Source organism: Hemicordylus capensis, chromosome 5, assembly GCF_027244095.1.
Source record: "Hemicordylus capensis ecotype Gifberg chromosome 5, rHemCap1.1.pri, whole genome shotgun sequence".
NCBI lineage: Eukaryota > Metazoa > Chordata > Lepidosauria > Squamata > Cordylidae > Hemicordylus > Hemicordylus capensis.
The window spans coordinates 203767652-203839740 of NC_069661.1; the positions used below are offsets into that span (position 1 = coordinate 203767652).

The window sequence follows — 72089 nt, forward strand, 5'->3', positions numbered from 1 at the left end:
CGGGAGGCTTACCAAAAGGCACTGCACACCTGCACAGTCTGCACACTAGCCAGGAGGCCCCCGAACCCTGCCAACCCAACCGGCTCCATGACAGAGCTATTAATTGTTTGGGTGGCTGATCTGGCTGCCCAGGGATGGCTCCTTGATCATCTGCAGGGAGGTAAGCACATTCAGGCTTCCTCCCCGCAAAAGAGGGTAGCTGCCTTATGCAATTGTGAGGATCGCTTCAAGGTCTTTCTGAAGCAGAAAATTTTCATTTTGTACAGAGTCTCATGCAAGATCCAGGTAATTGAGATTGGTTGCTGCACAACGACTGAAGGCACAGTGATTGAAGAGAGAGAGAAAGAATTCAGGGGAAAGAGCTGAAGGCTTGTGGAACTGTAGTCTGGCTTAAATGCAAAAATAGAAATGTTAGAAGTAAGAGGGAAGAAGGGAGAGAAAAGAAGAGGGCAGTGTTATATCGTTCCTAGGTCCTGCTCATTTGACAGTGTTGCAAAGCGAATGGATCTCACCAAAGAAATCCAGGGGCACACACTACAAGAGTGATTATCCCCACTGCAGGGCCAAGAAGGATGGGGCACCTCAGTCTGTGACTCCAGAACCACCAGTTGCCAGACAGGCATCGGATTGATGCACCCTGCAATAATGCAGTACGTTTCCGAGTGGGGAGGAAGTGTAACCTCATTGTTTCTACAGGGGCTCCAAGGCTGCCATAAGTGGCGCAGCGGTGAAACTAACAAGTAGAAGGTTGCCGGTTCAGATCCCCTCTGGCACTATATCAGGCAGCGGCAATATAGGAAGATGCTGAAAGGCATAATCTCATTCTGCATGGGAGGAGGCAATGGTAAACCCCTCCTGTATTCTACCAAAAGGAAACCACGGCTCTGTGGGCTCCAGGAGTTGAAATCAACTTGATGGCACACTTTACTTTTATTTAGAGACACCTGGTCCAATAATCACAGTATAAGGGTGAGGGTACAGCTTCTGATCTCACATGAGGTTCTGAGAACAATTAGGAGTGGACATCTCAGGGTGAGGATGCAGCTCTGGCCTCACATGGGGGCTGAAATGGGAAGCAGTTGAGTGCAGTAACAGGGCAGTCGGCTGGCTGGAAACACAGATACCAGGAAAGGGACAGAATGTTCACCATAATCTCATGTCTGACATTACACCTGCATTCCTAAAACTGTAGTTAATTATAATTAATTAATTAACTAACTAATTAATTAAAACTAATTACAGTTAATTAAAACTGTAGTTAATTATCAAATAAATAAATCAAATAAATAAATTATAAGGGTTTTGGCCCTGGGGTTCTTGTTCAAGCTGGAAAGGTGGGCAAAATTTGTATTTGGAGTTTCCTGGAATTCAGGAGTTTCTACAGATGAAAGGCTAAGGGGGAAATGATGTTTCCTGGACTGAAAAGATTCAGGGTAGCTGAGGTGGGGAAATCTTGTATTTAGATGTTTTACTGAGAGGTCAAGTCACATGAGCAGAGGACTGCTATTGAGATGGTGGTGGCAGAACAAAAGGGCTCTAGTTTGCCAAATCTAATTAAGTTGCTGAGAGTTGCTTTGATTGCATTTAGGGTGCAGCTGGCTAGTCTGTTGATGTGGCTATTGTCCCATGACCCCAGTATAGACCAAATGGAGATTTAGACTCATTTAGAATGCAGGGCCATTGGGAGGGGTCCCTGGCTTCCTAGGCTCTCTGCATCAGTCTCAGTTTGCATGACTTTTCTTCCCCAAAATGGGGGCTCTCCTTTTCTGGCATCAGGCTTTTGTCTTTGCAATGGTCTCACTGGATGGAGGCAAATCCCAGAATGGCCACAGGGCTAATCCAGGCTGCTGTAGCAAAAGCATGCTGTAGCCCGGCACTCCAACCATATCGGAGTTCCTATTATAAGAAAATGTTCACAGCTTCCTTTTGCATAGTACTCCTCTTGCTCCACTTGAAATTCTCACCATGGGAATTTTGAGTGGTTTTGAACTGTGTGGAGTGTTTCATTATTAAATGCTCAAGCGCTCCGGTGTCAAAAGATATTTTAAAAACACGATCTTCCCTAGCATTTATGCTGTGTGACAGATTTCTGGGAATGTTTGGCCCAAGTAGTCCTATAATTGCACAACATTGGTATTTGTCTTTTACATAGGTACCTGCCTTATACTGCCCAAGACTTACAAAGCATGAATGCTACATGAGAAGCACTCATGCTGCGGATGGGTTTAACCAACACAGCACCAGTGCTTATGCAGTGTGGCAAATTTCAATGTTCTCTCTCTTCCCAGAAAAAGACTCTGTATGATGCAAAAATATATTGCATAGCCCTCAGGGATATATTTTCAGGTGGCACAGAGGGCTTCCAGGGGAAGGGGAGGTTGTTGCTCTCCCCCTCCTCATGTGAGTGCTGGTGCTGCATTATCCTGTAGCTCAGCAATGACTGTGGCTCTTCGCACACAACACTCTCATTTTGTTAGTCAGGATGTCGGCCCCTGAGTCAGACCAATGGCAGAGGTTGGTGCCACTGGGGCTTGGACAAGGATCAGTTTCATGAGAAGGCCAGTTTTGTTTCATACCTGGCTAAGAATAAATTGAGTTATTTTGCACTAGGGAGAGAAGAACAGCACAGTTTGCAGAATCTAATTACTAATCACTCCATCCCATGTCACCAGTGTAGCTTATGAAGGGGCTCAATGCCCGATAGCTATTGAAGCACAAATATGTTTACCATTGTAAAGGCAGTCTGTTTTTGTTTTGTTTTTTAATTGCTTTCTGGATGAAAGATGAATCATCAGTGGCTCCAGAAAATATTACTCAGGGTTTTTTTTTAATCAATAATAAAATAGCAATAGCAATAATAATAATAAAAGTTAGCAATAAGCAAGCCAAAGGCTGAAGTCTAAGCACAGAGAGGCATACAGAGCATCTGTTGTGTTCACTTACTAAGGTGTCCGTAAATTATTAATCCACTTGTATGCAATTTGATGTTGTCTAGAGTCATATGCTCTTGGTTCACAGAAAATACTCTGTGAAATTTAAAACAGCTAGGGAAAGTGTTTCCATAGTGCCCTCCCATTGTTAGAATGATATAACAAGATATTCAGTTTACCATATCTAGGGCAGAGGCACAACAGTAGAAATGGGTGGTTTTTGTTGCTGACAAAAACACTGGTAGCAGCTGAGGGGCTTTGTGCCAGAGAGGCACTGTTTGAAACAGGGAGGATATCTCCCCAGAGAACGTTCTTCTGAGAGGGAATATGTTTCTGCCTGAAAAAGCAACTCACAGAGGAAACTCAAGACTGCATATGGACAATGCTATTACTTTGATGAACAAACATATGCAATTTACTTCAGCTTCAGGAAGGGGAGGGGAGAATTTGTTCCCACAAGCAGGCATTGTAGAACTGCCTTTCTACTCCTTGGCAAAGAAAGGAGATATTGCTGGCCTGCTAGTCAGGTTTGTGGAAAAACCTCATTCCAGAGACTGGTTGTGCCATGGTTAACTAAATATAAGAAGTGCTAATTCTAAAACCTCCCTGAAAACCATAATTTTTGATCTAGTCACTTGGCCTGCTAATCTAAGATGCAGGGTTAGGGTTTGTTATGAGAAAGATGTATTCTCAGAAATATGTTGCGTGTCTCCATAGTGAGAGCAGCAGCCAAAAGGGGTCAGAAATGTTGAGGGAGGGGTTAAAGAGAAAATGTGTCCTGTATACATTTTCAGAGATCAGGATTTCTTTTGATTAAGCATTAAAGGATACTGTATACATTGCACCCCAACAACGAAGTTACAAGACACATATTTGGAAGGAAAGGGCTACAACACTTCATTATCCAGTCAAATTTAATGGGAACATTGGGCTCTTTAACTCTTCACAATGCAGGAAATTCACCCCATTAGACTTATAAAATTAGTGGATGATTACATCCCTGCTGGCCACAGTCCTAAGGCTGATTCCCATTCCATGGGCTAGCCCAACCAAGCTTATAAGTCTCTGAGATGCATCTTCCCCCCAAAAGCTATTCAGCCTATAAGGTTTATGATGCCCCCATGTTAGAGAAGTTTGAGTAAGGAGTCCTCAAGCTGCCAACCAAGCCCCTAGAAAATTACTACAGCTTCTCTGCATGCCAAATATGTGCCCTGGACTGCTTACCATAAAGCATCCAATGCTTCCTGATTTCCAGTTCATGGTGCCTGACAGTTGGAACCAGGATGAATGCAACAAACTAAGGAGAGAAGTGTGAGGTAGGCATAAAGCCTCTCATATCACAGGCCAGTCAGATGGAGTCAAAACATTCTATGTGTCCCCCAAAAGGCCAACCAATTAAAGTCTGTACTGCATCTCTGGGAAAATCCCTGCCAAATGCCAAGTGACTGGCCAGAGGGGCACACACATCCAAAAACTGTAAGGCCACACCCACCTGGCCCTCCCAACCAGTCACGTAGCTCCCTTTGCCTCATGCTTCTCAAAGGGGGCTGGAGCAAAGGTGCCACACCCAAGACATGCTTGGGTAAGCAAGGCATTTATGCAGAGCCCCAATGTATACTGTGGCTGACATCCTGACTAAATTACTCAATAGAAGTCCTGCTGAAATCAATAGGACAAGTTAATTTCAACAGCACTTCCATTGAGTTATTTAGTCAGGATGTCAGCACATATCCTTTAATGCTTAGATTTGGCACAAGCATCCTAGTAATTTATGTGGGATATCTCACTACCTCCCTGGCCAAGTGCTGACAATTCTCGATATACTCACTTCTAGTATTTTGCTGGAACACTCTGTGGAATGATGCATCATAAACTAGAAGATGACACTCGCTATATTGTACAGAAATGTGGTGGTCACATATTCTAACTTAAACTAAGAAGCAGGGACAATCCATTAGATGCATGCAGTTTTTTCAGCATCATGTAGAACCCTTTAATTTGTAAGGACTTTTAACCTTGATCTCTTGGCTTGTGTACAGCTTTGGCAATTATGTTCCACCTACCTGTGAATGGGGTGTAGCATTCTTAATTTTCCTTCAGCTCCAGTCCATTCTCTCTCTCCCAGTCTGCTTTTCCTTCCCTCCCCACCCGCTGGCCTGGCCGGCACCCGGTGCTTTTCTTCCCCGCCTGCAGGCCTGGCTAGTGCTTTCCTTCCCCGGCCAGCCCAGTGGGTGTTCTCCCTTGCCACCCACCAGCGGCTCTTTCCCTCGCTGCCCATGGTGGTGCTTTCCCTTGCCGCCTGCCAGCTGGGGGGTAAAGCTTTCCCTCACCATCCGCGTCTGGAGGTGGTGTATCCGTGGCTCTCTGGCAGCTGCTCGTGAACTCTCGCGAGAGCTGCCATGCATGGGATTAGCCACGGGTATGCCTTAGAGAATTAAATATATAGATTCTCCTCAAAATGATTTTTAAACTCCTCTCTTGTTTTTTGACCTAGATTTCACATTGCTTCCTAACAGTAGCAACCCCTCCTCAGTAAGCTTCCACAGATTAACTGTTTCCCCCCCAGCAGAGTCTCCCTCCCTCTCCTCTTTGTCACAGTCAAGAGCTGTTTGATGATCACACTGTGCATGCAGAGGATACGAGAACTTCCTGCAGTCTTCAGAACATGATTGGCACCCTTTTTTGCTGCTTCCAAAAAGTAATGCAAAATGGGGACAGCAGGGAGATCCCCATTTGCAGGCTGAACACCATGGTACATTCTCTGTCTCCAAGATCTGGCACTTGATTTCATTAGCGTGACAGAGCCTAGAGGCCAAGCTCAGGCCCAGCTTGACTCTTGATTAGCCCCATTGCTGGCAGGGCAGGCAGGGACATCCTGATGAGTTTTGTGCTTTTCAGGCCTTTGTTTGTTTGTGTTTGTCGCTATACCGCCTTCCATTAAAATAACCCCAGTGTACAAAACATTTACAAACCATAAAAACAACATAATGTGAATTAAAATGGAATATAAAAATACAAATCTAATTAAAAGTTTTTTTTAAAAAAACCATGTACAATATAACCATACGATACAAAGCAGCAGTGAACATAACATTCATTTAAAAGCCTGGGCAAAAAGCCAAGATTTTACTTGCTTTCTAAAAACTGTGATGGAGACTGGAGAGCAGAGGCTCACCGGGAGAGCATTCCAAAGTCTGGGGCAATGGCTGAGAAGGCCCTGTCCCACCTCAATGACAGGTGAGCCTCCCTCATTGTCAGGACATGGAGGAGGGCCCCATCTGATGACCTTCAGGAAAGATATAGCCATCCTTGCTAAATGCCAACACCTCTCCAATTATTAACATATTTCCATATTTTTTAAATTGCTAGAACTAATATCAGAATTGTATGACAAATCTATGAAATTATGGTGCATTAATACAATGTTTTTACCTTATTCCTGAAGTTACTGGCAAATTAAACCAGTTCAGAAGTTGCATTAAGGACTTCAACAATTTTTCTTTCAAATACAGAAAACGCCGTACAGTACTGTCAACAGACACATATGAACTTCATTGTTCTCCCTTCTACTCAAGATACAGTGTCCAAAAAGAAATAAAGTGGTTATTTGATCTTTGGGCTGCGATTGTATTTATTTATTTATTTAACATATTTGTATACCGCCCAAAATGCAAGTCTCTGGGAAGTTTACAACAAAACAACAAAAACAAGTAAAATTTTAAGTCAATTGATATCTATTTTGACCTTTAAAAAGAGCACCTGATTAATCAGTTAGCAGATGTTTTAGAATATTTAGTTCATCATTCTATTTGCACATACTTGAGAGTAAGTTCCATTGAACTCATTGGCGTTTCTGTCTAAGTGTTAATTAGGTGTTAATTAGCTTTAATATGTATAATTATAGAAACTGGACATGACATTTTCCCTCTCCCAGGAGGGAAAACAGTATTTGCTCCTGGGTGAGAAGAAATACAGAACATCTTTTCTAAGAGGATGTCTGCATTTAAAAACAAAGTATGCATCTAAAACAAAGGCTGACATCCAGACTAAATTACTCATGAGTGGGACAAGTTAGTTGTGATTTCAGTGGGACTACTCAGGAGTAATTTACTCTGGGTGTCAACCAGAATCTTTATTTGCTTCAAGTTTTTTTTTAAATAATATACAAATTTATTCAATTAATTACTTTCAAAACTCATGATTGACTAAGCTTTTTTAAATCTAGTGACAGCCCTTTCTACCTTTGTCCTGAAGATGTCTGGCTTCTGCAGTTTTCCTTGCATGAATTTCATTCTCTTTGATTATTGAAAGCAAATCATTCATAAGAGGAGGGGCTAAGAAAGAGCCTTGCAGCTTGGCCACTGACATAATGAAATTCAGTCTGACATTGCCAAGTGCTTGGGAGAAACTAATCAGTTCCACAGCTGTCTCATGAGTGCAGACTTGAGCTAGTCAGCAATTTTCCATCATGTGTATACACATGATTACTTAAACTTCCCTGAGCTTCAAAAGATAATCCAGCAAGCAAGATTTGGGTTAACTCCTCTATACCACACTGCAAAAATGTTGCTCTGAAAATAATTTACACAATTATTTGGCCTGTAAATATCTTTTTAAATTTCCTGCCTGGGGGGGAAATTGTCAACTCAAAAGTGCTAAATAAAGAACATAATAAGAAAGTAAAAAACTTCTTTTCCAGAGACATAACAATCACCACAACCAAAGACAGATTATTGGAGGGAGTGAGATTTTACTAACACACTAAATTAATGTAAAACATCTCTTCTTAGAATGTTTGAGCAACCAGGATTTACATTTACATACCTGATCTTATTGGTAAGCATATGCAAGAAAAAATACTGGCAGACATCCGAACAAAATTTCTCCTGAAATTTTCATAATCCTATGAAAATTAAGCAACCCCCTGAATAGTAATACTGAGTGACTTGGTTTGCATAGCAGCTATTGTTTTAATTTTACTTCAATTTTTTTTTCATATTTATTTTGTTTTCCATCCTTTACTCTTTTTTGCTGCATTGTTATTTTGATTCATCTTTAGTTTAAAAGAATCACCATCTACATTTCTTTTTCCTTTTAGCTCCCAGCAGCAGTTACAATCTGCATCTGCCTATTTCCAGGATCTATTGTAACTGTTCACATGCATTGTGATGTGCTGTGGGTAAAAAATGGCCACTGCCATGAAAAAATTGCTGTGACCAATGTTAGTAGCCTTTTTTTAACCACACTGGCCTGCTACGCAGCTATGTCTCAAGGGATATGGGTTATTAAAATGGCTACCATAAAGAGGAAGCTACATGACCAAGCTGCTACAAGTGAAATAAAAAATATACACTTAATTTTTAAAAAAAACCAAAGGAATGCCGCTCCCATCACCATTTGTTCCAAGGCACATTCATTCAAAAAATAAATGCATATATTTATGTGTGATGCTTGTTATTCTATTACAAACGTTTGCTTGTTATGTGCTATGTTTATTCAATATTTTTAAAAGATTCCAATAATTAATGCACGTGCCTACTAATCGGTTGATTTTACATAATTGAGACCCAAATGGAAAAATGTCTTCCAGCTTCCTTGCAGATATTCAGGACCATTGCCTGAAACATTATTTATTCTCCAGTCAAAGGGACAATTCTCATGATTGCTGAGAACAGATAGGTGGGAGGTGGGGCAGGGAAGGCTCCAAAAAGTGTACCTTCCCTAGAGACGAGTGAGGGATGGTTGAGAGCTCCACGCTCCCACAGGAGCAGCCCTACTCCATGAAGAATAGATCAGGGCAGAGAGATCTGAATTCCACAATGCAATGCGTGACACACATTGTATTGGGGGATTCCCTCAAGAGATAGGCACTCTAGGCATCCATCTCTGTTGGCAGCCAGGCTAACAGCCAAGTAAATAGAGAGGCTAGGCAGCACTGCTCCATTGGGATTGGGCCCAGTACTAGCGGTTCTCACACACAGCCTAACCCAGGCTGGGTGTCCCTAGCCCAGGTTAGGTTGCACGTGAGAACAGCCTCATAGTCACGTTAAATGCAGTACTATGGATTGTGTTGCATCACAGCTTCTCATACCAGGGCTGGGCCTGTGTCAAGAGCAGTGTTCTCTGTAACAAGGATTCCCACCCACCACTGACTACAACTTCCAGCATCCCCAGTTGCAATGGCCTTTGGCTGGGGATTATGGGAGTTGCAGTCAACAACATCTGGGAATCCCTGTTACATGGAACACTCATCAAGAGCTCTGTTGGCATGGATCACACTAGAAGAGAAAGAAGCTAAAGAGAGATGATCCAGAGAAGTCACAGAAGCAACAGCCCACGGTGGCCAATTCATTCATTCATTCATTCATTCAATTTCATTTATTCATTCATTCATTCAATTTCATTTATTTATTCATTCAATCAATTTTATTAATTTAATTCATTTATTCAATTTGGCCAATATTGAATATGCCAAAATTGTATATGTGCCAAAACCACAATACTGCAGCAGAATGAACACTGAGGGCAACTCTTTGCTGTCTCTAAAATATAGGGATTATGGATGTGCAAATGGATTTGGGTACAAATCGATTTGTACCTGAATCTAGGTGATTCAGGTGGCTTGGAGACAAAACAAATCACCCCGTGGTCCATTGTCTAGATTTGGGTACAAATCAAATTGTGCCTGGTTAGATTCGAATTAATTCGAGAATCGGATCACTCCTATTAATTCCCCAGATTCCCAGCATTCATTTAAAAAGAAAAGCTAAGCTCTAGCCCTTGTAGAAATGGAGTTATGGAGCAAAGTGTGTTCACTATTTTTCAAGTGTTTCAATTCCTTGGTGTATAATAACTTTCCCTCAATGAATCCCTATCAGGATTCATTACACACCTTCATTTCTTCTATTCATTTTGACTGTCTTTTTGACAGTGCCAACTGTCAACTGTCATGTGCCAATTACACCCCACTCCCACCCACAAGGCAGTGGGGTACTACTCAGTTTATGTTCGAGGATTTTTTTTTCATGTGTTTAGGCTCTTTGGTGTCTAATAACATTTCCTCATAATGAATCCCTATAAGGATTTATTACACACCAAAGAGTCTAAACACTTCAAAATTCCTAAAATATAAACTGAGTACCCAGTGGCTTGTAGGTTGGGGGGTAATTGGCGCATGGGATGCCACTAATTCCCCATCCCCACCTGCAAAGCAATGGGGTAAAAATGAACAGAAGAAATGAAGGTGTGTAATGTAGACACCAAAGAATCTAAACACTTCAAAAATACCTGAAAAATAAATTGAGTACCCCAGTGTGTGGGGTGGGGGGGTGTATAGTTGACACATGGCAGTTGACAGTTGGCACTGTCCAATGATAGTCAAAATGAACAGAAGAAATGAAGGCGTATAATGAATCCTTATAGGGATTCATTATGAGGAAAAGTTATTAGACACCAAAGAATCTAAACCTTTCAATATTCCTAAAAATTAAAATGAGTATCCCACTGCTTTGCAGGTGTGTGGGGGTGGGTGGGGGGGTTGGCACATTGCAGTTGACAGTTGGCACTGTCCAGTGACAGTCAAAATGAACAGAAGAAATAAAGGTGTACAATGAATCCTCATAGGGATTCATTATGATGAAAAGTTATTATACACCAAAGAATTCAAACACTTGAAAAATAATGACTGCACATTTTGCTCCATAACTCCACTTCTACAAGGGCTAGAGCTTAGCTTTTTAAAAAGAGAGAGAGAGAGAGAGAGAGAGCTGGGGATCTGTTTTAGGGTTAGGATATGGCAACTTTGAATCCCCATTGTTTCCTATGGTGGAAATGTTCAAAATCAGTAAAAACTAAAAAAAAAAAACCATTAAAAAAATCAACCAAGTGTCCCACTGCCTTGAAATTTGGGAGAAAGGTGGCACCAATGGGGACCTACCCATCACCCAAATTTGGTGCCCCCAGGACCTTGTTAAATGGTCCAAATCTGTCTCAATCCAAAGCAAAGCAAATACAAATCTAATCTGGGGTGATTTGGAGGGGGTAGATTTGGATACAAAACAAATCAGGGGTGACTTGTTTTGGGCACAAATTGAATAAAAAAAATCAATTTGTGCACATCCCTAATAGGGATATGAGGAGGCAAAAACCTGCATTTTGCTGAAAGTGGACTGGGGATAAAACCGTGTATGTGGGAGTTCAGTTGATGATAGGCTGTACCACTGCTGCTGTTGTTCAGCAGCAGCTAAGGGAAGGAGGCTCATGTAACCATATGCACACATCACCCCACATGCACATTAGCTTGATAATCAAGATCATCATTGGCCCACCCACACTTCATTTATATGCAGAAGGTGCAAGGCTCAATATGGGCATCTCCAGGTAGGACTGGAAAAGCTGATGTGTTTAGAGTGTTGGAATAAAACTGGAGAGACCCATGTTCAAATCCCCAGTCAGCCATGAAATGTGCAGGGTGATCCTGAGCCAGTCATGCGTCTCTCAGCATAACCTACCTCACAAGGTTGTTTGTTGTGTGAGGATAAACATAACCATGTACATGTTGGAGCTAGGACACCCTGGCAGCATCAGCTCTCAGTGGCAATGTCTCATAGTGATCATGGGGGGTGGAAGTGTTAGGGTCATGGATAAAAGTGCTGGACTCTTCCTCTCTTTGTTCTTCCAGTGCCAGTGTTCTTCCAATCCAATATGTTTCTCCAGAGATGGCTGTTTGTTTTGCTCTCTCTCTTCAGCCATGAGCTACAGCTGAAATTAAGCTGCAGGCCTTTTCACATTTGTTTGTAACCTTTTCTTTAAATACATTCTTATAGTTCTTCAGTACTAAAGAACTGTTTCAAGACCTCTTGCTTTGCTGCTTTCTCACCAAACTGGTTTTGCTTTGCTATTTGAGGACTGAACTGCCTCTCTTCCCCTAAAGTACACTACTCTGGGCTCCTTGGAGAAAGAGTGAGATATAAATTATTATTATTAATATTAATATTATTATTAATTTACATAGTCAGACAGGTGTTATTGACTGGTTTGTTTTATCCAGACATCGAGTCCTTCCCAAGGACCTGGGATGGCTGAATTTTATTGTCAGTGTTGTTGCTGTTGTTATAGATATCGTCACAGAATATAGGCTGTTCCCAGTAAAGCTGCTTTTTGTAATTGGCTGATGGTGATTTCTGTGGCCCCTATGGTGTTGAGGTGCTCTTCAAGGTCTTTTGGAACTGCACCCAGGGCGTCAATTACCACTGGGATTATCTTGGTCTTTTTCTGCCACAGCCTTTCCATTTCAATTTGTAGATCTTTGTATTTGGTGGTTTTTCTATTTCTTTTTCTTCTATTCTGCTATCCCCTGGTATTGCTATGTTGGTTATTTTAACTTGTTTTTCTTTCTTCTCGACTACAGTTATATCTGGTGTATTGTGTGGCAGATGTTTGTCTGTTTGTAGTCGGAAGTCCCATAATATTTTTACATCTTCATTTTCTACCACTTTTTCAATTTTATGGTCCCACCAATGTTTGGCTACAGGTAGCTTGTATTTTTTGCAGATGTTCCAGTGTATCATCCCTGCTACCTTGTCATGCCTTTGTTTGTAGTCAGTCTGTGCAATCTTTTTACAACAACTGATTAGGTGGTCCACTGTTTCATCTGCTTCTTTACAAAGGCGGCACTTGCTGTTTGTTGTTGACTTTTCTACTTTTGCTCTTATTGCATTTGTTCTTAGCGCCTGTTCTTGTGCAGCCAGTATTCAACCCTCAGTTTCTTTCTTCAAGTTGCCATTCTTAAGCCATTGCCAGGTCTTGGTGACGTCTGATTTTCCAGTGATACTGTGCAAATATTGACCATGCAGTGGCTTCTTTTTCCATTTTTCTGCTCGCTTCCTGACTTGTTCTTTCTTGTAGGCCTGCTTTGTTTCATTGGTGTTGAAAAGTTTTGCGTTATTGACCATTTTACGTGCATCTTCTTCACTGTCCTTTATATATTATTCAAGGCCTCTTTTCTCCTCTTCTACTGTTTGATGGACTTGCAGCATTCCTCTTCCACCTGAGCTGCGAGGGAGGTAGGAGGCTCCTTGGAGGAACAGTGAGATATAAATTAATTATTATTATTAATTCAATTTCTATACCGCCCTTCCAAAAATGGTTCAGGGCAGTTTACATAGAGAAATAATAAATAAATAAATGAGATGGTTCCCTGTCCCTGAAGGGCTCACAATCTAAAAAGAAACATAAGTCACCCGCAACAGTCACTGGAGGTACTGTGCTGGGGGTGGTTAGGGCCAGTTACTCTCCCCCTGCTAAATAAAGAGAATCACCACGTTAAAAGGTGCCTCTTTGCCCAGTTAGCAGGGGTAAATGTAAAAATTAAACTAACAAATAAACCAACAAACCCTGGAGCTTCACTGAGTTAGATGGATAAATTTCTGGACTCAGTAAAAGTTAGCTCCACATGTTCATATATAAACATCTCATCACACCACTTCAGATGAAAAGGTTTTCAATGGATCTAGTTCATGCATTCAGCAGTCATTAGTCAAGTATGCAGTAATCAAGTGCCAACAATTAAGTGATATACATGTATGTGTAAACCAGTCCAATGAACTTCAGAGAATGCAATGTAAAGCATTTCTGAGGACACCATAACCACTCTAACATATGTGATTTCACAGGCCACTTGATAATCATAGCTTTGCTACCTTGTAAGGTTCATTTCTCACATTAAAAAAAATCCACCATGATATATGTATGAAGAATAAATAGGTCATAAAAATGCCTGGAGACCCACTCTGGCAGCTTTGCAACCTTGAGATATACAAGTATAGCACTATATCTTCCATAATCAGAAGCTTATGTCTCAGCTGACCCACCTCAGGGGAGCACTTGTCATGAGATTTCTTCATTTGGAAATTTGGTAAAGTCGTCAGAATGGAATTGCAGAGATAGCTGGTATCATAAATTGCTTCAAGGAGAAAAGTTTGCATGTTAACGCATTCATTCACTAGTTGGTGTGTTGAATGTTTAAGTTTGATCTTACTGCCCCCCACAAACCATCCTTCAGAACAGGCGAGTATCTTTAATTCCTATTGACTCATATCCATGGTGGATTTAATGAGCTGCATCAATTGTAAGAAATCAAGAGGACCAGCAGTTTCAGGGCTATCTATTGATGAACAAACCTAAATATTCTTCCAATTTTAAAGGATGCCATAGAATTTTCTAGGAAGAATGTCATGCCTCCCCCAACCCCAAAATAGGACAGGTGTGCTTGACTTGAATTTGACATAATTAGGTTTGACGTACATTTAATAGAGATAAGTGTTCTGCAATTTATTTAATTTATTTATTTATTTATTTATTTATTGCTGAATTTATATACTGCCTTTCATTAAAAACAATCTCAAGGCGGTTTACAAAAGTTAAAAAACATACAATAAAATGGCAATAAGAATATTAAGCTAAAAATTTAAAAACAAACCAAATTTAAAATCTATAAAATACAAGCATAAAAATTATAAATGGGTAAAAACACATAGAAGCAGCAATAAAAACAATCATATAAAAGCCTGGATAAAAAGCCAAGATTTAACAAGCTTTCTAAAAACTGTGATGGGGTCTGAGGAGCGAATAGCATTCACTAATAGCGAATAGCATTCGAGAGCATTCCAGAGTCTGGGGGCAACAACAGAGAAGGCCCTGTAGCGAGTGCACGACAGCCGAGCCTCCCTCATTGTCGGCACCTGGAGCAGAGCCCCCTCAGATGATCTCCTCAAGTGGGCAGCAACCCTTGGGAGCAGGTGGTCTCTGCTTAAATCCCGGGCCCAAACCATTAAGGGCTTTAAAGGTCAAAACCAGCACCTTGAATTGGACCCAGAAACGAACTGACAGTCAGTGCAACTCTTTCAGAATGGGTGTGATGTGCTCCCATCGGGCAGCTCCAGATAAAACCCTAGCTGCTGTGTTTTGCACTAGCTTGTAATACTTCCTGATACATTCCTCTCAGTAGCCACGTGGCAAAGTTTGTTGCAGTAGAAAGCAGCAATTAACTGTTGCATTCCAAATTTAACGTCTGAATAGGGATACAGGGTCTTGCAGTTTGCAGCAAATGTGGATGGTGCTGAAGTCTTCAGTCACTTTATTTGGGTACTTTACAGATCTCATTTTCAAAGGTGACATGGCCACATAATCTAATCTGGGAGAGGTTGTGGGAGAAAAATATTTTATTTTTATTTTTTATTATATTCATTTATTGTTAAATGTATACCCCACCTTTCATTAAGAAAATCCCAAGGCAGCTCACAATAAAATTTAAAAACAAGGTTATTAAAAAGACACATTAAAACATTGAGCTAAAAAATATAAAAACAAAGTACAAAATACAAGCAGCAGCAGAGACAACCATATAAAAGCCTGGGTAAAAAGCCACGATTTGACATGCTTTCTAAAAACTGTGACGGAGACCGAGGAGCGGATACCCACCGGGAGAGGATTCTAGAGTCTGGGGGCAGCAACAGAGAAGGCCCTGTCCCGAGTGCACAACAACCTAGCCTCCCTCATTGTCGGCACCCAGAGCAGAGCCCCCTCAGATGAGCTCGTCAAGTGGGCAGCAACCCTTGGGAGCAGGTGGTCCCTGCTTAAATCCCGGGCCCAAACCATTAAGGGCTTTAAAGGTCAAAACCAGCACCTTGAATTGGACCCGGAAACGAACTGACAGTCAGTGCAACTCTTTCAGAATGGGTGTGATGTGCTCCCATCGGGCAGCTCCAGATAAAACCCTAGCTGCTGTGTTTTGCACTAGCTGCAGTTTCTGGATATTCTTCGAGGGCAGCCCCACATAGAGCGCGTTACAGTAATCCAGCTGTGACATGACTAAGGCATGGGTAACCATGGCCAGGTCTGCCTTCTCAAGAAAGGGATGCAGCTGGTGCACTAGCCGAAGCTGTGCAAAGGCACCCCTGTCCACCGCCTCCAACTGAGATTTCAAAAGCAGAGCCGGGTCCATTAGTACCCCCAAGCTGGGTATTTGCTCCTTCAAGGGGAGTGCAACCCCATCCAGAACCGGTAAAATCTCCTCATCTCGATTGGCTCTCCTACTGACCAGCATTACCTCCGTCTTGTATATTTCAGTTTATGAGCTCACATCCAACCCATCATGGCCTCCAGCCCCCGATTCAGGACATCCACTGCCTCCCTAGGATCAAATGACAAGAAGAGGTAGAGCTAAGTGTCATCCGCATATGGCTGACAACTCAGTCCAAGTCCCCGGATGACATCTCCCAGCGGTTTCATGTAGATGTTAAACAGCATGGGGGACAAGACCGAACCCTGCGGGACCCCACAGGCCAACGGCCATGGAGCCGAGTAGTAGTCCCCCAGCACCACCTTCTGGACCCTCCCTTCAAGAAAGGACCAGAACCACTGCAACGCAGTACCTCTGACTCCCATACTCAAGAGGCGGCCCAGAAGGATACCATGGTCAATGGTATAGAACGCCGCCAAGAGGTCCAGCAGAACCAACAGGGACACACTCCCCCTGTCTAGTTCCCGGCATAGGTCATCCACTAGAGCAACCAAGGCAGTCTCAGTCCCATACCTGGGGCAGAAGCCAGATTGAAAAGGGTCCAGATAATCCATATCATCCAAGACCGTCTGCAGCTGAGACGCCACCACACGTTCTATCACCTTGCCCCAAAAGGGCAGGTTAGAGACCGGTCTATAGTTGTCCAGGTTGGAGGGATCAAGGGAGGGCTTTTTTTAATAATGGTCTTACCACCGCATCCTTAAGGCATGGTGGCATCCTGCATCCCTTAATAAAGCATTAATAGTCACCTCCAACCATCTACCTGTACCCTCCCTGGCAGCTTTTTATTAGCCATGAAGGGCAAGGGTCAAGAGCACATGATGTCGCCCTCACACTGCCCAGGATCTTGTCCACATCTTCAGGCTGCTCCAACTGAAAAGAATCCAACACAACGGGACCAGATGGTACCAGAGGCATGTCTGCCGGAACTGCCAAAACTCTGGAGTCCAGGTCAGCATGGATGCGAGCGACTTTATCTGCAAAGTGACAAGCAAACTGAACAGCTCTGTTTGTCTGCATTGAGCAGATGCAATGGAGGCGGAGAAAAAACATTTCTTCGCCACCCCCACCACCACGGAGTAGTCCTTAAAATGGGCTCTAGCCCGTGTTCAGTCGGATTTGTCATGACTCTTCCTCCAGCGTCATTCCGGCCATCGTCCAAGTTGTTTCATCGCCCTAAGCTCTGAGGAAAACCAAGGAGCAGATTGGGCTCCACCAAGCCGGAGAGGGTGTTTAGGAGCAACCGTGTCTCTCCATTCCAGAGGAGCGTTTAGGAGCCTGGGCCATTCCAGAGATTGACCAGGGCCTCAACAGGGTCACCAGCTCTGGACACTGGAAACTTCCCGAGGGCTATCTGGAATCCAAGAGGATCCATAAGTCTCCAGGGGCGGACCATCCTAATCAGCCCACCACCCCTGCAGAGGGTAGACGGAGCAGTCAAACCCCACCAGATGATGATCTGTCCATGACAAGGGAGTTATTTCATATCCCCCCACCTCCAGATCATTTATTTTCCAGTCTGCAGAAACCAGATCCAGAGTATGTCCTGCCATGTGGGTAGGGCCCGATACCAACTGAGACAGGCCCATGGTTGCCATGGAGGCCATGAAATCCTGAGCCGCACCCACTAGGGGGGCCTCAGCGTGGACATTGAAATCCCCCAAAACAATAAGCCTGGGGATATTAGTATTTTCCTAATGGCCATCCTTTACAGGGAGGCAGAAAGCAGGCCAAGCTTTATAGCAATTATACAACTATATCATAATCAGGATTTGAGCTACACGCTGCACAAACTCAAGTTAAACACCTACCCCCAAGAACAAAATAAACATAAATTTAAGGGCAGCGTTTTTAGAAGCAGAAGGGGTTGGGGGTTGACTCTTACACTGAAAGAATGACCATGTCCACAATCCTTTGCATCAGATTTCATATACATTCTGACCCAGGAGATTTGCTATTTCAACCTCATTACCTGATAGGACCCAAGATCACATGGGTTATATTTCCCATCAGCATCTGCAGGCGCAGCTCTGTGCCATTGGTCTATAGGAGGACTATACATTCAGTAAAAGAGATGCCAGATTAGCACTGTGCTGCTTATTCACATTTAAGGAAAATCACTCTTCCTGGGTTTTATTGGCGGAATGTGCATAAAAGGCAACCATTCAGATTGGTAAGATGTCACAAATGTGGCATCTGTTTGGATGATGTGGGTTTAGTTGTGTCCCATTACTTCTGGTGCAAGGCCAGTCCTAGATTTCAGCACCAACAACAGATAGTGGTGACACTTGCAGTGGATCATTGGCAGAGTATCAGCTCTGACTACTGGGCATCATTGCATGGAGGAGAGGGACCTGACTTTGCATCTCCATCCACCTGCACAGGCATGCAGCTGCCGAGTGAGTAGCAATGCTAGGTGTATGTCACTGACATCAGTACACAATAGTCTTTCCCCCTTGAAAGAAAAGAAGCATTCCCCTCCTCTAGGCAGAGATCTCTAATGTATCAGCTGTGCATGAATGATAACCTCATTTGCAGCGAGCTGTTAATAAATGTAGTATTTTTCTCTAGCTCCCAGGCCTGTGATGATCAAACATGAGTGCTGCACCAGATTGTCACCCAGGAACAATTTCAAGATGAAACATGCAAAAATAAGAAAACCGTAACAAGTAATGTTGGTCCATTAGGGGGAAAAACTCCAAAACCACCACCAGGGCATACCTTTATTAGAACCAACACAAATAACATAAAGTACCTAATAAAGGTATTACCCGACTGTGGCTTTAGGATGCAAAATGTAATTTTGAGAAGGCCGACATATTCCAGGTTTTTCCTATTTCAGAAGCTGTGTTGCTGGGATCCAAGTCTCTCACAAATCAGCTGTAGACAGAGTTATCTGTCTACCCAGGCTTAAAAGATTGGGATTGTGCACTGGCCCTCTTTTACATTTTAACATATTTCATATATTTAAAAATACACACCTCCTGACTGAAACATTAATTTTGTTACTAAGGTTTTCAAAAGAAAATAGAAAGGATTGCATGAACCAGAAACACAACTCAGCCAAATGCAGACAAAGCTTACACACAGCTGTAAAAAAAATGATGTATATCTATATATATATAATTCTCCTAAACATACCCGTCACTAATCCCATACATAGCAGCTCTCGCAAGAGTTTGTGAGCAGCTGCCTGGGGGACAATGATGGGGATGGGGAGAAAATGGCAGCAGCGGCTGGCTGGGGAAAGTGCTGCCGGCCGGCAGGGAGGGAAAACTCCCGCAGCCCAGCCCGGCCGGCAGGGAAGGAAAGCACTGGCCAGAGAGGGAAACCACTGCTGGTGGGGAGGGAAAGGAAAGGCAAGCGCAGAATGGACTGGGGCTGAAGTCGGGGGGGAAGGATGGAGAACAGACTAGGGCCGAAGTGGGGGGAGGATGGAGAACAGACTGGGGCTGAAGGGGGGGCATGACAGGGAGAACTAGGGGTGCAGATGGTCTGCGCTGGATCAGCTAGTATCTATGTAATAGCATTAGAAGCAATGAAGGTGGTGAATAATGTTAAAACTAAGGCGCTTGGGACTTGCCACTTCAGAATTGTTAAGCCCATTGCAATCCAAGTCCAAATCCCTTTCAAAGACTAGGCCCGGCTCATAACATGCTCAGACTAGCCCAGATCCCAGGCTTACTTCTGCCAAGCCACAGGTGCCCTTCTCTTTCACCCTCAAACTTACTGAGCAGCCGAGTCAGGAGCCCTGGGAAACAACATTTCCCAGAATTCCCAGCACTTGGTCACTGTTGTGGCAGCATCCTCAGTTAAAATGGATTCCCCATCACCAGGCCTCCTCACTGTTAGCCTCACATGTTGTCATTGGCACTAGGCCCATTCACATGTTATGTTCAACACTTGCACAACAAGTGTACAGTTGAATGCAGGTACAAAAGCGCACTTCCTATCTATATCATGCATTTGAAGAACCTGTATCCAGGTTCACTTTTAAAATGTGCACAGGTATAGTCATTAACACAAACACATGTATGAGTGTACAGGCATTTGCACACTTGTACAGCATACTGTCTGAATCAGGCTACTGTCAGTTAAGATTTGGGGGGTTAGGGCAGGTTAAGGGTTAAGACAGGACTCAAACTGTGGAATGAATTTGGAAATATTATGATTTATTTTCAGAGAGTTGGGGGGAATAATTTGTTTAAGCCCAGTCCATTCTGAAGATGCAGGTTCACAGCCCACCAACTAGAAGCACCCCCCACTTAATCAGAAAAGTACAAATTTATGCATTTGAACCTCTATAAACATGCACACCTTTGCTGAAATAAAGGAGGGCCACTGAAAGGAAGACAAACAAGGTGGTAAGCCAAAGGCAATGAGTCATGATTGTGAGTCAGACAGCTCTATGCTTGCCACCTAACACCAATGCAAAAGCAGAGCTAGATGTGGGAGAGCAGCAGAACAGCTGGCTAAATTAATTTAGAAGTGGACAGGTTGCAATTTAACAAGTCTCTCCAGTTGTCCCAGTCTAGCTTTCCCAAAAATTATGTGTGAGATAGACTTGTTGCCTTTTCCCACAGGAGTAGAAATATTTGGATGTACAATATTTCTATATCCTAATGCAGGTTTTTATTCAAACCAGGGTCCCCTAAGAGACACCAAACAGTGCAGAGGAGGAGGAGTGTCAATCAATTAGTAAGCATTACTAGTCATAGGCCTATAAATTATGCTAAGGTTTTTTTCAAAGTGTGTGTCACAATACCATTGGGATATACAGCATGAAAAAGAAAGACAACCGCCCAGCTACTGAAGGTGGAGGCAGTGGAGTGAGTAGAGGGGTAAATAAGAGCTAGTGGAGAGCAGTCTCATGCAGTGGGGTGTTTCGTAAGAGTTTGATGGAAGGAGCAAAGCAGTACAGTGTGTGTAAGAGCCTGCTGAGTACCCTCAATAAGATGTTTAAGTTGCAGACAATACGGAAGATCAAACATGATTAGAAGCCTGTGTGTTCATGAAGTTGGAATGTCCCGCAATACATTTTGGAGTTTAGTTTTGGTTTTTAATCTGCTTCACAGTACAGGTCTTAATCTCTTCTTAATCAGGTCTTAATAATGACGATGGCCCCTGCAAAAATATTGGAGGGGGCACAAAAATGGCAAAGTGCATTTCGTAGGTGGGGGAGAAGATTTCTCCCACATGGCAGACCGATACCAGAGTAATAAACAAGACTGTTCATATGATCATTATTGGGGTAGGACAAGCATCCTACCCAGCTTTGGGAGCTCTGCAATGGCATGCTCCTGAATTTCAGTTGTGTGTTAGTGAAAACCTAGGTAAGAAGAACAGGAGTGATCCATCTGTGAGGCAGAAGCTGGGTAAGATGGCTTTTTCTCCTGCCTCATTAAAGTGCTGGGTACAAGAGCTAGATAAGACAGTGCCATCCTACCCATCTCCCATCTCACAGCTTGGAGCACTCCCCTCTCCTCCTGTCTAGGTTTCCCCTAGCACATGACTAAAAATTGGGAGTGCACACAGCTCCCAAAGCTGGGTAGGATGTTTGTCCTACCCCATTAATGATCATGTGGACAGTCTTAATATATTTCACATTGATGCTCCCATCTGAAACAGACTGTCCCTGAAGTAAGTTCTGTTGATTTCAATGGTGTTAATTTCAGCCTTATTTTAATTTCCAGTTTATGATTCAGCTATGGGAGGAAGTGAGGGGTGAACTACTTTTTGGGGATTGCTTGTACCCCTCAACCCCATGCTGGTACCACCTATGCTAAATAGTGACTACGGATGGTGAAAATTGCCAAGAAGAGGAGAGAAGCCAAAGTCAAGAAAGTTAAAGACCCCAGGAAGGAACTTAATAGGGAATTTCAGAAAGCTGTTAGAAGAGACAAGGGGTATCTTCACAAAATCATCTTTTTTAAAAAAAATTGTAATGACTGTCACCTAGCATCAATTCCAAAATGTCCAACAGGAAGCAGAATCTGCATTCTGCACACACACACGCACACACACACACAGAATTACCAGCAGGGGGGGAAAACTACAATGGCATCTGTAAAGACTTTGAGGATGGAAATAGACACGGAAAAACAAGGAAATTTTTTCCAAAAGATCTCTGAACTCAGAAGGAGGTTCCAACCTCAAACTGGTATGTTAAGGGATGCCAACTGACAGATAGTAACTGATTCCGAGAAGATCAAACAGAGATGGAAGGAGTACACTGAAAATCTGTACATCAGAGATGTCAACATCCAAGATACTCTAGAAGATATTCCCTACTTGCAAGAACCTCTAGCATGGGAAGATGAAGTTAGATAAGCACTCCGGTCATTACCAAGTCAGAAGGCTACAGGAATTGATGGAATAGCTACAGAAATATGTCAGGCAACAGAAGAAGAGTCAGTCAAGGCTCTAACCAAACTATGCTAGCAAATTTGGAGAACAACACAATGGCCAACAGATTGGAAAAAGTCAGTCTACATACCCATACAAGAGAAAGGAGACTTAACAGATTGTGCAAACAATCACACAATATCCTTAATTTCATATGTTAGCAAAATAATGCTCAGGATCATCCAACACAGATTAGAGCCCTATGTGGAAAGGGAAGTGCCAGATGTTCAAGTGGTTTCAGAAAAGGCTGAGGAACAAGAGACATCATTGCTGATGCAAACTGGATAACTGAGAAAGCCAAATAAATACTAGGGATGTGCGTTTTGTTTCGGATTCAAAATGCTTTGTGCACAAAACAGGCCATTTTGGCTGTTTTGTAACAGAAACAAAACACCCAATGCTCAAAACAGAATATTTTGTAGCCAAAACAAAACATCTCTGTTTCAGATACAAAATGTTTTGTTGTTTCGGCTGTTTTGGAACTTCATTTTGAATTCGCGAAAAGTCTTTTTCCTTCAGTCTCCATTTTGAGTTTTGACATCTGTTTGAATTTCTGGTCCTTCCAGCCTACAGATTGGCCAGTGAAAGCATGGACTGATCTGCTGGCAATTGCCTCCTTATTCCTTTAAAGGAAATTTAAGGGTAAAATCTACCCTCATTGGCCAGTGGGGCAGTGTGCATTTACCCTCATTGGCCAGTGAGGGCAGTGTGCACACTGCATGGGGCAATGTGCATTTGATTGTTGTTGTTTCACTGTTGTGTGTAAATCAATTGCATTTCGGTGGGGGGGACGTGGATGTGCATGACCTTTGGAAATCTGCCTGGTTCTTTGCAAAGCTCTGCTGTTGTTGATGTGTGATGATGATGTTATTTGGGGTGGATTTGGGGCAGAAAGGGGGCTTTGGGAGAAGAAGAGTGGGTCAGGTGGTAGCACCCCAAAGGGTGCCTGCTGCCACCCAGATTCCAAAGGAATTGGGGAAAGGGCTGATTTTTAAAGAATTAGTGAAGTTTACATGTCTTTGGGGCAGATTTGGGGCAGAAAGGGGGCCTGAGGGGCAAGACAGTGGGTTGGGTGGCAGTGCCCCAAGGGGTGCCTGCCACAACCCATATTCCAAAGGAATAGGGCAAAGGGCTGATTTCTTAGGAATTGTTGGGGTTTACGCATCTTTAAGATTTTTCCCCATAGGGAATACTTGAGGTTTCAGCAGACCCATAACTCCACCTGGGCGGGCACTGAGGTGGCCGGGAGCAAGTGGTGTTGTACTGCACATAGGGTGCCAACCACCCCCATGGGTTGCTAACCCATGGGGTGCTGGGTTCTGTTGTTTCTGAGGTGTTATGAGTGTATATTCTCTGGTAGCATATGAGATTTTCAATGACAAACCATGAATCCACTCTCATATGCTACAAGAGAATCTGCACTCAAAACATCTAAGAAACAACAGAACCCAGTACCCCTGGGTTAGCCACCCATGGGTGTGGTTGGCACCCTCTACACTACCACTCGCTCTGGACCACCCCTGTGCCCCCCAAGTGCAATTATGGGGCTGCTGAAACCTCCATCATTCCCTATGGGGAAGAACTTTAAAGATGCATAAACTCCATTAAATCTTTACAAATCAGCCCTCTACCCAATTCCTTTGAAATAATTCTGGCAGCTTCCTTACCCCCACTGGGCACTACCACCCACGCAACTCTGCTCTGGGCCACCCCTTTCCCCCCAATGTGAAGCTATACTTTTGCTGAAACCTCCATTATTCCCTATGGGAAAAATCTTAAACTTCAAAAATTTACCAAAAATCATCCCTTTGCCCAATTCCTCTGAAATTTGGGTGGTAGTTTCCACCCATTGGGCACTACCACCCCACCCACTAGTTTTGCCCTGGGGCCATTTTTTAAAATCCAAAACGTTTCGGATTCGGATTTTGCAATTTCGATCAAAGAACAAAATTGGGGTGTTTTGGATTGGCTGATTTTGAATGAAGAACAAAACGGGGGTGTTTCAGATTCGGGCCAAAAACAAAACAGAAAACAAAACAAAAAACACAACCCTAAACAATACCAAAAAGAAGTCAATGTGTGCTTTATTGACTACAGAAAAGCTTTCAGTTGCATCAACAATGTCAAGCTTTAGAATATCCTTAAGAAAATGGGTGTCCCAGAACATCTCATTGTTCTCATGAGAAACCTATACACAGGACAGGAAGCCACAGTCCAGATGGAACATGGTGAAACAGACAAGTTCCAGATTGGCAAAGGAGTACAACAAGGCGCTATACTTTGTCCTTATTTGTTCAACTTATATACCAAACGTATACTGAGAGAAGCTGGATTGGAAGAAGATGAGTGTGGTTTTAAAGCTGGAGGAAGAAACATCACTAACCTGCACTACGCTGATGACACTGCTTTGATAACTGAGAATGCAGATGATCTGCAAGCTCCAGTAATGCAAGTCAAGGAGCACAGTGAAAAAAATGGGACTATGACTAAATGTCAAGAAGACTAAACTAATGACAACAGGAACAGCAACCAGCCTCAGAAATGACAATGAAGACATTGAAGAGTATAGTTTCTGTCTTTTAGGATCGACCATCAACAGTAGTAAAAGATCCAGCTGTCAAGAAATACGCTGCAGACTAGCACTTGGAAGGGTTGCAATCAGGCGGAGCTCGTGAACGCACCTCCGGGGGGCGGCGGGCGGCTTCTTTAAGGTAAATGGAGCCGGTGCTCTGTGCTGCCCGGCAGCCCCCGCGGTGGGGAATCGTCTCCGCCACTCACCTGATTCCCGCGGAGGCGAGCCCCTGCCAGCGGCCAGGTGAGTGGCGGAGGCGATTCCCCACTGCGGGGGCTGCTGGGCGGCATGGAGCACCGGCTCCGTTTACCTTAAAGAAGCCACCCGCCGCTGCCCCGGAGGAAAGTTCACGAGCCGCGCCTGGTTGCAGTGAAAGCCTTGGAATGGATATTTAGATGCCGTGGTGTGTCTATACCTACAAAGATTAGAATCGTTCAGACAGTGGTATTTCCCATTACACTCTGTGGATGCAAAAGCTGGACTTTGCAGAAGCAAGATAGAACTTTTGAACTTTGGTGATGGAGAAGACTTTTGAGTATACCATGGACAGACTGCACTGTCCTCTCTGTAAATAATATCTGTCTCATTAAACCGTTGATATTCCTGATTCAGCTCCACCGTCTTGTCCTTGCATACCACAACTCTTTCCTCTGGACTCTACACCTGTCTGCTCCCACATCCAGCAAAAGCTCCTTGTCTTTACCTTCAAAGTCCATGGCTTTAACTCTTAGCTTTCATATCCCATTACACTCCTGCTCATAACCGTTGCTCCCCCAGCTCCAACACCCTCAGCTGTCCAAAGGTCTCCTGCTCCCTTGCAGGGTGAAATGACTTCACCCTTGCTCCCTTGCTACCCCTCATCCCTCCCAGATTGCCTGCATGGAACCTCCTCTCTCACTACTTTCAAATTCCTCCTCAAAACCCACTTTTTGTGTGCATTCTTTGGCACAACCTCCTAGTCCTCATACTATGCTGGGAACGAACTTAAGTACATGTACATGAAATGACTGCATATTCTTCCCCTTCTTAAACTGCTTCCGCTGATACTCCCCATTCCTTTCTCTAACAGCTCTCCTGTGTCTGTTTCTAGATTATGAGCCTCTGGTGGGCAGGACTTGTCCTGCTGTGAAGTGCCATGTTAATGTAAACCACCTGGAGGCTAGTGGTGTGCACGGAACCACACCTCCACAGTCCAGAACTGGTGAGGGGGGCTCTTTAAGGGCGGGGGAGTGTGTACTTTCCCCTTCCACCACTTTTCCCCCTCCAGAGCTCCTATTTTTTTAAACACATTTGGGGTGACAAGCCGCCCCTTTCCCTGTTCCTCAGCAAAAGGCTTTAAAAGCCTGACTGTGTGTGTGCATGTCACGCGTGTGCATCACGTCCATGTGTTGCGTGTGTATATCAGACGTGTGTGTGTGTGATGTACACACGGATGTGACAAATGGATGTGACACGCACACGTGACATGCGCACATGCAGTCAGACTTTTGAAGCCTTTTTCTGAGAAATGGGGGAAGGGGCAGCAGGGAAGTACTCTGCTGCCCCAAATGCATTAAAAAACAGGAGTGCTGGAGGGGAAAAAGCAGTGGGAGGGGTAAGTACACCCTACCCTGCCCTTAAAGGTCCAGCCCCCCCCCCCCCGGGCGTCGAACCACTGAACCAACCCCAGGTCCAGACTGGTCCAGCGGCCTTTAGAATGGGCTCTGGACCAGTACGTGCACATCCCTACTGGAGGCACAAGTTGGGGCAGTATAAACATGCACTAAAGAAATAAATGGTGCTAGAGAAATAATAAATAAATAAATTGTGTTGAGCAGAAGTGATATCCTGAAGAGACCTTCCCCCCATGCAGAGCATATGTCAGGGCTCTGACTAAATAAGCCTTAACATGGAAAAGGATAAATTCATGAATTATTTTTTATTAAGAAGGAGGAGGAGGAGGAGGAGGAGGAGGAGAAGGAAGAGGAGGAGGAAGAAAAATTTTAAAGTCCAAACTCAATGCTGGGAACACCATAAAAGCCATAAACACCTGGGCTATACCCATCATTAGATACACTGCAGGAATAATAGACTGGACCCAGGCAGAGCTAGAGACGCTGGATCATAAGACCAGGAAAATCATGACCATCAATCATGCTCTGCACCCCCACAATGATGTAGATAGGCTATACCTCCCTTGCGGGAATGCTGCAAGTCCATCAAACAGTAAAGGAGGAGAAAAGAGGCCTTGAATAATATATAAAGGACAGTGAAGAAGATACACTTAAAATGGTCAACGATGAGAAATTACTAAACACCAATTAAACAAAGCAGGCCTACAAGAAAGAACAAGTCAAGAACCAAGCAGAAAAATGGAAAACAAGCCACGGCATGGTCAATATTTGCTAGGGATGTGCATGGTCCGGAGCGGTCCGGACCGGCACCGAAGGGGGGGTCTCCCTTTAAGGGTGGGGAGGGTTTACTTACCCCTCCCGCCGCTTTTCCCCCTCCAGCTGCCACTCTGTATGTGTGTGTGGGGGGGGGGAGTCGCATGGAAGCCAGAAGTGAGGGTTGCCTGGGCGCCGCAGCACGTCGGCGACAGCGCGTCCTCCCTGGCGAAGTGGTTCTCAGTAGCTGCGCCGGAGCGGAGGCCGGCTCGGTGCTGTGCCGGCTTCTGTTTGGATTTTTTTAATACCATTGGCAGCAGTAATTACTAAACCGTGAGTCCCTCAGCACCAGCAACAGGATCTTTGCAAGGCAAAGCCGCGCACGCGCACACCCCATCCTAGAGGCGGCATTGGAGGCAGAAGGGGCGGCGGGGAGGTATCCTGCCGCCCCAATTTCTACACAGAATACGGGCACTGGAGGGGACAAAGCGGCAGGAGGGGTAAGTAAACCCTCCCCGCCCTTAAAGGGAGACCCCCCACCCGAACCAAACTGGCCAGGTCTGGACCGGTCCGGACAGTTCGGAGGCCTTTGCAATGGCCTCCGAACCGGTTCGGACTCATGTCTAATATTTGCATGATATGACCAGAAAATCAAACATCACCAAGACCTGGCAGTGGCTCAAGACAGGCAACTTGAAGAAAGAAACAGAGGGTTTAATATTAGCTGCACAAGAACAGGCACTAAGAACAAATGAAATAAGAGCAAAAGTAGAAAAGTAAACAATAAACAGCAAGTGCCGCCTTTGTAAAGAAGCAGATGAAACACGTTACCCCTGCTAACTGGGCAAAAAGGCACCTTTTAAAGTGGTGATTCTCTTTATTTAGCAGGAGGAGAGTAACTGGCCCTATCCAGCCCCAGCACAGTACCTCCAGTGACTGTTGCTGGTGTCTATCTTATGTTTCTTTTACATTGTGAGCCCTTTGGGGACAGAGAGCCATCTTATTTATTTGTCATTTCTCTGTGTAAACCGCCCTGAGCCATTTTTGGAAGGGCGGTATAGAAATTGAATTAATAATAATAATAAGAATAAGAAGAAGAAGAAGAAGAAGACTTCTGACTACAAACAGACAAACATCTGCCACACAATACAGCAGATACAACTGTAGTTGAGAAGAAAGAAAAAGAAGTTAAAATAATCGACATAGCAATACCAGGGGATAACAGAATAGAAGAAAAAGAAATAGAAAAAAATCACAAAATACAAAGATCTACAAATTGAAATTGAAAGGCTGTGGCAGAAAAAGACCAAAATAATCCCAATGGTAATTGGCACCCTGGGTGCAGTTCCAAAAGACCTTGAAGAGCACCTCAACACCATAGGGGCCACAGAAATCACCATCAGCCAATTACAAAAAGCAGCTTTACTGGGAACAGCCTATATTTTGCGATGATATCTATGATAACCAACGGTATTGATGATAAAATTCAGCCATCCCAGGTCCTTGGGAAGGACTCGATGTCTGGATAAAACAAACCAGTCAATAACACCTGTCTGACTGTGTAAACAAGAAATGAAGAAGAAGAAGAAGAAGAAGAAGAAGAAGAAGAAGAAGAAGAAGAAGAAGAAGACTGGACCCAGGCAGAGCTAGAGACGCTGGATCATAAGACCAGGAAAATCATGACCATCAATCATGCTCTGCACCCCCACAGTGATGTAGATAGGTATACCTCCCTCGCAGCTCAGGTGGAAGAGGAATGCTGCAAGTCCATCAAACAGTAGAGGAGGAGAAAAGAGGCCTTGAAGAATATATCAAGGACAGTGAAGAAGATGCACTTCAAATGGTCAATAACACGAAACTATTCAACACCAATGAAAGAAAGCAGGCCTACAAGAAAGAACAAGTCAAGAACCAAGCAGAAAAATGGAGAAATAAGCCCCTGCATGGTCAATATTTGCACAATATCAGTGGAAAATCAGACATCACCAATACCTGGCAATGGCTTAAGAATGGCAACTTGAAGAAAGAAACTGAGGGTTTAATACTAGCTGCGCAAGAACAGGCACTAAGAACAAATGCAATAAGAGCAAAAGTAGAAAAGTCAACAACAAACAGCACGTGCCGCCTTTGTAAAGAAGCAGATGAAACAGTGGACCACCTAATCAGCTGTTGTAAAAAGATCACAGAGGCTGACTACAAACAAAGGCATGCCAAGGTAGCAGGGATGATACACTGGAACATCTGCAAAAAATACAAGCTACCTGTAGCCAAACATTGGTGGGACCATCAAATTGAAAAAGTGGTAGAAAATGAAGATGTAAAAATATTATGGGACTTCCGACTACAAACAGACAAACATCTGCCACACAATACACCAGATATAACTGGTGTCGAGAAGAAAGAAAAACAAGTTAAAATAATCGACATAGCAATACCAGGGGATAGCAGAATAGAAGAAAAAGAAATAGATAAAATCACCAAATACAAAGATCTACAAATTGAAATGGAAAGGCTGTGTCAGAAAAAGACCAAAATAATCCCAGTGGTAATTGGCGCCCTGGGTGCAGTTCCAAAAGACCTTGAAGAGCACCTCTACACCATAGGGGTCACAGAAATCACCACCAGCCAATTACAAAAAGCAGCTTTACTGGGAACAGCCTATATTCTGCGACAATATCTATAACAACTGACAATAAAATTCAGCCATCCCAGGTCCTTGGGAAGGACTCAATGTCTGGATAAAACAAACTAGTCGATAACACCTGTCTGACTGTGTAAACAAGAAATAATAATAAGATGATATCGATAATAACCAACAGTATTGATGATAAAATTCAGCCATCCCAGGTACTTGGGAAGGACTCGATGTCTGGATCAAACAAACCAGTCAATAACACCTGTCTGACTGTGTAAATAAATAAATAAATAATAATGATAAATATTATGGGACTTCCAACTACAAACAAACATCTGCCACACAATACACCAGATATAACTGTAGTCGAGAAGAAAGAAGAAGAAAGAAAAACAAGTTAAAATAATCGACCTAGCAATACCAGGGGATAGCAGAACTGAAGAAAAAGAAATAGAAAAAATCACAAAATACAAAGATCTACAAATCGAAATTGAAAGGCTCTGGCAGATGAAGACCAAAATTATCCCATTGGTAATTGACGCCCTGGGTGCAATTCCAAAAGACCTTGAAGAGCACCTCAACACCATAGGGGCCACAGAAATAACCATCAGCCAATTACAAAACGCAACTTTACTGGCAACAGACTATATTCTGCGATGATATCTATAATAATAACAGCAGCAACATTGCTAATAAAATTCAGCCATCCCAGGTCCTTGGGAAGGACTTGATGTCTGGATAAAACAAACCAGTCAATAACACCTGTCTGACTGTGTAAACAAGAAATAATAATAATAATCTAACAGCTGCAAGATATGGGTACAGTAGACAAGAAAAGTAATTTAAAACTGTAGCCCACATACTGAGGAAATTATCCAAAATAAACCCATTGAAAGAAAAAGGACAAAATGGTCAGCCAAAGGATGAAAAGGCTGGGTGGCTACGTAGTAATTTTATTACATGAAAAAAAAAATACAAACAACATTTAAAAAATGAATGTCTTCTGGAAAGCAATGGCAATTTTCAACCTTCAGTGTGGGCAGCCATTTCAGTGTGGGCAGCCATTTCGCCATTGCTTTCCAAATGGCTCTTTTTATATGTTTCCATTCCTGAATGTGATTTTCTCCAAACACTCAAAGTCATTATTGTATTCAAAAGCAAAGGTATTCAACTAAAAACTCATCGTGACGTTCAATTTTGTGTGGGAGTAATTAGAAACACTCCTAAAGAAATTACCTGCCAACTCTAAGTGGTTTTCTTTTCAGTGGGAAACTAGTTAAGTCAATCATATACGTCACGTGAATACAAAATCATCATAACAACAATGTTTGTCCTATGGACAGCTGTGAAGCCATATTTAATTCTAAACAAAATTGCTTCCCCCCACCATCTCTCCATTTGTTTATTTGCAATGCAAGCAACTCGTTTTTATGCCATGTTTGCCTTTAAAAGCAGCATGCTCATCAAAAGCTTTTTTTAAAAAAAAAACAACCCTAAGTTTTTTATCTGTGCCACTCAGAATCTTTTAATTTGAAGATTAAAAATGAGCCTCCCCCCACTTCAGAAAGTGATTTTTGAGCCCCACTATGTATACCAGCTGACTAAAAATTGTTTTTTATTGTTTATGCCCATGTACTCATTGAAGGCAAGCCAATATTATCAAGCTATTACAGCTGCTGTTACACAGAGGCTCTGCTGAGGTTGGTAAAACAGCATCCTAATCTGGATTCATGAAATAATCATCAAAATCTGCCTCAGCTAGTTACCTTTTTGTTTGTTTGTTTGTTTTTAAAGAAATCTATAGGAAGAAGATGCAGTGTAATAGGACTGATGATGTGGGATGTCCAGACTAAGTTCAGACAAAGACTAATTCTTAAGATGCTGTTTATATTTATGGCCAGCCTCATCTCCATCCCTCAGGTTTAGGGTGGGTGACAATATACACATTTTCGGTTAAAAGTCAAATGATACAAGCTGAATCCTCAATTCAATATGGTTGGGTTGAAATGAGAAAACAAGTTACACTCTCACATAATACAGAAATCCTTTAACCTGATCTTATAAGCGCCTGCACCAGCATAATGGATCATTCATTCATTCATATATTTATTAGATTTATAATCCATCTAATAAAACCTCTCTAAGTGGTTTACATAAAATTCAAAAAACCTAACAACCAACCATTGAAACAGTTACAACAAATAAAACTATATATAGAAATTTTCTTTAACAAAAAGCCTGAAGGGACAGTGTGGCATAAGAGCTTCCTTAAAGGCAGCCAGAGATGGGGCAGCTCTTATTCTGAAAGGGAGCATGTTCCAAATTTGCAGGGTGCCCATAGAGAAGGTCTGGATCTAAGTCATCACCAAAGGAGTCAGTGGCAACTGCAGCTGGTCCTTTCCAGCTGGTCCTACTGGTTTCAGTAGGCAAAGGGGTTCATGATGAAGGGGGCATTTTCCTAGATACCATGGACCAAATTTATTAACGGATTTAAAGGTAATAGTCAGCACTTTGTATTTCACTTACCTGTAGCCAGTGAAGTTCTTTTAGGAGTAATATGTTCTCTTTAAAATGAGTTGATACGTTGGTGATGCAGTGTGCATATTCAAACAGTTTCAAACAGTTCTTCCCACCAAGACTTCTTTATTGCACAAAGATCAGTTGCTAATGATGCATGGTGTATTTATACTGAAACTGTTTTGCTTTTAACCTGTAACTAGGGATGTGTGAATTGATTCGGGTACAAATCGATTTCTACCCGAATCTAGCTGATTCGAGTGATTTGCAAAAGAAGCTAAGCTCTCATCCTTGTAGAAGAGGAGTTATGGAGCAAAATGTGTGGTCACTGTTTTTCAAGAGTTTGGATTCTTTGGTGTATAATAACTTTTCCTCAATGAATCCCTATGAGGATTCATTGCATACCTTCATTTCTTCTATTCTTTTTTACTGTCTTTGGACAGTGCCAACTGTCAACTGCCATGTGCCAACTGTATCCCCCTTGCACCCACAAGGCAGTGGGGTACTACACAGTTTATGTTCTAGGGATTTTTTCAAGTGTTTAGACTCTTTAGTGTCTAATACCTTTTCCTCATAATGAATCCCTATGAGGATTCATTACAAACCAGAGTCTAAACACCTCAAAAATTCCTAAAATATAAACTGAGTACCCAGTGGCTTGTGGGTTGGGGAGTAACTGGCACATGGGATGCCACTAATTCCCCACCCCCACCTGCAAAGCAGTGCGGTCAAAATGAACAGACAAAATGAAGGCGTAAAATGAATCCTGGTGGATATTTTGTCTTTGCACAACAAATAAGTCTTGATGGCAATAACTCTTTAAAATGACCTGGAGACAACCTGGCTGCCACATTCTGCACCAGTTGTAGTTTCCGAACTACAAACAAATATGGCACAACATAGAGTATGTTGCAAGAGGGTTTTTTTGTTAGTGTTTATTTAATGTCCCCCCCCCCCCCTATTTCTTCCAGCATTACCTTTCTTCACTGCCACCTAAATGAGGTCTCTGTATAAACAGGATCTACCTAAGTAATGGAAGCGTAGTATTGTAGGCTTGGGGAGGGTACGGACAAAGTCACTCTCAGTTTCTTTAAAGTTGAATAAACATAAACTTTAACAACAAATTCTGATCTGAAGGTCACTTGATTCTCTATTTAGAAAGTTGGGTTGATCAGTTACAGGACTGTTGTTACAGTATCATTACATCCACTTCAGGCAAAATCAACACCTTCATGAGTCTTGGCTTTACAACAGTTTTCTTTCCAAACTCATAGAACTGATTCACTTTAACTTCTTGTTGTTGTTGTTGTTTTTCCCCCTCAGATCCTGACCTGGTTCTCTTTACTTCCCAGCCTTCCTGCCAGGCTGTGTGATAGATACCTTCTCTCTGTCAACTGCTAGTTCCAACTGTCACACCCCAAAGATTCCAACTGCTTTTCTCCACAAAGGGGTTTCCCAAACTCAGATGCAGGGCTTGTCTCTGCCAGCCACACAATATGAGGTTTCACCCCTTCATACTCTTACACATTTTACTCTCCAACCTCACTTTGTCAATGACTAGAACAATGCAGTAGTCACACCTGGAGGTTAGCAACATATATACCACTGTTTTAAGGTAATTTATCCAAATAAATGGATGTAGCTGGCATATGAGTCAGAGCAGATTAAAAAGTAGTGATGTGCACAGACCGCGGAGGCACGGTCCGACGCTGGAGGGGGTGTTGCTTTAAGGGGGGGGTGTACTTACCCCTCCTTTAAAGGTGGAGGTATTGTACTTACCCCACAGTGCATGCACCTGTGTTACTTCCGGGTTTGGAGAACAACAAGGGGGCAGGGGCAGCAGGGAGGAATGCTGCCGCCCCGAAGATTTTGCAAAAAATTGGAGCGCCAGAGGGAGAAAAGCGGTGAGAGGAGTAAGTACAACACACACACCCCACCGGCGGTTCGTCGGACCACCGGACAAGCGAACCGGATCGCAGGCCTCCAACATGGCCTCCAACCCGGTTCGTGCACATCCCTATTAAAAACTTCTGGCCACTGCTTCAATCTGAGATGCCAGGGAGAAGTTTGGATCCACAAGCACTCCTAAACTACATACCTGTTCCTTCTGAGAACATCCAGGAAAGGTAAATCTAAATAATCTTTTGAATCCTGGCCCCACACAATAAGTATCTCCATCGTACTTTGAGTCAGTCTTAGTTTGTTATACCTCATACAGCCCATTACTACCTCCAGTAATGGCATTTAGGGAAGTTATGTCATCTCCCGATGAATCTGACATGCAGAAAAAGATTTTGGTGTCCTCAGCATACTGATAGCATCCAGTACCAAATCTCCTGACAATCTCTCCCAGTGGTTTCATTTAGATGTTAAAATGCACCGGAGACAGTACAGAGCCTTGTGGGACTCCATACAAAAGCTCTCAGTTTGAAGAATAAGTCTCCAAGCAACACCATCTGAAATCTGCCTGAGAGGTAGGAGCAGAACCACTGTAAAATAGTACTGCTGTTCTCACGACCAGCCTAACCCTGCCTAGGTTGCCTCAAGCAGGGTTAGGCTGGTCGTGAGAAGTGGCGGGATCTTCATGGATCCCTACACTCCCCACTCACCTAACTTCTCAATGAACCCAGATTTTAGCCGACATCAAAGGTGCACTCACACCCTTAATCCGGCTACTGGGTGTCATGACACAGCCCGAGGAGTCACACAGACCAGCACATAGAGCACTCTCCTGAGGGGGAATCCCCAATGCAACACACATGCAGCACATTGCATTGAGGTATGCCTGGAGGCTAGAACAACAAGTTATGGCCCCAGATCCCTCTGCCCTGCTACATGCTTCAGGGAGCAAGTTTTCTCATGTGGGTGTGCAGGAGGCACACTGAAGAGGATCTGTTTGGTCATCTGAAGGGATCTGTTTGGTCGTCTGCTTGTACTGCAAGAACATAGACCTGTAAATGCATAATAATCTGTATAATAATTGTCAGCTTCAAGTCAAATCTTTAACCACTTGCATTCTAGATGTCTACCTTGCCACTTCAGCTCCCATAATTCATCCATATACCACAGAGCTAATTTTGAAGCAGGTTGGAGAAGACACTTAGGAGTGATTGTGTCTACTGCCCTTGTAAATTCATTATTCCAAGTCATATACCAGGGAATCAACAGACTCGTTGGCAGAGCCAACTCTAAAACCTTCCAAAGCTTCTTTGAATCCTATTGGATCCAATAACCTTCTTGGGTGGACCATCCTGGTAGGTCCTTCACCCTCTGCAGAGGTGAGTTGTGTTCATGATTCCAGCCTTAACCAGATGGTGGCCCATTCATGACAATGGGGAAATCACTGGAGTCCCCACCCAAGGAAGACCACCCTGTTCAGAGTAAAAGATTAAATTGAGTGTGTGACCAGCAATGTGCAACAGCCTTGAATCTACCTGGAATAGGTGTATTAGTTGTCATGGCCACTAAGCTCCTGAGCCAATCCTGACAACCTGGTCCCAAAGTGAACATTAAATTCACCCACTACCAGTAGTCTAGGCAACTCCATGACCAAGGCTGTCATCTCAGGGAGTCTGTTGGGCAGCATGATAATCGGTACATCAACTGAAGTCCCAATCTATCCTGGTCCCAAGACTTAAGACTGTCCCAAGAATGTACATACATTCAATATAGGCTAATTATCTCACCAGGATTATGGTAAACAAGGTATTATTCTTATAGACTACCACCTCCCTGTCAATGTCCTCTCACCTACTCCAAAACAGTGTATCCTGCTGGGAGAAGTTGGGTCCAAACTGGGCCACTACCCTCCCCCAGCCAGGTTTCATTAATGTGTACTAGGGAAATGTGAAACAGTTCGACCTTGAGCTGGTTCGACATCGAACTGATTCAGCTCCAGGTTGAGCTGAACCCCTCCTGGCTGGTTTGGGGCCAGTTTGGGGATTCTACATTTTTTAAAAAAAAAATGTTTTTAACTTACTGCCAAGTTCAGCAGCCTCAATTTGGAGGCCACCATGCATGCACCCTGGCCATTTGTGCGGCTGGGTCATTACCTGAACATACAAATGGCCCATGTGCACACACAGCAGCCCCCAAAATGTTTGCCACCACTGGAACTGGGGCTGGAACTGCCCCAAAAATGGTTGGGGAGACTGGGGGGAGGCCAGCAGGGGAGAGGGGGAACCGCTGGAGGACCCCCCCACACATACACAGAGTCACCAGCAGCACCACCCAAGGCCTCAGAGGCAGTAAGTCTGCCATTTGAGGGGAAGAAATGTCCTTGGCACCCTTAAATGGGCCGAAACCAGCTCAAATTTGAGCCAAGCTGGGCCCCTCGATTGGTGTGTCAAAACCGAACATGCCCAGTTTGATTCAAGCCCAATTCAGACTCAGGCCAAACCAGGAAATCCAGTTCTGGAACATCCCTAATGCATACTAGATCTACTCCTTCATCCACAATCAGATCATGGATTGATTTTGAACCAACCTGGCATTGCAAAGGACAAGGTGAAATTATGTGGATGATTGACACTGTACCCAGTTGTCAAAAAACTGACAGAACAGCTGGAAGCAGAAACAGCTATTGAGTTTCTGATTTGCCTATAATGGCCTGCTGATTTGCCAAGCATACCTTCTTCTGTTCACCACTGAAACAGCCACCCCAGAGCCAGCGGGTGTACACCCTGCCTCCCCATCACCAGACAAGTCTAGACACATAGCTGGACTGGCTCAAACCAGTCCTAGGAACATAGGAAGCTGCCTCATGCCTGTTCCATCTAGCTCAGTATTGTCTACACAGACTGGCAGTGGCTTCTCCAAGACTGCAGGTAGGAGTGTGTCCTGGCCTCTGGATATCCCACAATACACTGCATGACAAGCTCATGGAGCCCAAGCATATTCATGAACCTGGAGCAGGGGTTAAGGACGCACTCACACCCTTAACTCTGGCTAAAGGCCAGGCTTAAAAGTAGAGTAAGGCTGGGTGGGATCATGGGGATTGGGAGCGATCCTGATGCTGCACACAAGTAGCCTAGCCCAGATTGCACTGCTCATGTGAATAGCCTTACATCCAATCTCCTTCAGCAAAGGTCTCTGCAGCTGGAGAAGATCTCCAATAATTAGCTGCTGGGTGTTGGAATTAGCAGCAAAAATCAGGAAATGAGGCAACTTTCTCAGATATCCACTTGCTGGCAAAAACAAACAAACTCTCCAAGCAGGTAAAACAAAACAAAACAAAAAGATGATATAAAGTTTGGTCTTGCCTCAGCCCCCCTCAAGAATGCCTTCATAGAATTAGTGCTAAAAATGGCTATTTATTTTTATTGCTTGAATGTTAAAGGGGCGGGTGGGGGCGGAATGGAGATTTCCATTATGTATTTTATTTCTTCCCTCCAGGGAACCTGGTGGCATAAATAGTCTCGCAAAAATCCTGCAAGGCAAGCTACGCTTGGAGGAAGTAATTTAACCAAGGCCACAAATAAATGTCATGGCTGAGCAAAGTGTGAATCTGGGTTTATCTCAGATTAATAATAATAATAATAATAATAATAATAATAATAATAATAATAATAATTTTATTTAAAAAATTATTACAATCATAGACCAGCACATAAAAAGAAACATATACAGACTACTGTCGAAGACCTACACATTGAGAGCAACACGAACAACAGGTCACATTACATATACTATATGATAATGATAATGGTAATAATAATATAAATCATAATAGGGCATCAAATACATTTACCACAACCCCAAGGTATTATAACCTTTGAAATAGTAATAGTGCTACTTAACCAACAGTCTGGAACAGACACAAGTAGCTGCACAAAATTTATCTGTAATCTGTGAGTCCTGATCAGAGAGAAGAAGAAGAAAAAGATAAAATTCCTCCATCCTACCTAGATTTTTTTGTAATATGGATGTAATAAAGGCTGAGCAAATATCTCAATAGAAAGGGCCTCACCTGTAGCTTTTCCTTTACAACTCTATCTCCCATATATCACATTCCCCTCATCTGGCATGAATGAATGAATTTATTATTACAGTCAGGGACCAGCAATCAAAAAATAAAATATAAAATAAAATTAAAGTAAAATTAAATTAAAAACAACAGGACTGGGTAATAGAGTATCAAAACATATACATACAGAGGTCATTTAGGGTCATAAAAACAGCACTCCTGACTATAAGAACATAAGAACAGCCCTGCTGAATCAGGGCCAAGGCCTATCTAGTCCATCATCCTGTTTCACAGTGGTCCACTAGACGCCTCTCAGGAGCCCACAGGCAAGAGGTGGTTGAGGTCATGTCCCCTCTCTTGCTGTTGGTCCCCTGCAACTGGTATTTGGAGGCATCCTGCGCCTGAGGCTGGAGGTGGCCTGTAGCCACCAGACTCATAGCCATTGATATGCCTGTCCTCTGTGAATTTCTTTCAGCCCCTTTTAAAGTCATTCAACCTAGTGGCCATCACCGCTTCCTGTGGCAGAGAATTTAATAGATTAATTATATGCTAGATGAAAAAGTACTTCCTTTTGCTGGTCCTTAAATTCCCGGCCTTCAGTTCCATGGGACGACCCCTGGTTCTAGTGTTGTGAGAGAGGGAGAAAAATTTCTCTTTGTCCACTCTCTCTAATCTATGCATAATTTTATACACCTTGATAATGTCTCCCTGTAGTTGTCTCTTTTCCAAACTAAAAAGCCCCAGATGCTGTAGTCTTACCTCATAAGGAAGATGCTCCAGGCCACTGGTCGTCTTGGCTGCCCTCTTCTAAACCTTTTCTAGTTCCACAATGTCCTCCTTAAGATACGGTGACCAGGACTGCAGTACTCCAGATGTGGCCGCACCATAGCTTTGTATAAGGGCATTATAATCTTAGCATTTTTATTTTCAACTCCCTTCCTAATGATCCCTAGGGGGGAAATTTGCCTTTTTCACAGCTGCCACACACTAATGTAGCACTTATATAATTGACAAAGTTGCCCAGGCATAAGAAGATTGGACAGTTGTGATAAAACCTGGGAATCTGCAGAATTGTGCTCTTCTGTTATAGCCTGCCTCTGCAAAAGTTTTGTTTAAAAACAAATGAGGTGTGCTGCAGGTTGCACAGCTGTTAGTATACTTGGGTTGTGCAACATAAGCTCCAGACTTGGCGTAAGTAGTAGGGATGTGCACGGAACCAGGCGGGGGTGTCCCGAAGTGGTGGGGGTAGGATTTAAGGGCAGGGGAGGGTTAACTTTCTCCTCCCCCCGCTTTCCACCCACCGGCACTGGAGTCCTGTAAAACCTTTTGGGGCGGCAGTGTACACCCCTGCCACCCCTTCCCCACTTCGGCAGGAAGTGGCCAGAAGTACCGTTCGCACGTGCGCACGTTGCTGTGCATGAGCATGCAAGTGGTGTGCACACACATGCACCTGGTGTGTGCACGTGTGCCCAGTACTTCTGGCCAAAGAGGGGAAGGGGTGGCAGGGAGTTACACTGCCACCTCAAAAGGTTTTACAGGACTCCAGCACTGGTGGAGGGGAATGGGTGGGGAAGGGGAAGTGCACTCTCCCCTGCCCTTAAATTCCTAAAAACAACAACAACAACAACCCAATGCCGAATGTTTGAACCAGTCAGTGTTCAAACCTGTTCAGAGGCCCATGGGCCTCCTAAGAGGTTCATGCACATCTCTAGTAAGTAGATAGCGCAACATCATGGGTAACCAAAATCAATGTAGGAATTTCCAGTGGCTGCAAAAGGAATTCAGGGAGATCCTCAGTGCCAGCTTTAACTTTCCATCAGATACAAATGAAGAAAAGATGATGTCATCCTATACTGACCAGGATAATAAAAAATACTGTTTATTCATTCTGGAAGCTTTTTACTCAATTTCGCCTAATGTAAAACACATCTTCTTAATGACATCCTCCTGTATGTTTAGTTCCACTACCACTGTCTATGATAATATGGTGCACTCTCGTTAGAGCATTAATAGGATCATGCAAGTTTTATGTGAGTCTACCGTGCTCCAGGCCACATGAGAGTCACGTTGCAGGATGCATGTATCAGTTAATTATGTTCCCTTTAGCCACAGTGAAAGCCTTCCTTGAGTTTATCTTAGCCCATATACTGTATAGCTGAGTGGATCTGAATCAGGCGGAGAATTTTCAGTGTTCAGAATCTAATCTAATGAATGAGTGCCTGTAAAGGCAGAATGCCTTTTTTAAAATGATGATATGGATGACTTGGGTGTTATCTGACCTAATTTCTTTTTTTTTTAGTACAGTGAGGTAAAATTGAATCTTACTAATGAATATGTCTCTTTGTATAATCGCAACATGATAATTTAAAGAAAGCTCTGTATGCCCATTCATATACAGCTCATTCTACCTAACACTACAAGTCACACAAATATCTTTTAAAAGGGGAAACATAGTCCAGTTAATATAGCCTGGAACATAGGAAAATGGAACAAAAAGAAGCAGTGGGTGAAATCTCCTTGTCTGGATATGGAATCAGTCTGCTATTTCCAAGTTCTCAGTAAGCATTTGAAAAATGTTTTCCTCTTCTCTTGGCTTGTAATGTTGGCGCACATTTGTTGGTGGTGTTATGCACATTTATCATATTGTCCCCTGGAAATAGTAGTTTGGTTCACTTGTCCTCCCTTGCCAAAGCACCAGCCATGGTGGAGAGCTGCTTGGAAATTCAACCATCTCAGAGAGAGAGAGAGAGAGAGAGAGAGAGAGAGAGAGAGAGAGAGAGAGAGAGAAGCAAGCACTTTACATCTGGATGGCGGGCAAAAAAAAAGTTTGAAATAATCAAGATAATTAATCTTGATTAATAGTGAGAAGATACTCACCAAATAATACGCTGCTCGGTCAGATGGTTTAGTCATGTAATTTTACAGCAGTTAGCAAGAGTTTCATCAAGAATGAGCTGGGTTTGGGCACCTGCAGAATCTCATTTAACATTCTGAGCTGGAGAAGAAGTTCAGGGAGGAAAGCTGATCAATTTACAATACAGCAACCATGACAAATGGCCCAAATCTGAGTATAAAACAAGGCAATTACTGATGGCAATGGATACAGTTTTGCTGTCTACCACAGTTTTCTTTCAGCATGCAAGTAAAGAATTCTGAAAATAGTTGAGTAAGAACTGGAATATTTGGAGTTTCCCTTGATTGGGGTTGATTATTAATGCTTCTTATGTTCTTGGACTTTCAGGTCTAACCTTATTCAGATTTCATTTTGCAATAGATTATTTATATTTGAAGTTCTGAAGCAGATTTTGATCTTCATGGTCATGATAGCAATGAACTTTCAAAAGAGATGGTTACAGCCTTCATTGATAGTTCAAGGAGAGGAGCATTAAGGTACAGTGATCCACAGATTAGTTCTTTGGTTAACAAAAGATAAAGCAACTAAGGTTTCACACTCATTTCCTTTTTGCCTTTACTTACACAAACATATTTGCACACACAGTGCAGCTAGGTAATTTTGGAGCCTGGACCTAACGGCCTTCCCCCCCCCCCACCGCCCCAACACACAAGATAAGCATCATATAATAATATGATAATGCACACACACTGACATGTGCAGTATTATATGCATGGGTTCTTGAGAGCCCAATCAGCAACTGATCTCACAAGAATGTAAGAATGTAAAACAAGTATATTTATGAAGATATGCATTAGCAGAAACATTTCAATGTGTAACATAACATATTCCCATCTCACATATTGCTTTCCCCATTCCCCCCTCTCTTGAGAGTCCAATTTTTAAGCCCGGTTCTAATTGAACCAGTTTGAACCAGTTTGAAGGTCAAACATGGCGGCCAGCATTATTGTGGTCTGTTTACAATTTTTCTGCCCTCCTCATTGGTTTTTGGCCACTGCATTTTGATTGGCTAGCAATCTCCATTCTTCTGGTTGACTTGTTGCCATTCAAATCAGAGAGTTGTCAGGGCAACTCTGCCCTAATTGGCCAGAGGGGGAGTAGGGGCAAGGTAGCGGGGGAGCAAAGAGGAGGAAGTTTCAAAATTTATCAAAAAACTGAGAAAGCCACAAATTGCAAATCTGATCCTTCATCATTCACCCAGGCAGAGGAACCACCAACCAATAATTGAAACTCCTCCAGCAAAACTAGACCAGGTTTTACTCTGGGCAACGCTCCTAAAGATCCTGTATCAGCCATATTGTCCAACTCATGGCAAATGTGAGCGACTTTACCCTCAAAGTGCTGTGCAAATGCCTCACAGCATGCTAAAGCATCCTGCCCAGGGCCAGATTTCAAAAGGCCCCGCACCACCCAGAAGAGCCCCACTGGACGACATTGAGAGGATGCAATGGTGGATGGAAACAGTGTTTCATCTGTTCCATCACTACCACAGAGTAGGCTTGATAATGAGCGCTGTGTTCGCTCCAACTCACCCCGGGTTTTCTTCCAATTATGTTCCAGCCATCTCCCAGCTTGCTTCATCGCCCTCAGCTCAGGTGTATACCAAGGTGCCGCATTTGTGTTGTGGGAGAAGGGGAGTGATCGTGTCAACTTCCCAAGCCACCTCTCCATTCCAGAGAGCAACTAGAGCATCAAGGAGCATCTACCAAACCAGCTGAAAAATCTGGCTTTTCAGATTTTTTCAAATCCCCCAGGAATTGGGGGATTCCTCAGGAATCCATTGGAGTCCATCAGTATCCAAGGGTAGGCCATTTTATAGGGCCCCCCCCACCCTTGCAGAGAGGTGCAGCCACTAAGACTCTAAACCTCAGAAGCAAGTGATCTGACCATGACAAGGGCAAAGATGAAATATCCCCCACTTTCAAATCACCATCCTCCTGTCCAGTTGAAAAAAACACATCTTTGGCCAACAATATGTTGGGACAGCCTCATGGTTGTTAGGGCAGCCATGAAATGCTGAGTCGTCCCAGACAAAGCAGCCACAGCATGGATGCTGAAGTCACCCAGAACAATCATTGTGGGAGAGGAGAGCTGGTCTTGTGGTAGTAAGCAGAACTTGTCCCCTTAGCTAAGCAGGGTCTGCCCTGGTTGCATCTGAATGAGAGACTTGATGTGTGAGCACTGCAAGCTATTCTCCTTAGTGGATGGAGCCACTCTGGGAAGAGCAGAAGATTCCAAGTTCCCTCCCTGGCATCTCCAAGATAGGGCTGAGAGAGATTCCTGCCTGCAACCTTGGAGAGGCCGCTGCCAGTCTGTGTGGACAATGCTGAGCTAGATGGACCAATTGTCTGACTCAGTATATGGCAGCTTCCTATCTCAACACCAAATCTAAGACCACCTCTGTAAGCTCAGGAAGGGAGACAGCTGGGTAGAGGAGTGGGCAGTATACCAGCAGAATCCCCACTCTGTCCTGAGAGCCCAACACCAGGTACAAACACTCTAAACTGGCACTCACTTGGACAGGGGTCCTAGAGAGGAAAATAGAGCTTTTATGAATTACAGCAATGCCCCCCCCCGCCACACCCCGGTCCTCCAGCCTATGCTGATGCTGCACTAAATATCCAGGTGGACACAGCTGGGAAAGACTAATCCCTCCCAGCCCTCCCACCCAAGTCTCTGTAATACAAACCAGATCAGCTTCTTCCTCCATAATTAAATCATGGATAATAGAGGTCTTATTCTGAAAAACATACACAAAAACTTAAAACAATTTAGATAATCAAACACTGATTAAAACATAAAAATTTAAAAAGCTGAAAACACTTGGGTGAAGAGGTGGGTTTTCAAATGCTTTTTTAAAATTGTCAGAGATGGGGAGGATTGTATTGCAGTAGGGAGCAATCTTAGGACAGCAACTGAGAAGGCCCGCCCCCGTGTGGCCACCAGTCAAGCTGGCAGCAACTGGAGACGGGCCTCTCCAGATGACCTCAATGGGTGTTGGGGCTCATAATGAAGAAGATGTTCTCTTAAGTGATGCAGGACCCAGCAGAAATTGCTGAGTCAGCACTCTGGGCCCTCCCCTCCTGGGAGCTACAGCTCTGCCACCAACAGAGGGCTACAGCAAGGTTGCTTTCAAAGAGAGAGAGCCTCAGGAAAGCAAGCTGCTGGCCCTTACCACAAGCTCTACTTACCACCTTCCAGGGCAGGATAGGAACATAGGAAGCTGCCATATACTGAGTCAGACCATAGGTCCATCTTGCTCAGTATTGTCTACACAGACTTGCAGCGGCTTCCCCAAGGTTGCAGCCAGGAATCTTTCTCAACCCTATTTTGGAGATGCTAGGGAAGGAACTTGGAACCTAGATGCTCTTCCCAGAGTGGCTCCATCCTCTGAGGGGAATATCTTACAGTGCTCACACTTCTAGTCTCCGTTCCATATGCAACCAGGGTGGACCCTGCTTAGCTAAGGGTACACGTCATGCTTGCTACCACAAGACCAGCTCACTTTCAGATGACACAGGGCAGGTGGAACACTCCCTTCCCCTCTCTTCTTTCATCTACTTGTTGGGGTTTGTGATTATTTAGCAAAGTGCCAAGGAAGCTACCACTCCAGTTACAGAGTTTGATTATTGCAGCTATTTAAGTAAAACACATGGAGATCACTGAAGAGTCTAAACTAAATAGGTTTATTAGTGAAATACATTTGGGATAGGAAAGACCTATCTTATCTATCAGCTACATAAGGAATAGGTAGGGGGGAGAGAGATTTCCATCTTCTCTCTAAGAGGAAAGGAAGAGGACTGACTCACTGCAGGAAGTACCTGAGGAGTCAAGGCAGGAGTAGAATAGAGACAAGCAGGGATAGATAAGGAGACCCACACTAACTACGTCTACTCCCAGTGCCCCTAGTGGTCATTAGGATAGTTGGTGCAAAAGGTCGATGCACTGGAACTCCATCTCCAAACACTACTGAAGCTGGATTACCTTGCTGTGTGCCTTGCAGGGGGTGGTTATTACCCTACCCTATTGGATTACCTTGTTGTGCCTGCCTTTGGGGGTGTGTGATTACCCTCCTTCCATGCTATGGTTTGCCTTGTTGCATCAGATTTGTCACACACACACCATTTTGTTTGGTTTGGTTGTAGTTTGGTTCTTTTAGGTTTAGCGTTTGAGAGGTTTTGTGCTTTTGCTTCTGTGTGTTTAGGTTTAGAGTTTTTTTTTTTTTTTTAAATAGTGCTTTTCTAGGTCTTGCTAATTGTTTTAAGGGTTAGTTTTAGGTTGAGTAGTGCTTCTGGTGCAATCTTGGTTGGTTTGGTTCAATCTTGTTTGGTTTTTATGCTTTGGTGTAGTTTTAGGTTCAAACTTGGATGCTTTTGGTCCATGCCATCCATGCCCTCATGAGGAAATGTGGCTTGGAAGTGTGCAAACTGTCCACTGCAGACTCGAAGCTAATTTCCAAGCTGATCTTGGTACTCGAGCCATTCTTCCTTGCAATGTGTGCCAATGCAACAGCTCTGAGCCAGGCTTTGCCCGCTGCTCTTCTCCTAGAGAAGGCCATGGGTGAGCTCCAGACCACTCCCACTACTGGGGAGGCACAAGCCCTGGCAGGTCAGTTGAGGACTGGAGTGGTGGATTGACTCAGCACCAGGTTGAGTCAATCAGCAGAGCATATTTTGGCCTACATGTGTGACCCAATTATGAAGGGCAATGTCTGGCGAGATGCCAAGGTGAAGGGCCCTCCTGGTTCAAGAGGTGAGGCAGGCAGATGAGAGGAGGCTGTCAGAACCAGGAGGAGAGTGCCTACTTCCAGTACCCAGACCACGCCCAGCAGCAGCACTGCTTCTCAGTACAGCAGAGTGTTGACCCCCGCAGGGCTAACGCAGCCAGCACTTCCACCCATTCATCCCACTCTGTGGTCCAAATGGGGGTTCCTTGGTGCCTTGCCAGGGGTACGAGGGCTGCCGACCACTCCCTGCACTGGTGCTGAGCAGAGTGTTCTGCAGTACCTGCAGAAGCCAGTGGTGGCGGACCCAGAGATGGCTCTGGTCCAGTACTGAGCAATATGTTGCCAAGTCTGGCCGGACTCGGCAACGGTTACTGTGTGGCTCCTCTCCTGCCCCCAACCAGTGTCCAGAGTGAGAGGGTGTTCTCCATGGCTGGGGACATGGTGACACCACATCACTCATGTTTGGATGCTGGCTTGGTGGAGTAGCTGGTCTTCCTGAAGTTCAACCTCCCTCTGTGGTAGGGTATGATGGGTGCTACCTACCACCCAACCCACAAAGCAATCAGGTAATAGGGGGATATTTAACAATTTTTTTCGGGGTCAGTAGGTCAGCCCTAACACCAACAACATTTTCTGCATGAAACTGCAGGATTTTAGAACCATGCAGCTGTAAGAACCATGAATGATCCTTTCAGGAACAGATGTTTAAATCAGTTCTTCCAGGCTCATAGCAAAGTATCTCCATCTTTTTTATGTGCTGGTTGGCATCCACTAGGCATTGTTGAACTATTATAACTAGAAAAAGATCTCTCATAATAATTTGGAAGAGTTCTTTGTTATTCAGGACATGCATAGTTTATAATTATCCGGACAAACTGTGCCAGAAATAGCTGCCCATCAGCTGAAGCATGGTTTGACTTCAACATGTGGTTTACAGATTATGTCCAAACTCAACAAAGTATATCATTGTATTCTTTTCCTTCCACTTCCCTTTTTGTTTCTCAAAATGCAAAATTTAAAACAATGCTAAGATAAGACATTTTATTTGGCTCCAATATTTTCCGTGTGTCTCTGTTTTGTAGCCTGCATTAATACACTCTCTTTCGGATACGACCACAGAAAGACCTCTTGCGTTAAATTGTTTTAAATCAGCAACTTGTAGGGCATTATCTCATGTATGCCAAAAAGCGGGGGGCGGGGGGGGGGGGCGGGGTGTGTGTCAGATAATTAGAATAAATGGCAGTCCCTGTAAAATCAAATAAAAGTTTCCATCCAGGAACTTGATAGGATTATTGCCCAGAGTGCTTTAATTCAATTCATGCTCACTTCATAAAAGAAACTGAACGGGAGATCTTGGATCTATGAAACCCAAACACATTTGCAAGGTTCCTCAACTATTGATTATGGCATATACAGCACTTAGAAGAGAAATATTTTGGCTTAACTTTAAAAAAACAACCACCAGCAACTACATTTCCCCCTCTCTTTCTACCGCCCCCTCACATTATTTATTATTATTTTTAATTATTATTATTTTACACAGTCAGACAGTTATTATATTTATTATTATTATTATTATTATTATTATTATTATTATTATTATTATCATCATCATCAACAAATATTTATAAACCCTCTTCAACCAAAATTCCCAAAGCGGTATACATAGAAAATCTGTCCCCAAAGGGCTCAAAATTTGAGAAGAAACATAAGGTAGACACCAGCAACAGCCACTGGAGGGATGTTGTGCTGGGGCTGGATAGGGCCAGTTGCTCTCCCCCTGCTAAATATAAGAGAATCACCACTTGAAAAGGTGTCTCTTTGCTCAGTTAGCAGTTTATCCAGTGAAAACACCATACACATGAACCACCCATTCCCATACACAGGCTGCTCATGCTCCAAGCCCAAGTGGTCTTCCCCAGGACCACAAGGTGTATGTGTGATTCTGGGGAAGAGTTGGGACACTGGGACATTATATGCAGTAGATGGCCCTCCCATTGGAACTAATGGCTGTGTGTCATGGTGACCTTGTCCGATCAACGACTGGGGAGGAAACCTCCAAAAGATGCTATAAGGATCCCCTCGCATGCATGCAACTCAGAAAGCAGAAGTAAGAAAACTAACTTACAAGGATTCAGCCAACCTGACAATAAATACATCCTGAGCCAGAGAACCAAAAAAAAAAAAAAAAAAAAGCCATGAAGCAACCCACAAGGGATTGAGAAAAGCCATAAGGGATGGATTGATAGCACAACTGATTGCAGAACATTCATTTGTCTTGTATACAGAGGCCCCATGACCAGGCAGACAGTGGAGCCTGAGAGAGAACCATAGCCTCCTATGGGCTATAAACCAAAATTTCACTTTGTCCCTAGGGCAGCAGCCTAGCTTTAAAAAAAAAAAAAAGTGGGGGGGGGGGACTTCACAGTATATTTGTTCCCATCCCTCTGTATTTATTTTGACTTCAAACTCTTTTCATTCACTGTAAAAGAAGTGTTGAAATGTCAAGGGGTGATGAACTGAGGTGAGAGCTAGTTAGCTCCAGGGGGCCCTGCACTGGATGGAGGTGACATCCATTTTCAAATTCTTCTCATGCGTCCTCTTAAGCTTTGGATTTAGGGTGAGCAGAGAAATGATCAATTCTGTCACAAACCATGTCACAGTCAATCATGGCAGAGTTTTCAACACAGCTGGTAAGTACTATGACCACCTTCCGTTCTCCATCATAAATTCAGGAAAAAACTACTGCACAGGAGTAAGGCCTTGTGAAATGTCCTCCAGACAAAACTAAAGAAAGAAAACTTAAACCGTATATTTTGCTACACCACACCATTTTTTCTGGTTCATGAAAGGACTGTGCTTTAAACACCGCACTTTTCTGTTTTGTGCATGTGTTTTCTAAAAGCCTCGGAATCTCAGAGCTCATTCAGACCACTTATCCCTACATCTTCGCTCCTTTCCATTGCTTCCTCAAAGAAATTACACAAAGGGACCTCCTTTGGACAGCACTGTTGAACTTCTCTGAACAATGAACTTCAATCTGTCACAGATGCATCCTCCCCTCCCACAACCCTGATGTCCTGGTAGAGGAAGAATAGCAACTGCCCAACCAGAACAATAGAATATTTTCCCATTCTAGGTTATGGCTGTCTCATTATACAATTGTGAATAAAAATAATCCATGATGGCCTCGTGGGTGACATTTCTCATTCCTTATCAGCACTGCTGCATACACCAGAACCTGATAACACTACCGGGATAAAGAAAATGCTGTCTAGGTAGAAGTAATTATTATCTGTTTATTGAAAGGAGGATCAGCTGGTGGTATTTTTTAAAAAAGAATAAAACCATATAAAAAAGCCTGTTTCCCTATTACAACATTATGGTCCAACTCTATGAGCTACTGGGCAGAGGGAACAGCTCACAGGGATCAGACATCAAGGTTTTTAGTGCTGGCAAAAGATGACAGTGTACCCACAGTTGTGCCATGCAATGAAAATACTCCAGGTGTGGCTGAGAAGAGAGAGCGGTCCCTTCTGGTTCCCACATGCAGCATTCTCTGGGCCTTTAAGTATCAAAGCCAGGGAAACGGGTACATCCTGACCGACTTTACTAGAGGGAGCCCTATTGAAATGTAGTCCCAAAGACTACTCCTGAGTAGTACTATTGAGAAATTTAGTCAGGATGTCAGTCAATGAGGCTCTTCTCATGATTAGTGAGAAGAGCCATGAGGGGGTTAGTGGGGAGAGTGGGCTTAGCCCGCTCTCCCCGCAGACAAGCAGTGTGGCAGCCCCGGGTGGCCAAATCAGCCCCCACACGACTGCCAGCTCCGTTACAGAGCCGGCGGGGGTTGGGGGGATCGGGGGCTGTGTGGCCCCCAGAAGCTCCAGCATGCCCTGTGCACCCACGCAGGGCATGCACTCGCGCAGGGCATGCTGGAGAGACCCCCAAGCCAGGAGGCTCCTTTTCAGCCTCCCGATCAGGGGTGTCCTCGTGAGTTGCTGTGGCATGGCGCTGCGCTGCGGCAACTCATTATTTAAAAAACCGGGTTTGCGTAGCGCTCACGCCACACACCTGGTTTAAGGGGAGGGGCAGTTTGCCGGGTTAACCGCCTGGAAGCCACCAGGCTCACCCGCAAGCCCGGTGGTGCTCACAGTCAGGCGAAATCAGGCTAGGCTCCCCTAGCCCGATTTTGCCTGATCATGGGAATAGCCTCAGTGTTTTCTAATTCAGGGTCAGCTCCAAGTTTCAGGAACCCTTGACAAAGTGTTCTCCACAGGCCCCCTTTCTATTTGGCCCTGAAAGAGTTGTTCTGCCACCACCACACAAAGGCTGTGGGCACAAAGGAGGTCTCGGGGATCAGCTGTGGGCCCTGAAGAGCTACCCAGTGATGCCAACTCCCAGTGCTGCCTCTGTCCTAGTTTAGATTTATTGATTTATAAATTAGTTTAGCAAAGAGCTGCTCAAAGTGGATTGCAAACATAAACTTATGTATGAACACATATGTAAGTGTAGGCATAGCCAGCCTGAGGTTCTCCAGCTGTTGTTCAACTACAACTCCCATCAGACGCAGCCACAATAAAGCTGGACTACAACAAGATATGGAGAGCTTCAAGTTGATCACTGCTCTACAAGCAGTGGCACCAACACTGTGGAGTTCCTTTTCCCTGGAGGCCTATTCAGCCTTTAGTTTGTAGTCCTTTCGGCACCTGGTTAATCCATGGTGTTTTCATTGGCTTTTGGGAATGGCTAGATTGTATTGCATGGGAGCCATTCAGAGAAGTTTGTTTTGAGTACTTTTAATCTATTTAAATTTCTTTTTTGTTTGTTTGAAGGCTTTGTTATTTTGATGTGGTTTATTATTGTGTATAAGTTTGTATTGTATATTTGTGTTTCCATCAGCTGCTTTTGGATTAGTGACCCAAAAGACAGGAGCTACACTTTAAAATAAATGTGTTCAAATGACTGAAATGAGAAAGAGAGACACAATCATCCATACTCTAAGCAGTATATTATTTGTTTGTTTTAAACATTTATATCCCATTTTGTTCCACTGGGGAAGTCAAAGCAACCAACCACATAGAGATAAAAATAATCAAAGTAATATCAAATGACGTGATAAAACATTATAATAATGGAATCAGCCATCAGAGCGAATGATCAGTCCAGTTTTCTCGCAAGGCCTCTTAAAGAGTCAGGTCTGCACCAGGCTTCAGAAAGCATATAGTGATGGAGTCATATGGGCCTCACTGGGGAGGGCATTCAAGAACATCAGCATCACAGCCAAAAAGGACTACACATCAGTGTCCTACTGAAGATCTCCTTTAGACATGCACATACAAGCAACTCATTGTTGCTCCTAGACTGGGAAGAGAATATTGGTTCTGTTTCGTAGTAGAATTGTTTCTTTGTTCTAAGGCCATGTAGATATCTAAAAAGCATCTTATTTCCAAAGAGGTGCTATGAATTATGCAGTGCCTGTCAGATTCAGGAACAAGCAGCAACCCAGATAGCTCAGATACAAGACTTTAAAATGCACAGGGAAGAAGCTGGAGTTCTGTTGAATAACTACCAGTTCATTGACGGGTTCGTACAAGAGGGGCTGACATATGGCTCCCTTTGGCCCCAGTTTGGTACCAATTTGCTTGTTACTTCCATCAAGAACCCGTCAACATTGCACCATTCAACTGGACTCACAGGGAGGCCCAGCTGCCTGAGAGCCCTATCCACCATAGTACCTCCAGTGACTGTTGCTGGTGTCTATCTTAAGTTTCTTTTTAGACTGTAAGCTCTTCAGATCATATAAATCGTTCACCTTTTAGATTGTGAGCCCTTTGGGGACAGGGTTCCATCTTCTTTGTTTGTTATTTTTCTGTGTAAACCGCCCTGAGCCATTTTTGGAAGGGCGGTATAGAAATCGAATGAATGAATGAATGAATGAGTCCCACGCCCCAGTTCACTCCCACCATGCCAAATGTGTACATCTGGGTTGGCTCTCTAGGCCTTAGCACCCACCCTTCCCTGCTTTTCATTGAACAGCTACAGATTGCCATTGCTGATCTGTCCAAGGCACTCTACTTCAGACAGACTCACACACTTATTTCTCCTTCCCTTACATTGAGCCTCAATGCCTGAGCCGGGATTTTGTATGCTTAATTCCAGGGTATTTCCACAAAGAAAGCAAACCAGGACCATCCAAAATGAACACAAGGTAGGGGTGTGTGTGTGTGTGTGTGAGAGAGAGAGAGAGAGAGAGAGAGAGAGAGATTGTTGTCCTACAGGCCAGGAAGGATATTGTAGGACAACATCTGCAGGAGCTTTTTCAGATGGTGACTTTACCACAACTTTACTTAGGGAGGGTGGGTGTGCGTTCACATATTGGCCAGATTTACCCCAAAGTCCATGTGATATTTCAGAAAGCACTTCATACACGATTTGGGTTTTTTCTCCGTATTGGAGCCTAGCCCGATTTATGTCCAAGGTTTAAAAAAAATCCTCTTTTTGCATCGGAGTATCTGTCGTTATGCCCCGAATGCACAGTAAAGCCACGCGGTAAACCCGGTAAACCCGTGGCAAAGCCTTCTGTTGGAAAAGCCTCCAGGAGGGCAGAAGCTGAGCAGCCCTGGTTTAAGTACATACTGTATAAACATGGTACTCAGCTCACACTGCACTTAATTGGGAAGAAAGTATTGCAGCTTGCCGGGGTTGCACATTAGCTCTACTAGAGGCAGTCGGATCAGTCATACACACCTGTCAGCTTTTAGAAATCCAAAAGACAAAGATTTCCTTTTCTCTCTCCCTGATTTTGAAGTTGCCCGCTTTTGTTCTTCCCACTCACTGTGCCAAAATGAGAAAGCAGCCCAAAGAACATCAGGATATCAAATGTGTGCTGAAAGGAAAATAAATATTAAGTAGCTGTAATCATACTAGAACAAGAAGGTTCACCTGCATTTCAGTGCAATTGCTGAGTATGCGTGGCTGGCCACTGTTGGGAACGGAATACTAGAATACTGTTGGGAACTAGAAGGTTGCCATTGTGACTGTTTTTATTTATTTAGCACCTAAAATCATTCTTAGAGGAATAGCTTTATGGCAGAAGCAGCCACCGACCCTGGCAAAGGAGGAGGGATACTTTATCAAGCCCCCTCCTGTGAGGAGTGACTGACTATCCAGACAGTCCTCACACCATTCTGTCCAACTGTGCTTAAGTCTGTCATCATAAAATAACTCCACATTCTTCTCTTGTTTATCCCTGCTTCCACTTCCCTCCCCTTCTGTTGTCTCCTTTGTGTTGATTTTAGATTGTGAGCCCACAGGGATAGGGACTTCTCTTCTCATTATTGGTAAAGTGCCCTGTACATGAGTCATTTTTTGTATATTATTAAGCACTGTAAAAGTAAAGTAAAGTTGCACCGTCGAGTTGGTGTCAACTCCTGGCGACCACAGCGCTTTCTGGTTGGTCTTGGGTAGAATACAGGAGGGGTTTACCATTGCCATCTCCCATGCAACATGAGATGATGCCTTCCAGCATCTCCCTGTATCGCTGCTGCCAGATATAAGTGTTCCCCACAGTCTGGGGAACCTACCAGCGGGGATTCAAACTGGCAACCTCTTGCTTGCTAGGCAAGTTATCTCCCCACTGCGCCATTAGGTGGCATTAAGCACTGTACAAAGATTAAAAATAAAAACAGACCTGCCTGCAGCTTACACTCTTATGTACTTACTAGGGTTGTGTGAAACAGTCCCTCTTTGCTTTTGGGACCACTTCACAGGGGTGGAGCTATAATAGAGTCCCAAGAACCCATGTCCTCCTACCTCTGGGGCCGAGGCAGGAGGCACTCCCTCCCCCCGCCCCAGTACCTGCTGGCCAGCCACTCCTGGGGCTGTCGTGATCTGCTACTGTTCTCCTCCTCCCCATGCCCGCTGCCCATCCGCAGCACATGCTCCTACAGCCCATCACCACTTCCTGACAACCCACAGCAGTGTGGCGCCTCGATGGTAGGAGCACAACATCAGTGGGAGAGAAGTCACCACCACCACTTGGAGAGGGAATGCACCATCGTCAGGTTAGGGAGTGTGGTGGCACAGCCGTGGGGGAACATGAGCCGCCTAGGCCCCACCCCCACCGGCCACTTCCACTTCAGACGAATCTCCTTTTGCTTTGTACCCACTTTTGGGGGGCGGCAATTCTGATTCGATTTGGGCCAAACCTTTCAACTGTCCAAAGTTAAGCTTTGTTACTTTGGCCCTCCCCTAAAGCTACTTAGAGAGCCAGGCAGGGAGCAGGAGACAAATCAGTTTCCTCTATCTTCACTCCAGGTTGTGAGGCGGCAGCAGCCATCTTCCACTCCAAGTACTTGAGGGAAAAGAAAAAAAGCCATTTTAAAAGTTAAGCCCAAAGCCACCTGCTCTCTCACAGGTGGGAGCGAAGATGGGGGGGAATAGCTTGTTTCCTGCTACTGTCTGGTCATATAAGTAGTTTTGTTTTTCTATGTATGTATTTTTAAATCCTCTTCCTCTGCGGAACCCAGAGCAGTGTACATGTTTTTACAACCCTGTGAGATAGATTAGGCTGAGAGATAAGTGGCTGGCCCAGAAACTCCCAGTGGGTTTCATGGCTTGAACTCGAGTCTCCACATGCCTAGTCCAACATTCTAGCTTCAGGACGACCAAGGGTTTTGACCTGGTTTGCTTTGCTTGGGCCCTGCTTTGGATCCAACCAGATGGCATTTGGCTGCAGCGAATCCTGGAAAAATAATATAGGAATAGACTGCAATTTGGTGGAGCGATGTATCAATATGCATATTCCTGTCCCATAAAATAATGTTTATTTATTGTTAGATTTTCACTTGGCCTTATCACATATAGCCTCAGGGCAGCTTATGATACACAATCAGAAGAAAATAAATGAAACTTAGCACATGCTAAGCTGCAAAAACTGCCAGGTCTGTCCCAAAAGGATTTTAGCAACAGCAATTTGTAAAAGTTTCATAGTTAAAGAAATACCTCTTTCAGCAGACTTTGCAGGAGGCTCTCACACCAGAGGCAACAATGGTCAAACTGGCTGCGACTGTGGAGAAGTCAGATCAACTCAGATCAGAACACTTTCCCCCCTTCCCCAGATTTGATCAAACTGTGAGGACCTTATCACCCTTCTATAGATATACCTGCCAACTGGTGAAGATCCTGCAAGGACTTATTCAACTCTCCACTGTGAACACACTTTGGTTACATAGTCACAATAGTAAGAGTTTATTCCTTGTGTTTATATCCCATCTGACTTCAAGGAGCTCAAGGTGACATTACTTGGTTCTCCCCCATCCCTATTTCATCCTGACCGTGCCACTGAAACATTAACTATTTCTGAACAATGTTCTAAGTTCTTATTAGGATTCATGAAAAAGCATTTGCTCTGGTAATATCATGGAAGGATGGAGCGGTTGCTGTGTGGCAAAGAGACGAAGCAATTGCTGACACATTAATCCTGGTGAACATGTTCTCTCATGCCTAGCCTCTCATTTTACTTTCCTATTCAGATCCCAGAAGCTCCATTTGTATGCTAAATATGGGGTGGGGAGTGGAGAGGGGGAAGCAAATTTCTGCTTGCACAGAATCCCAGGAGAAGTATACAAAGTGTGCCTTTATGCTGCCATTAAAGCCTCTCTATTTTCCGGCTGAACAGTATCTAGCATCATTTCTTACTGCCCAGCCCATTTAGGGTGAAATTGTAGAAGTATAAAAGGAAATCTATTAGTTCTTATCTTTCTTCTTACTTCTACCCATTTAAAAAACAACCTTTTCGTGTTGTATAGGCTCACGGCCACTGTTTGAAACAGAAAGGAATTGAGAGCTTTGTGTTCTCATTTCCATCTCACCCCCTCAGCCATTCCCAGCAGACGTCACAACAACTGTTCTTTGCACCAGAATTGGCCTGTTCCTCCAGAGCACCTGACAGTGAGAATTATGAATATTTTTGAAGAGGGACAGGCATACATAGGACTAGGACTGGGGAGACCCAGGTTGAAATCCTTGCTCAGCCAGAAAGCTCCCTGGGTGACCCAGGGCAAGGGATGTGCATGAATTGGATTTTGCAATTTATTTCGAGCCCAAAATGAATCACATCCTTAAGTTGATTCGTCAAAACATTGGCTGAGTTGGCTGTTTTGACAAATCAACCTCAAAACAATTAGAGAACTCAAGTGTTTTGGCCATAGGGAACAATGGGGAACTTGAAACACCTCATTGTTCCCCATGGATAGCTCTATCGGTGTTTAGAGAGGAGGAATTCTCCAATTAACCTTCCCACCTTCTTTCTTTCTTTCTTTCTTTCTTTCTTTCTTTCTTTCTTTCTTTCTTTCTTATTTATTTATTTATTTGATTTATATACCACCCTTCCAAAATGGCTCCGGGCGGTTTACAATTAAAACGAACTTATAAAACAATGAAAAGCTAAAACAAATTAAAAACAATAACACAACAACTAACAATTTAAAAACATTTTAAAACAAAAATTAAACATTGTCCCCAGACCCCAGCTCAAGAAGACACGTAGACTTAGTATAGAAGAAAAGGGCCACAACTTTGTTAACTATTACACAAGGCATGGCAGACTGGAACACCAGGTGATTAATCACCCTTAGAGAACAGTGCGGGCCAATAGAAGCAGGTCAGAACTCTGAAGTCCTACCCAGCACCCTACTGGGCGACACACCCTGGCTCGGGAATGGGCAGGTACACCCCACCCAATTCCTTCAAAGCCAACCCCCCCTTCTGTAAGAGAGGATCTGGATACTTCTAGGCATTCGTCCACCCCGGACCGCACAGCCCAAAGGTTGGAGAAGTCCTGAAGCAGGGTTCATGGCAATCAGTCTCCCCATGCCGCACAGGCTACAAAGGAGCGATTAACCAGTCACCCCTTTTACATATCCAAGGGTGCTCACCGATGTTCTAACCCTCAAATTACCACCCCGCCTGCACTGTTCCTGCCATTGTGGCCGACCTAACTCTAACTACGTACCCAGGACACAGAACGGAGTAGGCGAAAAAAACCCCAACAGTGGCCAATGCGTTGGGAGCAAAAAAATCCTACTCGGCCCCTTCAGGCAGCCAGTCGCTAGACCCGCTCTGTACCGGGGAGGGAGGGAGGGGAGAGCTCCTTCTCCTGTGACTGCCTGGCCCCAACTGAAGAGAGAATGGGGCGGGGATCGGTCGATCCTGGCCAAAACCCCGCCCCTTGACCAAAAGGGTCAAACGGAACCCTTCTTGGGCTTCGTGCAGGACAGGCTGGGACAAACTCCCTCCCATCTGCACAAGGCCGGGGGGGGGGGTGTTAAGTAATTAAAAACCCTAAATCAAATCAAAAATTAAAAATTAAAAACTTTTTTAAAAGCCCTGAAAGGCCAGGCCAAACAAATATGTTTTAAGGGCCCTCCTGAAGGCCAACAGAGAACTCGAATTACAGATTTCCTCAGGGAGCGCATTCCACAGTTCCGGAGCAGCCATAGAGAAGGCCCACCTCTGAGTCGCCACCAGACGAGCCGGTGGCAACTGGAGACGAACCTCCTCAGATGACCTTAATGTGTGGTGGGAATCGTGCAGAAGGCGGCACTCTCTAAGGTAACTTGGACCTAAGCCGTTCAGGGCTTTAAAGGTAATCACCAGCACTTTGTATTTTGCCCAGAAACATATCGGCAGCCAGTGTAATTGTTTCAAAATAGGCGTAATATGGTCTCTCCGGGTTACCCCAGAGACCAATCTGGCTGCCGCATTCTGAACTAATTGAAGTTTCCGAACTACGTACAAAGGCAGCCCCACGTAGAGCGCATTGCAATAGTCAAGCCGGGAGGTTACCAGCTGGTGCACCACTGTTTTGAGGTCATCCTCCTCAAGGAATTGACGCAGCTGTCGAACCAGCCGAAGCTGATAGAAAGCACTCCTGGCCATGGCCTCCACCTGAGAGATGAGGGTGAGGCCTGGGTCCAGGAGTACTCCCAAGCTGCGCACCTGCTCCTTCCGGGGGAGTGTAACTCCATCCAGCACAGGGAGAACTAACTCACTCCTCAGATTCTGAGCCCCCACAATGAGCACCTCCGTCTTGCTTGGATTCAGCTTCAATTTGTTCTCCCTCATCCAGCCCATTTCTGCCTGTAGGCAGGCATTTAAAGAGTGAGTGCCATTTCCTGAAGATGAAAAGGAGAAATAGATTTGGGTGTCATCAGCATACTGATAACACCCAGCACCAAATCTCCTGATGACTTCACCCAGCGGTTTCATGTAGATATTGAAAAGCATTGGTGACAGAATGGAGCCCTGAGGGACTCCATATAACAGCTCCTGCTTTGAGGAGCGACTGTCACCAAGCTCCACCATCTGGGATCTACCTGAGAGGTAGGAACGGAACCACCGCAAAGCGGTGCCCCCTATTCCCAACTCCTCCAGGTGACCCTGAAGGATACCATGGTCGATGGTATCGAACGCCGCCGAGAGATCCAAGAAGACCAACAGAGTCACACTCCCTCTGTCGATTCCCCGGTAAAGGTCATCCATCAGGCCAACCAAGGCTGTCTCAACCCCATAGCCCGTTCTAAAGCCAGTTTGGAATGGGTCTAGATAATCAGATTCCTCCAAAACCGCCTGGAGCTGGTTAGCCACCACCCTCTCAATTACCTTGCCCAGCCAGGGGAGATTGGAGATTGGCCTATAACTATCCATCGCTGAGGGATCCAGGGTAGGCTTCTTAAGAAGAGGTCTAACTATTGCCTCCTTCAAACAAGGAGGCACCCTACCCTCCCCCAGAGATGCATTTATGATATTAACCAGGCCATCTCCAACAATCTCTCCACTAGATCGAAGCAGCCAGGTCGGGCAAGGATCCAGAGAACAAGTGGTAGGCCGCACCGCTCCAAGCAGCCTGTCCACATCATCAAGAGTCACAGATTGAAACTGATCCATCCTAACCATTCTTGCACTAAATTATAGGCACAGGCATTGCCTCAGAGTTGGGGGAGAAGTATAGTCACTCCACTCCTTCGCCTATCAGAGAGAGCAAAGGTCGGAGCTCCTCTCCGGGAGTCCACCAGACCAACAAACCCCATCCCTGCTGATCGTTTCATCTTCGGCAGCCCCTGCCTTAAATAAAGCCCTACATTTATGACACGCCTCCCCCCTTCCAGCTTGCTCCTTTTTCCCTGGCCAGGCAAGTGGATTGGCCACCCAATCCCTGGCCTCCCAAGGGGCCTTTTTCTCCAAATCCACCCCCTTCACCAACATTTCTACACAAGTCTTCAGCTGTGGAGCTGATATCATCACTATTCCATCTCCACCATTCTGCTGCCTCTTGGGCTGCACCCACCCATTCCCCAGCAGCTGTTGCCTGCCCCTCTGAGCCCTTCCTGACTTCTGAAAGGTAATTACTGGGGTTGTCCTGGTGACTGGAACCCTCTGCTTCTCTCGGCACACTGCCGTTTGACTGGATAAACAACCCTGTCTCATGGAGGAGGGTAGGAAACCCCGACAAGCTCCTAGGGATGCTAAAGTGGGTTGGGTGATAGGGCATGATAGGTGCTACCTATCATCCAACCCAGAAAAGAAATGGGCAAGCAGACTTAAAAAAAAATTAACCATTGCCCCCCAAAAACCACCAAAAGATTATGTGGGAGTTTGGGGGAAAGGTTAAAGGTTTGTTTAATATCGCCCACTTGCCCTTTTCTTTTGTGGGTTTGGTGTAGGAAATACCCATCATGCTCTACCACACAACAAACTGTGATGTACCTAGGAGCTACCCATGGGGAACAATGGGATGTTTCGAGTTCCCCATGACAAGTTTTGCATTGCAACTTGCAATGCATTTTGCATCCCTGCCTTGCAAAACACTGCAGATTAGAAGCACACAGTAAAAGGGAATCTGTCCTTCCCGACACAGAACATTTTTTCAAACATTTTTCCAAACAGTCCAAAAATGGCCAAAAAAGAATCACTGACCCCAAATCCACTGCCAGCTACAGTGCCTGCACTGCAGTAACATCATTGGCACAAGTTGCTCTCTCACACATAATTATGTATCCATTGCAACAGCTGCAACAGCAGCACCCATAGCAGCAAGCATAGCCATAAGCTCTACTAGAGCAACTTCAGCCATATTTTGACTGAGTACACCACCCAATAAAGATTGTAGAGCAGACCAGAGCAATGAGTGAAACACAAGTTAGTCTCAAGACCAGACATGGAGCTCATCTCAAAGCAATCACTAAAAAAAATATTACACAGAGAGGGAGAGAGCTGAGCTGCCACTGTCTATTTCTCACTACAACACTATCTCACAAACAAAACAAACCACAACTCAAGGAAGGCTGGCACCATGTTATGCCTTTGTCAACCTAAAATCCAGCAAAACCAGATAGTTAATAATATAGCACCAACAGCACATCATATTATACAATCAGTGCTGAGGGGGGAAAAACCACAGAATTAAACCTTCATTGATTTCTTCCTTCCTCCTCTTCAAGGGCACACTAAGGCCTCTCTGCCTTGCCTCCTCAGGCCCTTTGAAAATATTTTTAAATTCCCCCCTTTTTGTTTCCCCTCCCTTCTCCCTGCCCCCAGCCAATGGGGGCACAGTTCCCCATGACAACACTTGATCTGTATGATAACAAGCCAACCAAGAAGCAAGGAGATTTCAAGCCAATTGGAAGGATTCTACAATGCAGATGGTATTCATAAGTGATGCCCCCACATGGGTGGGGCAGCTGTACCAAGTGGGCAGGAAGGCAGTTGCTGCTACTTCCCCTCCCCCACATGTTGGGCAGACTAACAGGGAAATATTGTCCAATCCAGCCCAATGTTTTGTTCTCCCAGATTGAATTTAAGGTTAGCAGCATCACTTTGTAGCAATCTACTATGTACAATCTTGTATTTAAAAAATGAAGGCAGTGGGAATTAGTTGCACAACATGCAACATTATTCTGAACATACTCCGTAATCAACAATTTTCTATTGCAATTCCACATCCACCACTGTAGACCCATGCATGCATAAATTTCAACATTTTTCATTTGCTGTTCTTGTACATGCCATTTAAATGGTAATTAGGTAGTGGTGTTTGCCCAGTACATACACTAACTGTGCTAATATACATTTGTGTTGATTACTTGAGGACAGGAAAGCAGATACAGAACCAGTGAGAATGAGAATGAGTCGTAAGGGGGAAGCAAAGGCACTGGGGCTGTCAGTCAGAGAAATTTAGTGGGGATGGTCCCATCAATCACTCACTACCATCACGTGCTTGGATAATATGGCTTGACAAAATACAAATTAGCTGGTAAGTCAGCAGGCTGTTACAGGGGAATGGAATTCAGAAATTTGATTGCTGTTTCCTCTTTCAGCAGGCCTACCACCTCTTTGACCTTGGAGAGCAGTGCCAATAACCCACAGTACCTCACCTTATCACTCTGTAATGCCAAATAGGTCCAAAATAAGTCTGAAATAATCCATGGCTTAGTTATGGATGAAAGAGCCAATGGTATGCATTACAGAGACCTGTACCTAGTGGTCCAGTTTGGTCCCAGCTTCTCCCAAAGGGTTGCTCCGTGATGGAGCCGATGATAGGATGTGGACGGGGAGGTGATGTGGCTGTGGTCTATAAGAATATCCTTGTCAGGTCCTACTACCTGTTCTCTTGATCCTTATCCAGCCTTGCTTATTTCATCCAGTAGTTGTATTATCAGAGAGGGACTGGTAAATATCATAAACACCTCTCTGAGGGAGGGCAGGATGCCTCCTTGCCTCATGGATGCTATTATTATTCCTTATTTGAAGAAACCTGTATTGGACCCCTTGGAGTTGGCAAATTACAGACATGTTTCTAATCTTCCATAGTTGGGCAAGGTGATTGAATGGATGGTGGCCTCTCAACTCCTTTTAGTTTTAGATGATACAGGTTATCTAGACCCATTTCAAATTGGCTTTTGAGCAGGCTGTGGGGTTGAGACTGCCTTGGTCGGCCTGAGAGATGATCTCCAATTGGCTGTCAACAGGGGGAGTGTGACTCTGCTGATCCTTTTGGATCTTTTAGTGGCTTTTGATACCACTGACCATGGTATCCTTTTTCACCTGAGAGAAGTGGGACAGAGGTTTACAGTGGTTCAGTTCCTACCTCTCTGGTAGATTCCAGATGGTGTTGCTTGGAGACTGCTGCTCTGCAAAGCGAGAATTAAAGTATGGAGTTCCACAAGACTCCATACTGTCTCCAGTTCTCTTTAACATCTATGTGAAACAGCTAGGAGAGGTCATCAGGAGGTTTGGTGCAGGTTATTCTATTTCTCCATATCAACCTCATCAGGAAATGGCATACCATCCCTAAATGTCTGCCTGGAGGTGGTAATGGGCTGGATGAGGGATCACACACTGAAGTTGAATCCAAATAAGAGAGAGGTACTGAGTGTGTGTGCAGGGAGGAGGGGTAGAGACCTGAGAGATGGTTTAGATCTGCCTGTTCTGGATGGGGTAACACTCCCCCTGAAAGATCAGGTATGTAGCTTAGGAGTGCTCCTGGATCCCAAACACCCTCTGCTTTCTCAGGCTGAAGCAATAGCCAGGTGCACTTTTTATCAGCTTCAGCTAATGTGTCAGCTACACCCAATGCTGGAGGTAAATGACCTTAAAACAGTGATTCGTATTCTGGTAACCTCCAGGTTTGACTACTGTAATACGCTCTATGTGGGGCTGCCTTTGTACGTAGTCCAGAAAGTATAATTGATACAGTATGTGGCAGCCAGACTGGTCTCTGGGACAACTCGAAGGGACCATATAAGACCAATTTAACAACAACTGCACTGGCTGCCGATACATTGTCAAGTGAAATACATAGTGCTGGTTATTACCTATAAGGCCCTCAATGGCTTGGGTCCAGCGTAATTAAGACAGCGCCTTCTCTGTCATGAACGCTGTTGCCTATTAAGATCACCTGGAGAGGTCTGGTTGTGGTTGCCAACAGCTTGTTTGGTGGCAACTTGGAACTGAGCCTCTCTGTGGCTGCCCTGGGTCTTTGGAATATGCTACCTGTCAAAATAAGAGCTTCTCCTCTGTTTGCTTTTAGAAGACCTCAAAACACACGTTTTCTCAGGCTTTAAACTGAAATTAATTTTAAACTGTTTAATTGTTTTTATCCTGTGAGATTACTTTAGCATTTTATTCCGTGATATTGTTTTAATTGTTTTTACTCTGTTTTATATTTGTTGTATGTTAAATTGTGTATGTCAAATAGAAATACACATGTCAGGCAGTACATAAATATGATAAATTAATATTACTGCAGTTCTATTGCCCCTGTACCAAATTGTGTTGTGGGGGGCAGGGGAATTATTTTCACCTTTAGGTTCATCACAAAGTATTTTCAATTAAAGCCTTAATTATTGTTCTATTCATACACCCTAAAGACTGACAGATTTATTGTGGCATTAGTTTCTGAAGGCTGTGGTCCAATTAGTTCAACTTTAGTTTGGTAGATTATTTCTTTTTTAGTGTTTAATCCATATAGATAGGAATGAACAAACTTGGACGCATACAAAAAAATCTGTCCTTAGGTGAATTCTTGGTTTAGTTCCACATGTGCCTCATGGACAATGTTGTTATTATTAAAAAAATATTCATATACTGCTTTTCAACCAAAACTTTTGCAAAGTAGTTTACAGAGCAAAAGGAGGGCTTCTCATCCGTCACCATAATAAAGTGAAATCAGAAAGTTATACAGTCATCCCTTGCCAACCAAAAGGGTTCAGTTCCTGGAGCTGGCAAATTTGTGGTAGATGAGCAATAGGAAAGTATTGGAAACAAGGGGTTAGGGGAATTGTGGTCATGGAAGGGCCAAAAACAAAGTAAAAAAACCAGAAAGAATCACCCCTGACCTTCAAAAATCACACTTGACCCCCCCAGAAATGACCTCTGACCCCAGAAATGATCCCCTGAACTTCCCAAAAGTGCCCCCAAACCCACCCAAAATGCTCCTGAACCCTGGAAATGACCCCCTGGCCCCGGGAAATTACCCTCTGACCCCAACCCCACCATTACCCACCTCCACCAAACTGTGGATACTCAGGTCACAGTTGTTGAGACCGGTGACAATTTCCCAGTCGCAGATAATCAAATCCGCGATTGGAAAACCTGTGGTTGGAGAGAGACATCACGACTGTACTAAAAAATATATGCTTCAAACAAGCAAACTGTATTTTGGCACTTAAACACTGGAAGATAACAGCATGCTAATTATGTAGTTTTTCAAATCCTCTGAAATGCCACATCAAATTCTCTCTGCTAGTACATTATTACACAAGGCAAAAGAACTAAACCAAGACTTCTCCTCTGGGAAAAAATTTTGTGTGCTTCTAAGCAGGGGTGCAGACAGAGGGAATCTTGAGGAGCAAATCAGTTATTTGGGGGGTGGAGAGACACTTTTGGGAAGGAGATATGGGTTTTTAGGGCTGCTCAGGGGAGCTCAGTAAAATGAAAGAGAAACTACTCAAATGCTTGGGGAAGGGTCTGCACCCCTACTTAGGGAGAAGCCATCACAATGCTAGCTGAAAAGATCTCAGGGCAAAGGGCTGCGAAAGCTCTCTGCTCAAAAGCCATCACCAGACTAAAATGGACTGCTTCAGCATGAAATAGCATCATCTGTTCCAAGGTTTATGTGTTCAAAAGCTCTTCATGAGGGCAGGGGGAGGACCATCCATACGTTTAACTTAATGATAGAGTTATGACAAAATGGACAGCAGGATAAAAGAAAGCTTAATTCCCTGCAACTTGGACTAAAGGTATTTTGCTCATGCATGATTACTCACTTATCATTAACTCACCTTAGGGCCAGTGTTAGTCACTCCCTGTACTTCCCTACCCTTCTTACAGAAGTATCTCCATGGTGGCAGGGCTGATCCTTTCATGAGGTGAGGCAAGGTGGTCACCTGAGATGGTAGACTATTGGGGTGCCAGGTGAGGTGCCTCCTGCCACCATTGGATAAGTTCTCTGGGACCCATCTGGTGCTTGCACACTTTGCAAGGAGCACCTCGCTTCACACTGAGGTGGTTAACACAACCAGCCCTACCCAGGTAGAACAGGGCTAGCCAGGTAGCCCTGGTTTAAAACCCAGGTAGGAGGGCACGTGTCTCCTACCTCATGCTCAGGTTATGTGGGTGCTCGGGCTGCCAGCAGCCATGCTTACCATAGAGCCGGGGGGGGGGAGGAGCGTCCCGGCAGCTGGAGAACAGCCCAATGTACCGTACAGCACATGCACTGCATTGTGGGATCTCTGGCAGCCAGGATTCCTTCTCCCACCTCCTGTTAGGCACACCAGTCACCACTCCACCACTCATGTGAGTGTGCAGGCAGCAGAGCTTTATTTGTGCCCCAGACTGTGATTTGTGCTAGAGCCGCTAAGGTTGTGTGAATGACCTTACTCCCTGCAAAACTTGCAAAAAGCACATGCAGAGAAAAGAAAGCTGTTGAAAACCTTCCCTTCTCCCCACTCCACTGTGCCACTTCCAAAGCTTGCAAGCATCCGTTATAAAAGGGGCACAGGGCAAAGCAGCATTTGGTACTTTGCCTCAGGTGCTGCAATACCTTGGGCGACCCCTGAAAGGTGACAGCCAGGGCTGCCGAGAGCAGGTTCAGGCCCCAGTGATTACAACTCCCATCATCTTTTACTATGGGCCACTGTGGCTGAGATTATGGGAGCTGTTGTCCAAAAGCAGCTGCCAAAGTTGTGCAGCCCTGGTATTTTTATTTATTTATTTATTTTTACATTTACATCCCACTCTTCCTCCAAGAAGCCCAGAGCAGTGTACTACATACTTAAGTTTCTCCTCACAACAACCCTGTGAAGTAGGTTAAGCTGAGAGAGAAGTGATTGGCCCAGAGTCACCCAGCTAGTATCATGGCTGAATGGGGATTTGAACTCGGGTCTCCCCGGTCCTAGTCCAGCACTCTAACCACTACACCACACTGGCTCTCTGGTACACAGTATACTTTGAATAGGTATCCATTAAATGACACACTACACACTAAACTCACACTACGTGAAGCAGAGGCCACATTTGCATGTATCGCAGAACCAGGTCCAATAGACCCATGGTTCCATGTCTCCTTCCCCCTGCTCTCCCATCCAGTTTGGATGTACTGCAGAGCTCCCTCTCTTCAGTCAGCAAGACTGCAGAAAAGAGGTGGATCTGGATGTGTGAGCTTCCTTCTTGACTGAATAACAGCTCATACAGCCAACCACGCCAGAATTGAGGGAGGAGCTTCCTCCCTCAACTCTGGTTCTAGGGGATGCAGCCTGTAGTTCTGAAATTGGATGTACCACAGGCTGCGTGGAACCTCTGGTTGCAGCAACAAAACTCACTACAACCCGAGGGTTCAGACTGGAGTTCCAAATCTGAACCTGATGTTTCCTCACTGCGCCAAACCCCATTTGCCCACATTCGGACATAACGCCTGTGGAACTGCTGGCCGATTCAACTGTGGTTCCATGTTATGTGCGAATGCAGCCAGAGTCTCTTCAGCCTGGTACATGATGGAGCACATTATGGAGCCCACTATGCCTACTATGCTGTCAGCAGGCAATTATCTAAGTGCCATAAATGACTAGGGAAGGTTTTCAATTTGTTCAGCCAGCTAAATCTGAATGTTCTCACAATGGTGTTGACTTTCTTGTATGTCATCTTTGATCCATATTTCAATCTGAGAGATAAAGAGTTAAGAGAAAAAGAAAATACCTCTGCCTGTGGTCTTGCAGATGGGGGTGGGAATAATTGCCTCAAAATGTATACATAAACATATCATCATCAAAGATAATTGGAGTGAAGAATTACTGCTTACTAGCCCATTCACTGAAGAAAATTATAGTTCCACTTACAGTCAGCCCATGTTCTGATTATAAGATGCTGCTAAATCAATGTATTTTCTTCATTTTATGTTTGGTAGATTTGAATATCCTGTTTTGTTTTGTTTTTGGTTTCAGCCCTTTGTGCTTCTAGGCTTCTGACATGTTTGACTCTATATGTGGAAGCATACTGTCAAGAAGGGATTAGCCCTTAGGTGTTGATTTCCAACACAGCAAGGAAAGAAGGCATCCTAAATCTATCTATCTATCTATCTATCTATCTATCATATTTTAATACCACCTGATATGTACATCTCTAGGCAGTGTACAAAATTAAATTTGAATTTCCACGCAAACATAGGAAAAGCGTTCAGGGATAGGCATAGAACCCAGAACCTTGAATGTCCTCCAACAGGGAGGAAGAAACAAAAACATTGCATTGCCCAACTCTTACTGGGATGCATTCTGATCACATTCCAGAAATGCACTTATTCCAGCCAGCACCCAAGACTCTCACTCAGAGGTTCTTAAATTTGGGCCCCAAGATGTTGTTTGACTGCAACTCCCACCATCCCCACCCACAATGGCAGACCACAGTTGTCATCCAACAGTGCCTGAGGACTCAAGTTTGAGTACTCCTGCCATAGGAACATAGGAAGCTGCCTTATGCCAAGTCAGACCATTGGTCCATCTAGCTAAACACTGGCTGGCAGCAGCTTCTTCAAGATTTCAAGCTCTTTCCCAGCCCTACCTGGAGATGCCAGGGATTGAACCTAGGGCCTTCTGCATGGAAAGCAGATGTTCTACCACTGAGCTACAGTCCCATCCCAAATCTCTCTAAATGCAAGCTGAGATCTTCAGAAAGTTCCCTTTATGTATTTATTATTATTTATTTATTCGATTTCTATACCGCCCTTCCAAAAATGGCTCAGGGCGGTTTACATTACAACAAACCTTTGACTTTGTCTCAACAACCCAATCCTCCCATGAGTGGAACCACTCTTAGTTCTCTCTTACTGGCTACCATTAGAACACTAGCTGGATTAATTCCTAGGCTAATTGGCCCCAGGCTCTCAGCAGCTTCTAGGAAATGATGCAAAGCAGAAGCTGCTTGCAGGGTGAGTAAAACAGCTGTTGCCTAAAGCTCATGCACTTCATCCTGAGATTTGTGTTTCCAAATCCACTTCATTGTTCAAATGAACCCCTTCTAAGCTCTCATTCCACGAGCCCTTCTTCTGATCTCTGTCATCTGCCCTAAATCCTTCCCAGTCATGTCTGCTTGCCGCACTCATCCTGCCCAGACTTACCACACAGGCCCCATTGCCCTCATGCCCTGACAGATGCAGAACGTTATGCAGTGAAAATGTGCACATAAAAGCCATAAAACACCACATCAACCTGTGAAAGTCCCTACCACTTCTGACAGTCCTCCATTTCTCTTCCCTCTCTACATTTTGCAGTGTAACCGATCAATCTCCCCCCTGGAAAGCATGATGGCAAACAGCATGAATCAATAAGCGAAGTAAAAACCACCAAGCATCAGCCAAGCTGATGGGCGCACTCGTCGTTTCTGTCCTTGCATAATCCACAGAAATTGAAGTCATAGCTAAGCTGCGATTATAAGTGAAACTCACTTAATTACAGGGCAGGGGGTTGTGTGAGAAGAGTCAATATATTAGAGGCAGCTGAAGCAAGATGAAAATTCTAAAAGGTCTGTATTAAAAAGGGAGATTCTTTGTTGCTGTATTCAGGACGTTGAAGTCTCGCTTTCACTGAACTACGATGCTTTGGCTCTAGTCAGAGGAGGATTTAATCTACAAAGGAAAGAATTGTCCCCGTTGCTAAACAGGGCCCACTGTGGTTTGCATTTGGATGGGGGACTACACGTGAGCCTTGTAAGATATTCCCCTTAGGGTATGGGGCTGTAGCTCAGTGGTGGAGCATCTGCTTATATGCAGAAGGTTCCTGGTTCAATCCTTGGTATCTCCAGGTATGACTGAAAGAGACTCTTGCCTGAAACCTTGGACAGTCACAGCCCATCTGCATAGAAAATACTGAGCTAGATGGACCAGTGGTCTGACTTGGCATAAGGCAGCTTCTTATGTTCCTGTGATGGTTGCCCTATATACTTTGGGACAAGCTGCATGTTCCATGCAAATGCTTGTAACAAAACCCCAATTTTATTTTTATTTTTCCTGTAAAGAAAAGCAGCTTCTGGAGGGGATGGTTTTGATAGGAAAATTGCAAGGAGAAGTGCTTAGCTCTTTCCCTTCTGGTCCTCAATGTTTTCCCACTCTGAATCTCCCCCAAGCGGTTTCTCCTGTTGGATTCCAGACTTAGTTTTGCTTAGGCAAATAGAAATCTGGAACCTCTAGGGTAGGAACTGACTGGAGCAGAAACAAAGGCTGAAATGGAGCCCCTTCTATGCAGCTGCTTCTTAGGGGCATGTTCTCACCATGATCCAGACCGGTGGGAAAGCAGGAATCCTGATTTTGTGTCATGAGAATCTGGAAATGTAGGGCTTGCAGTCGCACCCAGCCACATCGGCCCCAGATTGACAATCGAGGATTTGATCTGGGGTGAGTGATCAAGCGGCCACCACCATAAAAGTTAAAAATAGTTGACATCCTAACTAACGAAGTGCACATGCAACGAGGGACTTCAGGGATGTGACTGGGGCTGACACACACCTTCTCAAATCCCTTGGAATGTGCTATTGCACAAGTGGATGAAATATCCTCACTCTGACCACACTCTGGAAACACTCTGGAGGAGAGGAAACACATCATTGACCTTCATGATGTCAGCCACTGTGTATGATCATCAGATTGTTCTGAACACATGGCTTTCTTGGTGAAGAATTTAGTGTGTGTGTTTTAACCTCACATACAGAAATAGAAAATGTAGATGTTGATTTGAACTGTGGCTGTTCTGGTAAAATGTAAGCTATATAAAACCACTACTTTAATGGTCTTCTTAAGTGCAGTATTCAATTTCAATACCCATAAAATGGGATTTTCTAATTTGACTGTTTCTGAAAACCAAAACAATATACAAAATACTGTACACACAACTGGGGGGGAAAGAGCATATATTTTCACCATGTAAAACATTTTCTTCACACCAAATCTGAGTTGTCTTGATAGAAAAGATGAGAGGGTCCATTCATGGCTGTGGAATACTAGTACCCGATTTATAAGCATCATAAACCGCATTTCAAATCTGGGACATTTTTTTCTTTCCAAATATATGAAAGGTCACTGCTTAGCTTTTCCCAGAGAGACACTCCTACATTTTTGCTTACATCTCATTGGGTGTAGTGGTTATCTGCCAGAATGAGTTACCTTAAAGGGCTTGTAGTTCTAGGTCACAAAAACATCTATAAATAAAACATGGCTATATACACAATCCAGGCCAGGTTTATAGCTGCATTGTGTATATCAGTTTGATCCAGTGCAGGAATACCCTTTATTTAAAACACCCCACATAGGGATATATAACTTGTCAACAAGAGAAGTAATGAAAGGAGATATGTGGGAAATGTCTGAGAGAGTTTATTTTGGTGGATTGTGAACATTTCTTTGTAAATAGCAGGGGTACTCCATGGTGCTGCTGCCAGTGTGTGTAGGCAATACTGAGCTAGATGGACCAGTGGTCTGACTCAGTATAGTATAGGGCAGCTTCCTATGTCCCTATGGGATGTAGGGAGGTCCATGATCAGATCAAAATCAGTCAAAGTCCCAAAGAAATAAATAAAAACTCTTTGCCTGCATGCATCATGATGAACTGGCAGCTTGGCCAAACCATTGGTTTTGGAGTGCACGAGAGCCCAAATTCTAGCGTCAGGATGGCTATGCTGACATTGGGCATGTCATGTGGACCCACCAATGTTCACATATTCTGTGCTACTTGTGGTCCAGAACTCAGCATCTTTAACCAAGGTTTGAAGTGAGATACAGCTATCAGGTTCTAGACTACAAGTAGGGCAGAATATGCAGACATGCCCGGTTCGCACAACACGCTTAATATCAGCATAGCCCTTCCAACATCAAAGTCAGGCTCATGCATGCTCTGGGAATTGACAGTTCAGCCATCCAACAGCCAAGACAGTTCGGCCAAGTTCACCATGACGTCTGCACCCACCCTAAGAAACAGGTATAACCTGCTGGACATAACTGGTAACTTCTCTTTGGCTAGGTATCATCAGCTGTAGAGGGCAAGGTTCAAGCAGACAGGTAGTAGGCCGCACCTCCCCTTCCACTCCTCAGGGGAGAAAAGGTTTTTAAATGTTGTGTTTGCACGGCACAATAGTCAGGAACTCAAGTGTGTGAGGGGGGGTACACACACTGATTTGATGGCTGCCACCCAGGACAAAACTCCTTCCGCTCACTGATCATAAAAATTAGAGAGAACACATGTAGATTTTAATGAACTTTTTAATGTACAGCAATTTTAATGTACTTAAAAAATAAAAACACCAGTTTTCTCAGAAGCACTTATAACAGTTTCTTCAAATGGTGGCGGGGGGGTGGGGGTGGATCTTTATGAAAAACAGCAAAACAAAACACACACCAGAAAGGCATGTTTGATAAACAGCAGCAAAATCAACCACTGTGGAAATAACATGAGATGCTATTGATACTAAAAAGAGTGTGTGCGAGCACTCAACAACATCACAACCACAGAGCCAGAGGATGTTATGAGAACATGATGAACCTTTACTCAGCTGTCATGAAGCCACACTATGTGCTTCCTAGAAGGTTATTTATATATAATTCTAGCAGAACTCAGCTTGTTAGTAGAGAGAAGACCATTTCCACCTTGCAAACTGCATTACATTAATGCAATGGCTTTTCCATAGATGATATTATTATTATTATTTTATTTATTGAAATATTTATATACTGATTTTCAACCCAAAAAAAAGTTCTCAAAGCAGTTTGTAGTAAAATATATGTAAACTAGCTGAATCTGCACAGAGCATCTGTGAGCTAGTTTACTCTCCTCACCTCCCTGCTGCCACAGCCCCCTCATCCCAGAGACCAGCCTACCCTCCCTCTCTCTCTTCCCTTCTCCCACATGCAAAGGAGCCGCCTTTGCTTTCCTGTCTGGCT

At 44.1% G+C, this 72089-nt stretch overlaps 1 long non-coding RNA gene and 1 other non-coding gene across 2 annotated transcripts; both read right to left on the reverse strand.

Annotated features, from left to right (window-relative positions):
• Window positions 1-41348: 41348 nt before the first annotated feature.
• LOC128326140 (uncharacterized) lies at window positions 41349-55231 on the reverse strand. Its single transcript, XR_008307864.1, has 3 exons — window positions 55118-55231; window positions 52862-53000; window positions 41349-41466 (listed from the first exon to the last, which is right to left on the reverse strand). It is a non-coding gene; the product is annotated as an uncharacterized LOC128326140 (long non-coding RNA).
• Window positions 55232-67727: 12496 nt separating this feature from the next.
• Window positions 67728-67799, reverse strand: TRNAG-UCC (transfer RNA glycine (anticodon UCC)). Its single transcript has one exon. It is a non-coding gene; the product is annotated as a tRNA-Gly (tRNA).
• Window positions 67800-72089: the final 4290 nt, after the last annotated feature.